Here is a 68,807-nt window from a genome sequence, read left to right on the forward strand (position 1 = left end):
ATATACCATGCATATGTACTGTGCTCATCAGCAATGGCTGATCGCACCTGAGATTGATTATTTTTGGGGAGAGGGAGAGTCCCTTCTCGTTAGAGCGGAAATTGCAAGAGATCGCCCTAAAAGGAAGTCGTCGAAGATTCACTCCGCCCCTTCCAATCAACAGCACGTGTTGGAATGAAAAACGACTCCCTACTGTGTTGAGTTATGACTAGGGCACGCGTTCCACCAGACTCCCTGCTGCGTAATTCGCACAAGGCTGTTTCATTTGTCGTTCTTGCTGCGTTCAATTTTCATTCTTGCTGCGTTCATTTTTCGTTCTTTCCGCGTTCAATTCTTTTGACATCCAACTCAACCAAATATAATCAAAGATAGAAACTTGAAAATAGAACAACGAAAAATGAAAAATGAAAATCAAAAATGAAAAATAAAAATTTGCTTGCCGAATTAATTTTTTCAGCAAAATAATTGAAAACCTTTGACAAAAAATTGAAAAATGAAAACTAAAAAATAAAAATTGAAATTTGAAAATTGAAAATTGAAATTTGAAATGGCCGGAAGGGTCACGGACCAGTGTTGCTATCTGAATTGCATTTTTCCATTCTGATGAGTCAGGAACAGTAGCAATTTGGAACCAGACACGACGATAGCTATCTTTGTCAACTCTCAAATATCTTCTCGCATACTTTATCATTCCATCGACTTCTTCAGTTATGCTTGTTAAATCAACACCTTTTGCATCAAGTGGAGCACGAAACTGTTCAGTAATGTGCTGGAGAGCAGTGTGCATTTCTGTAAATATGGCATCAGCAGCATCTTTTCCTTGCCAGCATTGGGTGTCAAGGTAAATTAAAAATGATCGAAGCATGCTAATGTCCGACCACTCAAGCCTATCACGCACCTCACTGTCTAGGCTAACTAGGTCAGATACTGCTTGACCTCTGCAGGCTTTTACCACTACGTCATAGTAGTGTAACTCAACACCTTGATAACTCATTTTACCATTATAAAAAGTCAGCTTCTGGACTATACCTTTGGTTGCAGGTCATTCATGTGGATCATTTGAAGACAGCCTAATAAGGGACTGATGAGCTTTAAGGATTTGCTTGATGGTCATTACAATATCTACAGTGTCCTCTTGCAAGGACAAGCTCAAGCAGGCTGGTGCTTGAAGAATATCAACGTAGTAAGCACAACAAAGAATAATCTTAGCTTCTGTCCATTAAAGCCAATAGCCTTTTAGTCGCTGTCTACCTGTGCTCGTTAGGCTTTTGTCTTCAACAAGAGTGGTCAAATGTGTAATGTATGCTTCATACCGGTCAAGAATTCGCTGTAGTGCCTTTCTCTTTGTGAGCTATCCACCGACTGCCAGAACATCTTACAGGTCGATTACCACGGTCTGCCAAACTGAACACTTACTTGAGCTCATTCACGATGTGTTCCAGATCTCGACATTTCTTTGGTGATTTTTCATATAGATAGTATAATCGCACCAACATGCTATCAATTCGTTTGAATAGATCACTAGACAAAGCATCATGGCATGCCAGTTCAAGCCCATGGGCAAAGCACCATGTCCAGAACATCCAGGGTAATGATCTCTGCAGTCTTGCTCTCATGCTATTCTGCTCTCCTATATTCACTGCTGCTCCATCTGTAGCTGCTCCAACTAGAACTGGGTGATTCTCTACTCCTAGAACGTCTTGTTTATTAAGTAGGTCATTAATTCCCATGTCCCTCAAAGCAATTCCAAGGCAAGTAATCAGACCATCTCTGCGTCTGCTCTGAAAGGTTCCAAGACTTGAAAATAGCGAGTGTATGTCTTAAGCTCTTCTGAGGCATGGTTCATGAAAGAATATGAGAGCAAAGAGTTCATTTTCAACTTTTCCTTTGTCTGTCGAACCATCCATTACACTGTAGAAAGGAGACAACTACTGTTGAGTTGGAGGTGTCGTTGACTTTCAGCTATGTAATGGACAAATTGCTTCGCTGCCTCACCTGTTTGATAGGCATGACCAAGATCAGCACCATGTCTGACCTCTAATGCGTGAATGTTTGGGTACTTTTGTAAAAGGCAAATTCTCTTTTGCCAATAAATATGAAACATCAAAATTTTTTCGCATGCGCTCTTTCGTCAAGTCATCCATTGTTGTAATAGCTTTGGCTATCAAGCTGTATGCCGTCATTGACTTATCTTTTTTTCTAGGTTGATCTTCTTGTTATCGTGTGACAGCATGCTTATGCTGGTCACACTTTGCGTGATCCATAATACTGCTAGTTTCTGATTACAGTCTGTATCGTCTATAGCGTGGGTCTTTGAATTTCGAGTTTCTATTATTATATGCGGTAATTACTATAGACAATCACGAGTCATACGACTCCTTGGTCGAAAGTCGTACAACTCTTACATTGCAAGTCGACTCTTATCATACGACGTATTCCACAATCTAGCGCAACGGGCAAGGCACTTGCTTGTCACACTTGTTTGCTACAGTTCGCAAGTGCTCTCTGGAATCTCATCGTTGCAGTAGAGGTTTCTTCTCGCTCGCTAGTTCTGCTGGTTGAATCCTGTTGGTATGCTGCTCTCGTCGTCAAAATGGCCCAGAAGAGAGTCAGTGTGACTGTTGAGAAAAAGCTTGAAGTGCTTGAATACGCTGAGAAAAACCCGAAAGCCAGCCAAGGAGACATTGCTCGTCATTTCTCCATCTCCCAGCCCACAGTGTCGACCATTCTGCGCAAGAAAGATTCCTTGCTGGCACTAGCTTCCAAGGGATCGAGGAGTGTAAAGAGAAACTGGTCCACACGCTGCGATGTTCTGGAGAAGGGCATGGAAGCATATTACGCCGCCTGCAAGGATAAATCCCTGAACTCCATCAGTTACGATTTGCTTATCACAAAGGGTAAAGCCATCGCTGAAGAACTGCAACGAGCTGGTCTTGCTGATGCCAAAGATGTTCCATCGAGTGACGCTGACTGGAAGAGTTACGTTCAGCTGTTCCTGAAGAAACGGAGCATAACTTCCAAACGTCATCATGGAGAGTCTGCTCATGCAGACACCGCTGCTGCGTGGAATTTGTTTGATGGTGTCTGGCCAGAGTTGTTTAGTAGCGTGAGTAACGATCCCTCTTGCGTGTTCAACATAGACGAGACGGGTCTGTTTTGGAGAGCTCTTCCTCGTAGAACGCTTGCGCGGGTGAGTGAGAACGTCAAGGGCAGCAAGGTCCAGAAGGATAGGATCACGTTTGCAGTAGCAACATGCATGGATGCGACCAGGCTGCCTCTACATGGCATTGGAACCGCTACGATGCCTCGTGCTGTGGCAGCTGCTCACACCACTCCAGCTAACGCTCTTAGTGGTCTCTGGACAAGTAACAACAAAGGGTGGATGACAGAGACGGTCTTCTGCGATTGGCTGCTTGAGTTCAATCGGCTGTTTCGCCGCAAAGGCAAGAAAGTTCTTTTGTTGGTAGACAACTGTCCAGCACACAAGTGTGAAGCAATTCAATACAGCCTTGATCATGTTAATGTTGTGTTTCTCCCTCCCAACACGACCAGCATTATTCAGCCATGTGATGCTGGCATTATTAACGCATTCAAGCTGAACTACCGCCGCCTCATGCTGACGAAAGTTGGCGGGCTAGTTGATAGTCCCACCATTGAAAAGCTGGACACCAAGGCCCTGAAGAAGAACATCAACATGCTCTACTGCCTCCAGTATGCAAAAGATGCTTGGCAGTCTGTGACAGAGACCACTGTTCAGAATTGCTGGAGGAAGGCTGGGTTCGCTGTTGAGATGCAAGCCACTGAGGACAACACTGTCCCTGAAGTCTAGTCTGAGCTTGCCCAGGACATCCAAGAGCATTCAGAACTTGACAAGGATGCACCCGTCTACATGAGCCATCTGAAAACCCAGAGCAAATTGCGCAGGTGATTGCCGAGAAGTTGACCAGCAACGAAGCTGAAGCTGAAGCTGAATCTGAGGATGATGATGACGAGGTCGGTGCCAGTCCCACTGCAGCTGTCCAACCATCCACATTGGAATTTTTCCAGGCTTTGGATGCATTGCGTTGTGATCTGTATGCTGGAAAAGCTGACGATCGCCTTCACCACCATGTTGCGGAGATTGAGAACTTCCTCCTGTCTAAGAAGGCTTCGAGAGCACAGCAAACACCGCTCACTCAATTCTTCTCAAATCAGTACTGTTTGATTGCAGAAAACGTACATACACGTACAGTACATGTATTGTACTGCTCTTTTTCATTGAAAGAAGCAAGTGTGCAGAATGTGACTCCACTATTACTGTATCGGATACTATAGGTACTGGAAAAGGTCCTTTTGCATAAAAAAATCCACTATTATAAGCAGTATATTACAATAACCGATAATTATTGTATATAATAATATGTATTGAGTGAGTAATGTTTTGATTATGAATATTGAACATCCTATTCCAATATCCAATGTATTACCTTATCCTGTCACCTTATAGACGACACAGACTGTGTGCTTGATCCATCAAGCCATACCTTGGAAAAGTGTTTTAATCCATAAATTTTCATTTCATAGCGCCGGCACAATTCACACCAAAGCGATGCAACAAGAGACCTGTTGGTAGCATATACGTCACAGCGAAGCCATGACATCGTTTGGTACTCTCGCTCATAGGTTCGTTGCCATTTTTAAAATGTTTCAATAAAGACCTGGCGTCTTTTCTGGGTGGAGCTTGACATTAGAGGCTGTTGTTTTTAGGTGATGTAGAACAAATCAAATCCGGTTGTTCGGTGTCTGAATGACATATAGTGATATTCTCTGAGGAAGAACTATTTAGTTTCTGTTTGTCGTCTTTCCTCTCCTTTGGCGTTGTTGCTAGCCAGGAGGTAGGCTCGAGTGTCCAGCCGGTCAGCTCCACCCGCGGCGGAGAAAGACCGGCTGGAGACATTCGCCACTCAAAGGAAACCGCTGCCTCTCTATCCTCCAATCAGGATTTTACACGTTTGGTTAGTGTTTGTGCATGCACGTGTATTTACGATAACTGCTGATAGCAATGCCCGTCGCTATTGGCTCTCTACTAAAGGCTTTGTAACTGAGTAGTCAATTGCTTTTACCGTCTGATATCACATTTCGTTAGCGTGTGAGCTACACCTGCACGTCGTCTTCGCTTTATCTTCCTTTTCGTACTTGGAGGACTAGACAGCGCATGCAAAACAACTTCTAGTCCCTCACGGTGTCGTACGTTGCATGCATTGAACGAGTAGACCATCTACAAAGAGTGGTATTTGCACTCAACGCAGGGCGACGTGCAGAGCTATGATTTGTGTACATTGTGGTCGACCTTTAGTTGGCCTCTGTGGTAAACTATGAGTCTAGCGATCTTAGAACGAGAGACAGACAACGAGAAGAGCTGGAAAGAGTCGACATGTGTTTCGTAGACTTGGATGGCACATGTCGAGAGTACACGTGCTTGCGTCAGAGCGAAATTACATTAGCAAAGAGCCAATAGCGACGTGCATCCCTATCTAGAATGCACAAACATTGAACGGCACTCTGATTGGAGGAAAGAGAGTCGGCGGTTTGTTTGAGTGGCGAATGTCTCCAGCCGGTCTTTTTCCGCCGCGGGGGAAATGGCCGGCTGGACACTCGAGCCTAGCCAGGAGGTTAATGTATTGCAAATTTTGGTCTGGTTCATTTTCTTGAGGTAGCTTTTCTGCTGGTGTCGTCATATTGCGGAATATTCTTGGACAGTGAAGCAGTACTTGAAATATTCCTAGGCAAGGTTTCTGACAACTTCCACTTTCTTCCTCTAACTACAGTGAATTCTTCTGACTGATCTACACTAGACATAGGCAACAGTGGCACAAAGTGATTCAGCTCAACATTTTCTTGCAGACTGATTGGTAGAGATAAACTAGACCACATTATATGGATGGAGTCTTCTCCAAAATGTTGTATTGGTTGCACAACGGTGTTAAGAATGGCCGAATGCGTTTTTTCACTTCTGGATAGTGAATATAAATGGGTTTCTTCAGGGCATTTGCTAGTTCCCAGATATGGTGGATACCGCACCATCTACCACCTAGCACTGTCTTCTTTTCTTCCTCCACCAATGCTCTCGACAGGCTCTCTTCTAATGTATAACTGCCACAATCCATTGTAGAAGTAAACGTGTCCAAAGTGCATCATCATGTAGCAAGGAGCCAACTAGCAGGTTAGATGTTTTCATACACAGGCACAGAATTTTGCCTTTGCGACAATAGAAGAAGCAATAGACATGGCATTGTGTTGTAGTTTCTGAGCTACTTGCTTTCGAAGCTTACATGCTCACCTTCAGTGCACCCAGTCAATGCCAGTGATGAAGCACGGAAGAAGCAGTTACCATCCCCTGCAACCTGGAATAGTTGGTGAGTTAATGGAGCATCAGCTAGATACAACTGAGCAGCGACTAGATCTACTTGCAGACTCATACTCAATCCAAAGTCAGACAAATGCAAACGCCAGAAGTGCGTGTATAGCTGCTGTACTTTACTTTCAATGTCAATCATGAAACCTGTTCTAAATGGCGTAACCACAACAAGGTGTGAAATAGATATCTGTTACTGGGAACCTTGAAAAATCTAAAGTAAAAATCTAAAGTAAAAATCTAAAGTAAAAATCTGCTACATTGAGAATATTTTGGCAATGAAAGGTCCTATGACATGTAGCTAAGAAGAAATATCAAAACAGCTGCTCTTGGTGTTCAAACAGAATGTAGTAAGGATCAATCTTTGCCGTACTTCCATATGTAATTATAACATTAGAAGGTGCTAGCTTTCACATGTAGTACTTAGACACCCAACCACGCAGTTTGCAAGACATATATGGTTTTCATTCAATCCATGCACTCATGCACTCACTGCTGCAGTCTCTGAAATTTACTACTGAGTCTGGTGACAAGCACTGACTGAAGGCCTATTAATTAGAAACAGTTTCCCTGTTTTAGGATTGGACCCGCTATCTAAAACTACTTGCCTACAGTATACACTTCATACTAATTGTGTGCGCGCTGTTCAGATTAGATCCTAATCTACCTGTGGTTTCTATGTTTTGACTGCATACAACATGATAACAGTCATCTGGTGCCACTTCAACAAAAACAGATGTTCCTAGTATAAATAAATTGCAACAACATGTCAATCATTGCATGTACATGCACATGTGTGTTGTCTCCTGTTTGGTTGGCGAAATGTCAGGTTGCGGTCTACTGATACTGGCCAATTGGCATTTTTGTCGGTCGCCAAGTCGTCATGTGGCGACAACATCTAGATGGCTGGCGACTAAACGTACGATGCCGTCGCCAATTTGGCGACTAGAAATATTTGGTAGTTTCTAATCTTTCGTGGCAGCAACTCTTGGATGCGGACCACCTGCTCAGCAGACGTTTTGTGTTACACCATTTAGTGGCACCCTGCGACTTATGCCGTCTACTTAGCACCTTCATACATATCATGTAACAACGTATCACCTAGCAATCTACTGTAAATCCAGAAAGTATAACGATCATTTAATGTTAACGAATATAACGAACAAGTTCTCATCGTTATAATAAATTACGTTAAGCAATTTTACTTTGCGCATGCGTGCTTTTACACACGCCATTTTGAACAGCAGCGTACTGCGTACGACCAGTAATGTCGCTTACACATTGGTTCAAGCCTGTAGACAGCACAGAAGTTGCTGCAGCAGCTTCTGTAGCAGCTGTGGACAGGGAGAACATCGATCTACAAAAACGTGGACGGAAACGAAAGTCTCACGAGCGGCACCATTTTGACGAAGCAACGAAAGCTGAGATTGGAAAGTTTGCTGCCATTCATGGAAACAAGAGCGCAGTTGACACTTTCTCTAAGCGCTTAAAGTTTGCTCTTTCTGAAGCCACTGTAAGGAACTTCAAGCGAGAGGTCCTCAAGCAGCTCAAGGATGGAAAGACGTTGCATGAAGTAGAGCTACCTGCCAAGAAAAAAGGACGTCCTCTTCTTTTACCAGAGGATATTGACAAACTAACGAAGCAGTTTATTCAAGGTCTTCGTCTCAGTGGATCTCCTGTAAGTTCTTCCATAGTCCTAGCTGCTGCAATGGGTATTGTGAAAAAGTTATTAAAGACTATAACATACCCTTGTCTATGGTGCTCAATTTTGATCAAACCGGTACCAAAATGGTGCCTGTGAGTGACTGGACTCTCGAGGTGCAAGGATCCAAGCAAATGGACACGATTGGCTTAGAGGATAAAAGAGAAATTACCGTTCTTCTTGCCATATCACTGACTGGAGAACTTATCTCACCTCAAGTTATCTATGCTGGCAAAACACCAAGGTGCCACCCACTTGTGAACATTCCCCCTGGGTGGAACATTACTCATTCTGCGAGTCACTGGTCAAATCGAGACACAATGCTAGAGTATATAGAGAAGATTTTGGATCCTTACATGGCAAGACAACGGGAACAACTAGGTCTTTCACCTGATGCACCTTGTCTATGTACATTTGATGTTTTTGCTGCTCACAGATGTGATGAGTTTTTGCAGAGTCTTCGTGAACACAACATCAGGTATGTAATGGTTCCAGCTGGTTGCACTGGGTCACTTCAACCACTTGATGTGGCTACCAATGAACCATTTAAACATCACTTAAAGGAGCTCTTCTCTTCATGGTACGCTGACAAAGTGAAGACACTACTAGACAGTGGCCTTGCAGTAGAGAACATCAACGTAGACTTGCGTACATCTGTGATCAAACCCATTCATTTGGCTGGCTCGTCAAGAACATGGAATGGCTTTCAAGTCAAGATCAGATGTTAAGAAGAGGGTGGAAAGACATTGGAATATTAGATAAATTACAGATCAACTGACTTCTCTGTAGTGACCATTTGGTTGTACTAGTACTATAACAGTAGTACACAGAGTTCTAGTCTTGTGATTACTGTTAGAATAATAGGATATTACTAAATTGTTGGTCAAAGAACGTTGGTCATCAAGATTCGTTAATAAAAAACGTTAACTTCCAAAGCATGTCAATTTTGGGCAAAATCGTTAAAATTTAAGACCGTTATGATTTCTGGATTTACAGTATTGCCGAGTAGTTGCTATTCTCTGGTACACTATCCTTTTTGGACTCTACTGCCTGTACCGATCTCATTGGTCTCTGCCATCAGCTCCAGACAAACCCAACTAAAGACCTGCAGGCGCGTATAATTTTTCGAACAATCGCGGTCACTCCTATCCTTCATATATGCTACACCAACAAATCCAAGTCAACAGCTCTAGTGACGAGACGCCATTACGCAGCAGCTTAATTCTCCTGAATGAAACATGAAATCCGCAGCTAATCGTAGTTGAAGGTGACGGCAACTGCCTATTTAGATCCTTTTCTATGCTGTTCAAAGGAAACGAAGAATCTGACCATCTTGAATTGAGACAAATAAAAACAATTATGTAGATCTGTGCAAACGGTGGGCGTACGAAAGTGGCAAAACAAACAGCTTTTTCCGCAGCAAGCTGCACGAGTGTCTTTCTATCAAAAGAACTACCAGGTACGTCGTGCAGCTACTAAGAGAGTTTGTTCAGACAAGAGTTTCTGCATGATTAGTTAGGTGTTGAATGATGCCACGTTCTATGGAAGCGCTACAATAACAAACGTTTATCACGTGCGTTCCAGAGATTAGCACACATAGGAAACCATGTGGGGTGTGGGGATTTCCTTGAAAGTTACGGATGTACTGTTCTCAGCAAAGCAATAGTGGCACTGAGTCATACAGAGAATTAAGAAAACGCTCAAAGAATGCTCATGTCTTATTGGACGGATTGCCAGGATGTGAATGTGATGACAAACCCCATAATCACATTAATTAACATTACAAAACCACACAACCACATTTTTGTTTGGTTGTAGCTATTCAATTAGTTGAAAGTTTCTATAAAATATGAATACTCATACTATTACATAAAAAGAATCCCAAGTACAATACTATAAATTGATGTGTTTACTAGCCCGTGTTCATCCAAAGTTACTGCTAATTCCTAGTTAGGTCTTAATTAATTTAATGTGTCCAACATGATAATCTGGGAAAGGATCTCAAACAGTGATATTAATGATTTGTTTACTTCTGGAATCTCTGACCTAGAAACTAGTGAAAGTTCGGCGACTAACCGTTCCACTAGGTGGCCAAACTGGCGACCAGATCCAAACACATTTTTTTAACCCTTTATAATATATATATATATATATATATATATATATATATATATATATATATATATTATATATTCGTTCACTCCCTCTCACCTTATTAATGCTGCCATAAAAGCTGGTGCTGCTGCTGAGGCTGGGGAAGTGGACAAAGATGAACGCCATCTTGCTAACGTTTCAAGTTATGGCTGTTTGTTTTACCCTCTTGTGGTGGAATCATACGGAGTGTGGGCTGCACATAGTCTGGAGGTGTTGAGATCAATTGTCAAGAAGTCTCTTCTATCATCTGGCTTGTCTCTGGGCCAAGCTTCCAGGTAATTTCATGAACAGTTATCTGTTCGTTTATGGCAGTATAATTCAAGACTGATTAGTGACTATCTGCCTAATTATTATGACTTAGACTCTTTGTGCTTCCGTCCTTAGGGCTGATATGTGTTATCTGTGTTATCTGTATTATATACAAATATATGTATGTATGTAAATATATATATATATATATATATATATATATATATATATATATATATATATATATATGTATACGTATATAGACATCTATGTATAGTTGTACTTGAAGAAATAATATATGATTATATATATATATATGAGCTCCAATGCCCGGCTTCACCCGGGTAATAGTTTAATCACAGAAATTATTGATTTGCAGACACTGTTTGCTATTAATAACAGACAGACAGGACAGACAGACAGACAGACAGACAGACAGACAGACAGGTCACCTTTATAAGTAGAGATTATAGCAGAAAGTATCTAAAAATGCGTTTGATGGTTGGAGAGGCAGAGGGGGTGTAGCCAGGTCACGTACAGTTTGTATAGAGAGATCTTTGTAGATTTCCAAACTCTCTGCTGTATAGTGTTGGCTAACATCCCTGTGCAAAAAAAGTTCCAATCACAGCACAAACCAATTACACTAACTTATGCCCTTGTCAGCGCTCATTCATAGTTATATCCCGTTCAATTGCCGTTTCCAAAAATCCCGTTGATTGGATTAGCGATTGGTTGAAGCCATTTCGACTTAAACGTTGCTGACGTTGCGAGGAACAGGTGTATCAAACTTGGCATCTATACACTTACAAAATGGCGAATTTGGACACTTACGAAAGTTTTCCGCTTACGAAATTTTGTTGATTTACAGTAGTAGAGTCGACTCCCTGAGAGGGAACCCCTAATTTAATTTGTGTAGCGCATGTGTTACCAACTCAAACTTAAATTCATCTGGCATCGTCGTTACGTCAATCCGTCCCCCCGTTCAGTCGTATATCCGAAAAGTAATTGCTGATGTAATCATATGACTAAGTTACTATATATAGCAAACACATAGAAAGACATTTCGAGCGGATAGAACTATCAGACAACAGCCTAGTTAAAGTAGGCAAACAAACACACGCCCGTAGTAAAGCAAAGTACACGCGGAAAACAGAAAGCAGCAGACTTGGCCATGGTCTGACGTCGGTTTGATGTCGCGAACGTGCTGTCTAACAAATCTTGTCTTGCATGTGATTTCTTACTTTCAGTTAGATGTCTTACTTTCAGTTAGATGTCTTCCTCCAACGTGATAGCGACTGGACGTGACCACAATCCCTCTTGAACAAAAACAAAGGCTTTAACGTGCGTTAGTCCTCGCGTCCCTGTCAAAGAGAGCATGGTAGAAGCATGGAATTCATGGTAATACTATGGTTTCCATGCTTTTGAGCATGGTAAAAGTATGGTTTTTATGGTATTACCATGAATACCTTGCTTTTCATGGCATGGTGAGAGCATGGATAGCATAATATACCATGAATACCATACTTTTCATGGCATGGTACAAGTATGGTTTTATGGTACATCATGAGTTAACCTGAGTCAAAATTAAGCTTTCTTGGCATGGTGATTGCATGGATAGCATGGTATACCAAGAAAACCTTAAATTTTGTGGCATGGCACTGAGACATGCTTGCATTTTATAGTATGTATGTATGTATGTATGTATGTATGTATGTATGTATATATACATACATATATATATATATATATGTGTGTGTGTGTGTGTGTGTGTGTGTGTGTGTGTGTGTGTGTGTGTGTGTGTGTGTGTGTGTGTGTGTGTGTGTAATTCTAGCTATGAAGTAGACAGTACGTTTGCTCTTTATACACACACAAGTGTTTTGCCTATAGATAGCTACGTACATGGCATGATACGAAATTAATTAAGAAGTGTAACATAATTAAAAATTGTTTGTCGTGTACGTGTATCAAAGATGGCAATGATCGTAATCTATGGATTGCATTCTTAAATTACCGCATCATCAATTAGTGCAGTTCTCGTATAGTATGTCAGTTAGTCAAACGTCATTTCAACAGTTTTTGTGCTCATGATCTCGTGTAGCATTAGTGTGTGCGTGTGTGTGTGTGTGTGTGTGTGTGTGTGTGTGTGTGTGTGTGTGTGTGTGTGTATGTTGCTTTCAGGGTCTAAATCTGCAGACAATACTTTGTAGCTTTGCTGGTTGGTATATATAGTTTTAGTAGCTGCTGCTTAGAGATTTGGAGCTTTGCCATTAACATGTATTCAAATACAGTTATGCTTCATCAGCAGACTTATTTTCATACATATACACACGCACGTTTAGACAGTTTTTGTCGAGAATTGCAACAATGACAAGTCAAAACTGTTCAGACTATACTGCAAAATATCAATGAAATTGTGCATTTGCTGATCAAGAGTCACGATCTATACTTGTCTCTTCTCTCTGAAAATTTCCGCAATCTTATAGACCAAAAAGGAAGCCTCAGCGACTGTCTTTGCTAATTTGTCCGCCTGCACGTACACAACAGGCAGTCATAATTTCTCAAAATGGTTTGGCTGTTGAGTAACGTAGGCATGTTTCGGTAGGGATGGTGTTCATGTAAATGACTTTCTCTATCACATCTTCTGCACTGACAATGTAAGATCTAGAAGAAAGATACAAATTATGTAAATCAACTAGCGTGCATGCAGTAAGTTGAAAAGCATCTGGTAACAGTGATATTGTATACCTCTCGTTTGCCGGGCTGTTTTTCTTGATCTTCGTTAGCATCGGCAGTCGGTCACGAAATAGCGACACCATCTTTTGAAGGTCATCCACGACTACGTACACTCTGTTGGTCTGTCTAGAATAAAGGAATTTCTTTATGATAGCAACAGACGAACTGCGAAGTAGGACGACAAAGGGTTCTCTCTTGATGTGCCTCTCGTAGGTGACAGCGTAAAAGACTTCACCGTTATCTAAGTAAGATGCGAGACACTTCCTCTAGCTCTCCACAATTGGAATCTAACTCTTTTCTGCATCGTACAGGTTGCTGCTCAAAATTGCGGGCTTACATGGTGGGAAAATGTTGCAATATTTGGTTCTGACAAATAACAGATGTGCAATATTGCGTGTACCGCATGAGTTAGCGAAAGATATACCTAGACTGCAAAAGTCGCGTATGCAATTTCGAATAGGGGAGGGACGTCGTCATGTCTTGAATGAATGTGTTTGACGCAGGATCGTCACGCGAATCTGCTACACAATCTCTTACGTTCGCCTGCCACGTCGACATTGCTTTCACAATCTGCAATATAGGTGTGCTGTCTTGATATTGACAATGAGTATGCTCATGCAGCAGATTTCTCACCTGATAACACACGTCTCCTGTTCGTGGCAGAACGTCTTTATCCATCCATTCAAATCCTCAAAATTAAAGCATGAATGGGTCCACAACGGTCCCCAGTTTCTCACTTGGTCGGAGAGGTGACAAAGATTGTGGACGTTGAGACCGCAGAAGTTCTCTCCTGCATGGATAGATCAGTGTAAAACTTATATAAATAGCAATAGCATACCTACAACAAATTATGTTGTATATTACATGCAACATGCAGTATGATTGTATCATAGCGTTCATGCAGATATCTTTATTGCCAACTGCTATAGAGTTGTAAACATATCAATTAAACTATAGTAGTAATCCAAACTGAGCTTCCTATAGTTAGAGATATTGTCGGTTACAAACTTAGAAAATAAACTTGTAAGCTAACTTACTATAAATGTCTTGAGCTTCATAGTAGAAGTCGTTCAAGACAACTTCCGCTCTCCTAACCATTTCTTCGCTGATCTTAGCAGCAAGAAGCAGATGCATGCCTTTAGCCAAAAGGGCAAAATTTCGCAAATATTTGTCTGGCAATATGCCTTGCAAACATGGAATGCAGTAGTACAGCAGCCAAGATCGGTATTCTGATGCTATAGATAGAAGAAAACACGCATATTTGATCATTACGACATACTCGCATTTAGAAAAAGATGCTAAATTGATTAAGAGTATATTTTATTTGGTTTGATTATCACTTACATACTAGGATGTTAATATGTAGTTTGCAGAAATCAACATTTTTGGCAGCATCGGAATGGCAAATTAATTGTCATCTTACCCTTCCAATTAGGTAAACATTTACCAATTTCTCGTGGCAAACGCCGCACGAAATCTGGAGAGTGGATATTCTTAACCTTTCATCTACAGACTCAATCTACAGAGATAAAACAAGATTTATAGAAATGCATAAATAAACAAACGGATGGATTGAAGTATATCTAACCTCATCTCTCATAAAATATGGACAGCCTCTGCTTGAAACATCTATCCAACGGTGGAGTAAACTTTTTGTCACTCCCAGCAGCACGCAATGCATATAGTCAATGACTGCGGCAGTGACTGGGTAAAATCGTTTACTAGAAGAGAAGTGGAGAGGCCGACTTTATTCCTTTAATCTGAAAAAATTAAATACAAGATCTTGCATGAACATCTATGTTGTCGCCATGCGAGACCTATGGTACTGTTTGACTAGAAGTAACTGCTTGGTGGGCGTTGCGTACAAAACTTTCATTAGTTCTCTTCTGAAGAGCTGTATTAAAAGGGATGGCGTGTACGTGGCCTCGTCCTCTAGCAACCTGACGACTCGGCTCTTCACATACAAGGCAGCTGAACTTGCCATTGTGATGATGCATGCAAAGCATGTCAGCTTTGGCTGGCAAATCTGCCGTACACACTAGTGCCTTGGCGCTGCAAGTCACTCCTTCTTCAAGACCATATGGCACAAATTTCAAACCTGTATTGTACAATTTGCTGAAAATCCGCCGTAAATTATATCAAATCAATTAAATCATCTAGTAATACCTGTTTGCAAAAGATCATTCATATTGCGTATGAATAGCGTCAACATAGACGTTAGAGGGACCTTGCCTTGGCCTTGCCACAGTCCACACAAGATCGTATTTCTTCTCAAGAACCTAAACATGTTTTACTAATTAATATCTAAATGTAATTTATCAAATAAATAATTTTAATTAATAATATTCGAACTGTTAGTTATTTTTCATGTTCTAGATAAGACTAGCAGAGACTCGCTAATCTCATTCAGAAGGAATAAATTAGTACAGTGCATGAATGTAGAAAGATACACAACAAGCATTAACGTATACACAGTAACACACTAGTACGCAAGACTAATTTGTAATCGAATCAAATAATGATAGAGTTTAAGCTAACGCTTGAATTTGTATACCTCAGGTTTGGCGAAAGCTCATTCACAACAGCATACAAGGGCCAGATTTTTGTAGCGGATGACTTGTACAGCTGTACTCCGTCGCAGTTGAACAGTAGCGAATAACGTTGTTTTTTTGTTAAGAACAAGTTCATAATCTCCTTGTAGCAGTTGCCATTTCGAATGTCACACCTATTGCTGCTCAAATTTTTCACAATGTCTTTCCAAATGTCCTTTTCTAGAAAACAAAAATTTTGAATGGCGTTAATTAATATTTTTTGATATGTAAATAACTGTTCGTACTCTCAAGCAGACTCCGTAATTGTTCTTCTATGGACGTTACTAAAACAAAAGATTTCCTTCTACGAAAACACTGCTCGTCCTCTCCACCTTTGTAGCGTAAGCTAAGAGTGTATACAATATAGCAAATGTTAATTTAATTGTATCAGTCCAGAAAACGCTACACATGAACACACTCTCTCGCACGTACGCACACACACACACACACACACACACACACACACACACACACACACACACACACACACACACACACACACACACACACACACACACACACACACACACACACATCACACACACACACACACACACACACACACACACACACACACACACGCACACGCACGCACACGCACACACACACACACACACACACACACACACACACACACACACACACACACACATACACACACACGTGCATGGATGCACGGCCACACACAAAACTAACATAATTATACTTACCCTGTGCAGTCTTGTGTCTTATATTGGACTACCTCTTCGTCTTCAGGAACAAGGCGTTGCACAAAGAACAGAAGTCGTGTATTTCTCGTCTATCTGCTACTTCCAGCTCTTTCTTTCCTTGCTCCATCAAACTATCGTAATTTTGTGCACACCTAGTGTCTGGTGGATAATGCAGTCTTATTAGTTTTAGCAGATCTGTTGTCATTCTTTGACTACATTTGTGTCTGGTGACGAATGCCAGAACAGATCTGATGTGATTAGTTTGACTAATCGTCGAGCCAGGAAACAGAACATCTTCTCTTGATTGATTTTCAGAATCATTTGTGAATGATTTCTCTTCGCTTTCACAATCCATACGCCGGTGCTTGCTAGACAGCTCATCTGTTGAAGTTTCATCTTCACTAGAGATGCAAACTCTTCATTAGACTGTGCAGAAGCAGCTTTCGTTGCAGATGAGATCACACTGTCAGGTTGACACAGGTTCTTGGGCTCTATAGAGAAGCAAGACAGCAGTGGTGCATAAATCGCATTAAGTAAATATATTTTATTTAATTACTATTAGCTAAAAATAACAATTATACCAATTAATTAATACATTGCGTCATTCTACAGTTTTAGTTGGAGTATTTTATCTAACTGAAGTAGTTTATGTCTAAACAATACATGCCGGCACCTTCGAGATCAGAAGAAATTTCATCAAGTTTCTCTCTAGTCTCGTGCAGATTTCTGTGATTCAGAGCGACATGACGCCAAGCGTTGTACTTGGTCGAATAGCGACGAAGACAAAGCAAACAAGTCCATTTAGAATCGCCTATAATTTTAGCGTAGTTTTTGTTGTTCATTCGGCAAGCTGAGACAGCTCTATGTATCATGGGTAAGTACACATTCGGCACCGTGACTGAACAGATACAGAAATTTAGTTACTGCATTTCCCGCGATGTCTCGTGAGAAAAAGTATCATAAAGCAATGTATATAGGTATGTTGCACAATGGAACTGACATACAGTCTTCATTGTAGCGATGGACATACCATCATCATTTACTTCAATTTCGTACACTGGCAACATAATATAACAGCATGTCAGCGGAACCAATTGATTTCAAATATAACCTACTGGATGGTCTTAGATGGCTTATTTACGCAAAATGTACCTAAAATAGCAGCAGTCTGCAAGTTCTTATCAAATGTCATTCAAATCTAGGCATGTGTTCACAATATCATAGAAAGTCTGTCACTATGTCTGTTGTTCGATCTAATGACAATCAGTAAAATCTGGACTGCAGTAGGTAGATCTTCGAGTCTTCTGTACTCCCATGCATGTCCTTTGATTGAATTTGAGTCATGAGGGACAGAGATCTCAATAATTAAACCGTGCTTTCTTGTCTTGTTTGCTTAATACAACGATATCTGGTCGGGTGGACTCAACGTTTCACTCTATTTGTATTTGAAAATCTTACGATATCTTTACTTTGTCGTTCTCTCTGAACTGACTCTCGCTGAAGCAAAATCATACCATGATGATCAAACTATAGATTACTTTTGTAACACCATCATGTCGATTCTTGTACAGTGTAGAAGGCAGTGATTCACTCGTCGTCGTCATCATTATGACATCATCATCATCATCATCATCATCATCATCATCATCATCATAATCATGTATGGTGCTTCACAGAATGATCCATACAGATCGATTCATGTTGCAATCTAACTCTGTGACAAACTTACCATTTCTGTGTTCACGGAACAGACACTGTCACCTGTTCTGAATGCTTGCCCATTACAGCTACAGCAAGGCAGGTACACATAGAAACACAATCATATCAACAGATGGTCTTGATGAATGCCTGCTATTAGAAAGTTTTACGCTTGACTGTGACCTTATAGTCTCCAGTTGTACTTTGACATTGCAAACCTCAGGGAAGCGGTCTGTAGGAATGCCATAAAATATATGTTGCTCATATATTCTGTAGATAAAGTATGTGTAATTGTTTGAGTAAATTATCTAACTATTTACAGTAAACTATAAAAGTGTGTTATTCTACAATATTAGATACTTGGGTATAATAACTGAATGATGCTACACAGCCGTTTTAAATGTGCCTTTGCTTTAATTTAAGGTTGGCATCATCACTTTGTAGTGCAGCAGCTCCTCTTTGACCAATACAGGGTTTTTATGTATTACTGTCATCTACCTTATGCATACGTGTGTATATCATGACATACAGTATGTGTGTATGAATAAATGATTTTTGTTCGATTGCAGTACATTTTTGGTTATTTGATCCTTGCATATTTGATCTTTGTGCTGATGAAAATAGGATACCATCATGTGGCAATGATGCTGCAAAAGGTAGTGCAGCTCTAAAAGGGTACACATGCCGTAGACATTACTGACTATTATTGACTATTAGTAAAAAAGAGTAGCTGGTTTTTGTGTACTAGAACTGTTTGTTTCTTGCTCGTGCTTAAAATCCTGTACCTTGATGGAAGAATTATGTCTATTGTATGTGCCAGCATTGCATGCCATTACTAGGTTTGTTTTGTAATATACATGTTTCAGAGCTTCTCAAGTCATATTTCCGGAAAATAGCTTTAATGGGGACTTAAATTTCAAGGTGTAATTGAAGCTCAGACACCTTGTTTGTTTTTGTTCTTTCATCTTTTGTCTTCTGAGATTGGCCAAAGGAGGTCGGATAATTGAGGGTCAACTGTATGCAATTGCACTTGGAAGGGTTTTGATTGTTGTTGTCACCTTGATTGCTAGACTTTACTCGGACATACGTAATTTTGGAGAATGTTTCTTTTAGTTGGTTGTCTTGTATTATTGGTATATTTTGATTTTACAGGAAGTTTCGAAGTTGAATTCAAAGTTACGAAGTTATGAATACGAAGGCAACAGTGATCATGTAAGTATAGCTCATGTATTGTTGATTAAATAGTCACTTAGTAACAATGTTTGCTCGTTATTGAATTTTAGGACAACTCTGAAGACACAAATGGCCACAGCATGAGTATGACAGTTCCTAGTGCTAATATTAATTCCAACACTTTACTGAACGTTTGATGCGTTATTAAGCAACTTAAAAAGCCACAACTATAGAAGCCCAGAAGCCTTCAATTGCTGTCAGAGACCTGGCAGTCAAACTATTTAGTAATGAAGAATTGAAAAATGCAGCGTTCGAGGAAGAAAAACCCACAGGAATCTTGACGCCAGGCCCCTCTTCCTGCCAAGAAGCTACTAACTCTACACTGTGTAAGCATATTCAGTGTTTCTGATGTTTCAATTTTGTGCTAAGTTAAACTGTTCTCTTTTTTAGCGCTGGTCCAAAAGCATTTCCCTGGTTGTAAAACCAGCGAAATTAATCAGTGCCTGGCCGACAAAATTTGATGTCGCCAGAAGAGTGAACAGTGAAAACACTTGGCATATAGTGATTGTCAATTATTCTAGACTATCTGTGCATGTTTGTTTATATATAGAACAATTGTTTTAATTCAACATAAACATACAACAAAGATTCATGAGTGTGTCTTCATTCATAACTAATTGCATGACCTGGGAATTTAATGCTCACATGATCATGGAAACCATGAACCCATGATACCATGGAAAACCATGGAAACCATGAACCCATAATACCATGGAAAACCATGGAAACCATGGTATTTTAACATGCTTTCCTTGGAATGTTTCTCACATGCTTTCCATGGAAAGCCTGTGTTTCCATGGTAAAAGTACCATAAAAATTCCATGGAAATACCATGGTTTTCCATGCTCTATTTGACAGGGGCAAGTTGGTCAATTTGCCGAGTACGTACAGACGAGACGGACGGCTGCCCACGCAACGTCATGGATAATCCCACCTATCAAGTAAATCAACATTAGACTGAACATTGCAGTAGATCGCGTCTGCTTTTTAGCTAGAGTTATAGACAGACATTTCAAGTAGTAGAAATAGGCTATTGATTGAGGAATACTAGGTTTGCGTATGAGGTATGGTTTAAAAATATTTATAACTACTAAACAACAGCCATGCACTGCCAGTGCAGTGAGTTTGAAACATACCAAACATTGCCTCCAGAGCTACAACTGTTACTCTTACTTATTCTAGATTACATCAGTGTTAAAGTTAGTAGTTAAAATAGCAGAGACAATGTTGCAGACATTCACAGTTGACTTGTTTTATATTGGAGGTTGGAGGTGATGTGCTGGGTTGAGATTTACTGTAATTATATTAAGAACGTTGTAAGTAGCTGTTGTAAAATATATAAAAATTATATGTATATATTTAAATTTATGAGTCTTTTCAATTTACAAAACAACACCACGCGCGGACGTGAGTAATAGTTACTATTCCTAGCACAAAGCAAGCTATAGCGCCCTTCTCAATGTTCTATCATAGTTTGAGTAGTGTTGGTGTAGGTTCTTACTGATATGTATATGTAAAAGCAATAAATATCTGATTGAAATCTTAATTAACAGATTGTCCACCTTCCCTAATTGGTAAATTGCCTTTAGAAACACCGCCAGTATTACAAAAATTGGCAAACTTGAAAATTAATTTAATTATTAATTCTCTCAGTTTCAACTGATGTTTCTTGACTACAGCTAGACTACAGCTAGCTAACTAGCTTTCTCCATAAAAGAATGAAAGGTGTAGCCAACAAATTTTTTATTCATGTCTGATGTGTTGAAAGCACTTCTGTTTGCTTTATAGCTAGTTCTTCCTATTATAATGTAACTTGTAACAAACTGTCACTGAGTAGACTTTTCACAACTAGTATGTATTTACAATTAATGGTTATTGTCATTGAGCAAGCAAGTTGCTGATAGACAATATCAATTAGCAAGTCGTATATACTCGTTTCTGTATACTTTCCTTACATTATCTCCTGTTCAAAATACTGTCACTTCCGTTTGCAAGACAAAAAGAAACCTCAAAATTACAACTTGGTCATTGGAACCACAGATAATGGAAATGGTAGCTCAGCTCTTAGCCATGCAAAACAGGCTTAGGAGTACACCACAAATGTGGCTGACCACAAGCAAACACACAGTGTCACACGTACAACATACAAAAACAACAAACATATACAAATGCACACATGTCCTGTCCTGTGTTTTAAAGCTACCCTTACAAGGTCACGCTTGCCCGAAGGGGCAACAAGTCCAATGATGAGAAACGGTGTGAGGTTTCTGGTAAGCATCTGTGAACTGTAGCCCTCCTCTACTCCGGAACCATAAGAGACACTGCTGACTCTACTAGTAGACTGCACCTTGCTGGTCACTACAGGCTACTGTCTCTCATCCACACACTTGTGCCTCGCCTTATCATGAAATTCTTGGAGTGCACCTCACACGCCACATTCTTGGCTGCCACTGGAGAATGTCCTTGAGATCTCTTCTTATCACATCTCTCCATCTCTTCCTTGGATCACATCTGGGGGTTGAGGCAGCCAGCAAAATAGAATCAATTTCAGTATTATATTTTATTTTCATAAATACTCTACCTGTGCATACTAAGAAATTTTATAAAGATAAACTAGTCCTTCTCATAGATATTGACAGATAGACAGACAGACAGACAAACAGACAGGTGATCAAACAGACAGACAAACATACATACATACATACATACATACATACATACATACACACCAACTCTTTGAATCTTTGAGTCAGGCAGCGACTATTTACTAAACAGTAAACGCAGAAAAGAGGATACTCGGTATCTGTAAAAGCATCATGGTTCATACTAGCTGTGGACTGTAGAAACAGCATGTTGTTAGTTAGACTTCTAGCTTATTCTGTTCAATTTAATAAAATTAATAAAATAAAAATTATATATACATATATTATTTAATACATTTTATATTTGTTCTGTATGAAAGTATAGAAGATCAAGATAGCAAGAGAAATGATTTCCCATAATTAGGTTAAACAGAATATAATCCTAAAATGTTTAAGTGGTTTAGGATATACATATACATATGTACATGTGTGTGTGTATATATAGAGATTAGTTAATAAATACTAATTGGGATATTATCTTATCTGTCAGATTGATCAAAAGACAATTAACAGCAGCTTGGGTAGTAGTAAACATCAAATTGCACGATTTCTGTGTACACACCGTGTCAGTTCCTTCAAAACAAGACAAATTCTGCATAGACATCAAAGAGTGAAACATCAGGCCAACTACAACTAGGTAATCTTTCACAACTGTTTGGTTGGGGACTGTCAGAAGAAGTTTATTCAACTGAGTAGTCTCACCAATCATGTTGTTTCAGAGCATAAAATAGACATGGGTAAGACTAAGAGATGCCCACAAACATTGCTGTACAGATTGACTAGACGAGGTCATGGTGTATAGAAATACATGAATTAAAGTTTGACTCCATGGATGAGTTCCTGACCTGGAAAGAATGTGAAGAAACCCACATTCTTCAGAACTGCCAGAAAAGGTGAAGTAGCTGCAACCAAGTGTGAAGAAAGTAGAGTACACAAGATCATGCAATTCTAGATCATAATACACTTGACAGGCTTTCATAACGAACCAACAAAGAATAAATTGCAAATATTCTTTTGAGGTGATGGTAAATGGTATGGAAAAAGGATGATTTACTATGTCTGCTGTTGAAGCCAGAAAAAAAGCATGTAGAAGCTGAAAGGAAAGCGGAAGGAACAAGACAGCAAAAGGATGAACACACCCTGCTTGGCCAGAATGAATGTGTGCATTGAGAAAAGTGGGCAAGTTGATGTCTTTTATGTCAGTGGCTACACAGGACACAGCCCAGACCTTCAGGAGTGCAGGTTTTTGCCACTTTCAAATTCAGCAAAGGTCAGAATTGTACAGAAACTGTCAGCTGGTGTTTCAATGACAAGGATTGTTGAAGGTGAGAATGAAGACAGCATTTCACAGTAAATGCACAGATTTGAGAAATTCAATGAAGCCATCCAATCTAAGCATGAAATTCTCATTCCTCTGCAATAATTCATAGATTCTATATAACCATATTATATTAGAATTCAGGCAAGAAATTGGCAACAGAGATGTAAAGGATGACATCCAAAATGCAGCTAGGAGAGACCATTTTGTTACAAGACAAGACGTTTGGAATATTCAGAAGAGTTGCATTGATTTATCTATGTTTGGTCATTCTAACGACGCTGAGTTTGTGTGCTCCATTGTTCAACAGTTGCAACAAGAGAGTCATAATCCAGTCCTTTTGTACAAGGAATTTGGTCAAAAATGTGAATCTCTCCCTGACCTCCCAGCAGATTCATTTCTCTTGGCAATTCAAACAAGGCACCAGCAGCAGCTATTTCAAGCCTTTGCTTCAAAAGTGATTTGCATGGATTCCATGCATGGAACAAACCACTATGATTTTAAACTTATCACTGTCATGGTTGCAGATCAGTTTGGACAGGGTTTGTACTGTACAACTTTGGCATTAATTTCAGAGCCTACCTATAGCTGTATTCACAGGCAGAACAGTTGGATGGTGCATCTGTAGTCAAGAAGAAAGAAGCTATGTTCAATGTTTCTTGCAAGCTTTGAAAGATGCCTCACCAACCATTATTGTCAAAACAATCATGACTGATGATGGTAAGAAAAAGTTACACTTCCCATGCATATCCAGCATAGTACAGAAGACAGAACAACAGTTCAGTTTAGCATGCTGCACTGCATATGCTACAGTATAATATCTACAGCACTATACAATGAATGGTTAACAGTACACAAGCACAATTTTAGAACTAGAACGCCTAGCAGTCAACTTTGACATTGAAATTTTACTTACTTTATGTGACAATGTAATGCGATGTTGCTGTAGACAACACTGGCTGGCTTGGGGCTAGAGTTGCTTTTGGATACAAAACAAATCATCTTCTCTGTCGTTGGCACGTAGACAGGTGAGTCATTGAATTACCTTATGTTAATAAATATGGATATAGCTTGTAACCTTATTTTGTTACAATCAGAAATGAGAAAACACCTGAAGAAATGCATTCAGCAAGGAACTATAACAAGTTTTCCACGAAACTTCCCCTCAAAACAAGTCATCAGAAGATGTTCTAGTTCTGTTGTTGCATTTCCTGTATATTGTTCATGCAGAATGACAGAAATATTTGGACGTCGTATGGTCCAGTGTGATCAGTGTAAAGACTGGTTCTACTTTAAATGTGCTAGCTTGAAACGGCCAGGTAGCCGGTTTGTTTGTTCTAGTTGCAAGTCTATTAAGTGAGTTACGTGACAGTAAATCTGAAGTGTACTGTACATACTTGCAGTGTACTGTAATTGCGCATGTTCAATTAGATTAATTACATAGATAGGAGAGTGATCTATGTTACTTTACTAACCTTTCTTTACATGAATGGTGGATTATTCATGGTGTCGAGTGAGCAGGCATCCGTCTTGTCTCGGAATTGGTTTGTCTCTCGACTCGCAGCAACTTGAGCGTAACGCGTTAGCTTGTCTCTAACGCACGCTACAAAGTCCATATTAACGCGCTAGCTTGTCGCTAACGCACGCTATAGAGTCCATAGTGCCAAATACCGATACTCCAATTTGCTAACTCCTGCAGTCACGTGCACACTTCTTTGCAGCTCTGCGAACTTCTAGATGGCTGGGTCTTCCAATAAATGCGGCATTCGCTACATCGGCAACTCGGGACTCAAAGTCTCCAACATTTGTTTGGGGGCAATGACGTTTGGCTCGGTGCTGCTCGTTCTTATTTCCTCTGCACGCTATCTTCGCGTTTCTTATAAGATTTCTGTTCTCTAATTACGATTCAGACTGAAGGTGCAATGTTCCATTTGCCCGGTCAACGCGACGAGGCTGCCTCTCATGCCATTCTGGACAAATTTGTTGAAATGGGAGGGAATTTCATCGACACTGCTGATGTGTATTCAGCTGGACGTTCAGAGTCGATCGTCGGCACGTGGCTGCAGAAACAAGCGAGAGAACAGTAAGAACGAATGTTTTTATGGACAACGAACGTCGTGTGATCGGTTTTTAAATGCGCAGAGTCATCATTGCTACAAAGGTGCGATTTCCTGTGGGATCTGGTCCCAATGACGTCGGACTTTCCAAGAAACATATCTTGAACGGAGTGGAAGAAAGTCTGAAACGACTCAACACAAGCTACATAGATCTGTATCAAGTGAGACTTTGATCTCTGCTGCGTCCTAGACTGTCTAGATACGTCTGTGCATGGCTAGCGTAGTAGGTTCCTAGCGTGCTCTAGAGCTCGACGGGCGGGGTTATTACACCCCTGGGCAGAGCTATAACCCCGCTCTGACGTGAGTGCTGGTTAGAGCCATACAGCACGCTATAGCTAATCATACTGTACATAAGTAATTTATACCATGGTCAAGTGACATGTGAGAGTGTGATACTAACAGGAAGCAACTAAATGCCACACCATCCAGCCCTTTCCCCTTTGACTTCCAACCTGCCAACGGAAGTCAAAAGGGGGAGGGGCTGGCTGCACAAGACTACTGTGACTGGTCGTACTTCACATGACCATGGTATAAGAATCAAACAATTATTTGCATAATAGGACATAAATAATTATCTTTTAGTTTAGGGTGAATTAGTAATTGTTTGTTATGTTTGCAGACTCATGCATGGGATGATGGTACTCCAATAGAGGAGACCCTCAGCACACTCACAGATCTTGTTCGTCAGGGCAAAGTTCGATATTTGGGTCTGAGCAATGTGACCGGCTGGCAGCTACAGAAAATCATCGACCTCACTAAGTACAAGCACTATGAACCATTTGTGTCTCTTCAAGTTTGCTAATAAATTTTATTAGAATATTTTAATCATTGTGAGTGTATACATATTTGAACAGGTGCAATACAACCTGATGTGTCGCGAAACAGAGTGGGAACTACAAGAAGTGTGCAAACGTGAAGGGCTCGGTATATTGCCTTGGAGTCCTCTCAAAGGGTAACCAAGACACCAAGCTGTTGTATTGTTGCTTTCTTAATTAATTGAAATTATTTTGTTTTGATAAGAGGATGGCTAAGTGGTAAGGTGACTCGTGCTGGGGCTCCTGAAGGTTCTCGAATAGAATACTATGGCAAGCAGGAGTCTGGAAGACCTCCCTTCTTTCGGGATTATAGCAAAGAAGAGCAAACTTGGAAGATTCTGGATGCCCTTAAAACCACTGCAGAAGAATTAGGTAATAGTTTAGAGTTAAAAGTGTATTGTGGTGTACGTGTGTATATACTGTACGTGTGAGACTGTGTGGATCTATAAATAATAATTGTTGATTAAAATTTCTAAATTTATTAATAGGAAATGCTGTTCAAGTTTTCAGGTTTTCATGGGCTTTTTTCTTTATTGTGCATCTTTTGTTGTGAGCATTTTATACATATGCTGTAGGCTTATTGATATGCATACGTGTGAGGTCATTCTCTACAAGTTATGAAATTCAGTCTGCATGCTTGTAGGTAGAAAGATTTACCTCATGTCAGGTGACACGACAGTTAGCACACACAGACATTGCGTTTCTACGTGACATCATTATACACCATCAAAGGAGGCCTGTCGCAAGCAAATAGAAAGTGGTCCAGCCACGTGTGCTAACAAGCCTGTGTAACGAAGTCTTGTATTTCAACTGCCCCAGAGAGCTACAAAATTGGTCTGGAGTCGACACTGGCAAAATGTAGAGATTGCATGTATGTGATCAATATATATATATATATATATATATATATATATATATATATATATATATATGTATATATAACTCTTAAGGTGTTTTTACTAAATATTACTTATCTGAAATGGAAGTAGATGAACTATACCTCTGGTGATAGTTTGCTCTAGAGAAAAATGGTCCAGCTATGTCGGACCAGCTCCTATGGCCCTGCAAAGAGATAATTTTATCACTAGGTCTAGTAGTTGCTCATCTGTTATTTCTTATTTTTTGGCAGGGCTGTAGCGTCTAGCCAAACGTTTAAAAGTGCTGACGGACCTATACTTAGCTGTACTGTCTGCCATTATAGCATGACACACCTCCAATGTTTGGGCACTTAACCCTCCTGCTCCTAGAGCTCAATCTCTACTGCTGTGGGTATGGTTTAGTTTTTGGTGTTTGTGTTTGTTTGACATGACATGCAAGGTAACTGTAAGATGATTTCGATATTGCATATTAAGGTGAGGCCAGCAGTAGCATGATCTTTGTGTATGTATGTACGTATGTACAGTATTGTGCTAGATAAACCTGCGGTAAGGTTTGTCTAGAGATCGTGCACTCAAATGCTGCTAATTACTGTGTGACTATAGGAAAGAGTGTTCCACAGGTAGCACTAAAATGGTTGCTGCATCAGGAGACGGTCAGCTCGGTTATCATCGGAGCTAAGAAAATCGAACAGCTTGTTGACAACATGGGAGCAGGAGATGACGGTTGGAAACTGACTGCAGACCAGGTGAGTTGAAATTTAGTATTTTGTGTCACAATCAGATTGTGACATCATTTGCTTTGCAGCTGAAACGTCTTGGAGATGTCAGCAACATCATGCCTCTGTATCCCTATTCGTTCCTGAATGCTGTGCAGGTGGGACGCCGCAGGGATGGACCTCTTGTTCTCTAACTGATGTTTTGTAGCAAGTTGGTACGTTACACTTTGTAATAGCTTTGGAGTATGTTTGCTACAATTGAATTGCTTTTGATAACCTTGTGTGCAAGATATGGAATTTGTTTGCAGCATGTATCGGGTGTGGTGTAGAGTGTGGGTAGCGTATCCATGCAGTACAGCTGGTGTAAGGCTAATAATAGTTATATGCATCTGGGCATTGCTGCGTACACCTTTGAATACTACATCCATTGTACGTCTTATACCTTGTACAGTTGTGTACATGTACATAATGTACATGTACATAAAAGGGCATACATGTGTAGACACACAGCAACACACACACACACACACACACACACACACACACACACACACACACACACACACACACACACACTGGGTGGAGTGACGGAGGTCTAACTCCACAGAAGGCAGAGCGACCAACTTCTAGCAAAGGCTTCTGCAGTAGTATGTTAATATTAATTAACGGCATTAATATTAACGGCAACAACTTGTCGAAATGCCATTAAAACACTACTTGATTTTTAATTTTTATAAAGCAAAGTGTATCAATTGTTACCTTTTCTTCTACTGTGAAATGATTCATCAGGTTAGTGCAAATCACTTAATTTCATAGGATTTCATTTCCAAGTCTAGAATAGACAAGTGAATGTATTGGAGATGCCCGCACCTGGACAGATACTTGCATATGTAACCAGTTACCACTTGCAAAGTGCCCTACAGCTGAGATGCAGCAGCAAAATCTTTCTTTATTTCATCACAGAACTTCAAAAACAAAGACAGTTTGCGATGATCAGTAGCAGCAAGCTTAAGCAAGCAATCAGCTCAACTAAGACAATTCAATAGCAGCAGACATCGAGAGTTAACAGTGCAACTTAATTGTTGCAAATCATTTATTAGAGCACAAGAAGTCCATTCCTGCGGCGTTGCACTTGCACAGCATCAATCATAGAATAGGGATACAAAGGCATGATATCGCTGACATCTCCAAGACGTTTCAGCTGTAAAGCACTATATGTCACCATTGTCTGTGACACAAATAATAGATTTCAACTTGCCTGGTCTGCAGTCAGTTTCCAACTGTCATCTCCTGCTCCCATGTTGTCAACAAGCTGTTCCATTTTCTTAGCTCCGATGACAACCGAGCTGACAGTCTCCTGATGTAGCAACCATTTTAGTGCTACTTGTGGAATACTCTTTCCTACAGTGCATAGAGTAATTTACTAATTATCAGCATAATAGTAGACACTCACAAGGTGGTGTTTACCAGATAAAGCAGGTTTACCAGATTAGCTAATATTAATTAAATTATGTTTGTGAAAAGACGCGCAGTCAATGTGATCTGTTCAGTTAAGACTATGTCTATATGTAAACACACAAAGACATATGATTGTGGATTAAAAATAATATAATAATTAACCAGAGATAACAAAGTGAGCATGTGCTGCATTCCAATTGTCCATCCCATTGGCCGTTGGTCGTCCACAGAATTACTGTAACCCTGGCGCATGCGCGCCTATAGGGTTAATACAATATTAATACGCATACTATAGTTTTTGATTCTCTATGAATATCCAGAAGGTGAAGAAAGCAAACAAAGCAGCACATAACAAAACAAGAATAAACACAACCATAAACAAGAGGTGAATTAGAATTGCCAAATATATTAGAAATTAATTAACTAAAACCTTTAATACTTACCAAATATATTTACATATAAATATAGTTTTTATAACCAGTTACACGTGGAAGACTTAACCGACTACACATAGCAAACATTGAAGTACATTCGCACATGAAAAACTCGATCACTTTTTCTATAGTCATCTAGTGTAAACTGCATGGACATGATAGGGCTCATATTGGCAGAACAAATGACACGGCAAAGTAGACGGCTGTGCACAAGTTGAAAAAACCCAAAAATAAAACATTTAATAAATTGTAAAATAATTATTATTTAATTATAGTTTGTATAGTCAGCTGCATACACATAAGTCACAACGAATCAACTCAAGAGTATCACCTAATTCTTCAGCAACAGCTTTTAGGACATCCAAAATTTGCCAAGTCTGTTCTTCTTTGGCATAGTCACGAAAGTAAGGAGGCTTGGTTGTATCATCTTTGCCATGGTGCTCGACTCGTGAGCCTTCTGGAGCTCCAGATCGAGTCACCTTGCCAGTTAGCCATCCCCTTATCCAGAACAACTATAATTCATAAAAGGCAATGCATATAACAAATTGCCTGGGTATACGTTTTGAGAGGACTCCAGGGCAATATGCCAAGCCCTTCACGTTTGCACACTTCACCAAGTTCCCACTCTGTTTCACGGCACATCAGATTGTATTGCACCTGTTCAAATGTATTACACTCGTGATATTATAAACATATTTTATTGAAATTTATTAGCAAACTTGAAGAGAAACAAATGGTTCATAATGCTTGTACTTGGTGAGGTCGATGATTTTCTGTAGTTGCCAGCCGGTCACATTGCTCAGACCCAAATATCGAACTTTGCCCTGACGAACAAGATCTGTGAGTGTGCTGAGGGTCTCCTCTATTGGAGTACCATCATCCCACGCATGAGTCTGCAAAGCCAAACCCCGGTAAATACAATATATAATACAAACATAAATTAGAATATAATCATTCATTGTTTGTTGGTGTACAACTACCAGCACATAAAATATAATTATGTAGTTAGTATTGGTTTTCATTGTTATGGTGAGCCAGTGTCCAGCCTGACATGAAATCACTACTAAATTACTTAACTAGTATTAATTAAGAAAATATAAATACTTAGTATGCACATAATTTACAAATACTATTTTTATTAATTATTTCCTACAAACAGGGTCCCACCTGATGATCTATGTAGCTTGTGTTGAGTCGCTTCAAACTCTCTTCCACAGCGCTCAAGATATGTTTTCTCGAAAGTCCGACATCATTAGGACCGGCACCCATAGGAAATCGCACTTTCGTAGCAATGACGATTCTGAATGCGAAATTTTTTTAGCTATACACAACAATGTATGCAACACACAGCCCGCCTACTGTTCTCTCGCTTGCTTTTGCAGCCAAGAGCCGACGATAGATTCCGAACGTCCAGCCGAATAGATATCAGCAGTGTCAATAAAGTTACCACCCATCTCGACAAATTTGTCCAGAATTGCATGAGAGGCAGCCTCGTCGCTCTGACCAGGCAAGTGGATCATTGCACCTTCCGTCTATGACCGAAAAAGGCATGGGTAGAACAGTAATTAGAATATAAGAAAGCCAATAAATAAATTAATTAGACGACCGCACCGAGCCAAATGTCAATGCTCCCAAGCATAGGTTGGAAACTTTGAGTCCACAGTTGCCGATGTAGCGAACGCCGCATTTCGAAGAAGAGGAAAATGTGGCCATGCTGAGACTTGAGACTCGAGAACAATGGCAAAGTAGCGCGTGTACACGTCTATATAGGAACAGAGTGCACGTAGACTGACGTAGGTAAGAATCCGGATATATGTCCTGAATCACGCTTACGCTAAAAAAAGTCCGTTCAAAGAATGGAGAGCCCGTGGGAAAATTCCCGTATCTGGGCAAGTACGCCCCCTACGCCGTTGATAAACATATCATTCGAAAGCACGTGACTAGGTGGAGTCAGATCTCTGGACAAATTAACTCTATAGATCCTGGGTTAGTAGATACAGCATGCTTCCTGAAAGAGACTCCTCCCATGCATTACCGACAAAGAATACCGCCAGTAAATGACACCTACGAGACTAATTGTATTAATCATTGTTGTCATTCTCATCGTCTCCTAGGAGGATCTCTTCACTGTCTGAAGAGTTCTCCTCACCTACTAATCTTTCTACCGCTTGTTCGAGCACGCCATCTGACGTTCTGTAATATTTTCTACTTTCTGGATGACATGGTCGACATACTTCTTCCATTTCGCCACCGTCACATTTTCAACGCCTTCTCTGGCCAGTTCGAATGGCAGAAAACTGTTGAACAGGACGGACCCTGACGTACTAAAGTAGATAGATAAGTAGGCAGTGAGGGCTGGGTAGCAACCACTGTTCTAAATGCTCATTTATCGATTGTTAGTATTACAATCCAAGATGAGAGCAATATTGTTGTTTCCGCCCTCTAGGCCTTATCTGGTAACCACATTTCCCACGGGCTCTCCATTCTTTGAACGGACTTTAGCAAAATTATGCTATTAGCATCTACCAGATTTCTAGCTAATTGGTCCTAATCAATGTCTTCGTCCAGGCCTCAATCATGCGTAGTCACGCTACCTTACGGGATCGGCACGGGGGGCCTAGCCCCTTGTAAATTTTGCAACACGTCACTTGCTGGGTGTCACAGAGATTGCTAGTGAGACTGCATTCTGTAATATAGCAAGATGGCATACTTGAGTTTCTTCTTTCCACAGCTTCGTCCATTGTGGTCCATGCACTAGACAAAGTTACATTTGAAAATTTTTAGTAACAGCAAAATAGCGCGAAAAATTCCAGGACTCTATATCGACCATAGCCTACTAATAAACCGGAAAGATTATTCAGAAGTATAGTTAGTAAGAAATGGTTGTCGACACCCCTAGACTCCTACGCGGCTGCTAGCTAGGCAGACTTGCATGGTATCTGTTTATGTCATCTCTTAGCCTCGCAAGCCAGGCTCTTCCGCGCAGTCGCTGAGCTAACCGCACGTGAATCACACGAGGAGGAGGAGCTTTTACCGGAATTGCTCCAGCGCGAGAAGAGCCTGGCTTGCGAGGCTAAGCGTATACGTGTTTGCAATCTAGCCGCGGTTTCATGCCTACGTGTGTCTAGCTAATTGCTAACGTCACTGTGTCTATAGGACTGCCTTCGCAATTGTCGTAGCTCGCGAGATGGCCCTGTAGATGCGGCATTCGTTTGCAACTGTGAGGAGACAGGCGAACGTTGTGTGATCTGTTCATCATTGCTACAAGAGTGCGATTTCCTGTCGGTGCCGGTTCAATGATGTTGGGCTTTCCAGAAAAGATATCTTGAAAGCCGTGGAAAAGAATTTGAAGCGACATAACACAAGCCATAGACATAGATGTCTGTTATAGTTTTGTAAGAAATACTTAATAAGTATTAAATATTGTTTCTAAATTCCGTTCATACTAATTAATTATTAATGTTTTGTTAATAATAATACATCAAACTACATAATCATTATTTTCTTATGCGCTGTTACAAACAATAAATAATTATATCCTAATTTATGGTTATAATATTGTTACTGATGAGGTTTGTGTTTTGCAGACTCATGCATAAGATGATTGTACTCCAAAAGAGGGACCCTCGGCACACTCACAGATCTTGTCAGGGCAAAGTTCAATATTTATGTCTGAGCAATGTGACCAACTGGCAGATACACAAATCATCAATCTCACCAAGCACAAGCATTATGAGCCATTGGTGTCTCTTCAAGTTTGCTAATAAATTTTATTAAAATACTTTAATCATCGTGAGTGTAAAACACATTTGAACAGGTGCAATACAATCTGATGTGTCGTGAAACAGAGTGGGAACTTGGCAAAGTGTGCAACTTGGCATGTGTAGTATAAATGTTTGCATCAGCACAATAGAAATATTTGTGTATGAAGATAACCTTAAATTCAAATAACCCGGACAGTCTTCGTGCTCTCTTTTATATCAACTGTTTATACCCTGGTGGGGACCCAACAATGGTGACATATTGAAACTCTGTTGTTGTCACTTCCAATCACCAATTACAAAACAATCTTATTTCAAAAACTGTGTACAAATTACACACATGTCTCAAACGATACCACAGCACTCTCACTACCTGATTCAAGTTTCTCCTTCTTGTTCAACTTTTGCTCCTGTCTTCTCTTGAGATAAATGTCAGAGAACATTGATAAACTAGAAATAACCGACAGACAACCACAAACCACAAAAGCAGTATTGTACGAGCCAGTAAAGTCATATATCCATCATAAAACACAAAAATTGATGAAAAAATTACCGACCCAAACCAGTGTGCACATACCGCCAAACGGTGGCCCAGCAGAAGCCACCACACCAGCAATCAATGAGTATATTCCCCAAGCATTGACAATCTCTTCCAGTCCGACTATATCCCGAGGAATGACAGCGACTAGCATCCGAAATGATCCAAACACACCAACCAGAATCGAATATCCGACAAGTTCACTGTAAGTCTTGAAGAATGGAAAACAAATGTTTACGATTCCAGACAAAAAGATAATCAACTGCAAGAGCATTATCCTGTTGCTCACGTAATCGCCAATGTAGCCCACAAGAACACCTGACACTGCCCCAAACACCGATGCGTAGGTCAGTAATAGTGCTGCGTCCCTGCCTGACGCTCCAACTGAGCATTCAGCATGACGAATCTGCAACCAAATAATTATCGATTAATAAATTTGTTAAATAAAATAAGACAATCGTAACTTTCAGATATTATACTAATCTGCACACTAACTCCATCATACAACAAATTCTATTACCTCTTTAATTCTTTAATTAATAAATTAATACAAATTAAAATTTTCAATTAATAGAAGTTAAAACCCTTTATATTATGCAAACTTGAAGGTAGGAAAAGTATTCCTAATTCTCAGAATCAGAAAGATGAAGGTATGATGAAGCATTCACAAACAGATGAAATAGTGCTTTACCATGCAAATACTCGACCTATGCATAAGCAAATAATATACACAAACAATATAATAAATCTTTCAATGCTTATACCAGCATTACTACAGACATGGGCATAATTTGGGAGCCCCCCCCCCCATATCAGCTGAGGCATGGAAATCACCAATTGCAGATTTATGAATATACCAGCTGACCCGCTGATTCTACATCAAATCATGCTATTTGGCTATTTATATTGTTCTGATTGGACGCTTTGACAACCCGTAGCAACAAAAGATTAGAGAATGACCAGGCTAACCACCACCACCATAAATTACCATGTCCAAAACGTTCATGTTGTGACGTCACAAGACCAGACTCACACTATGCAAGTAAATTGACATAAACAAAGTCATTTTATTGTTTAGAATCTTTTTGAAACGATTTTCATTATTAACTTTCAAATTGATTGAACTGACAGGAAGAAGCAGTAATGTAGGTCACACATGATCACCTCCAATCTCAGACATGTGGGTGGCACAATCAGAGCCATTACCTCACCATTATGACTTGTTTTAATTTACTAAAAAGTGCAGCTGCCGCTGTAGATGCATGTACTTGCAGTGTCTGAGAAAGTCCAATAATTTTTTAATCAAAATCACATGCTCATGGTGGCTCCATAATTATGCTCATGTCTGTATCACACTCTTTTCTAAGCAGGCACAAAGTATAGACCATAATTCGAGAAACAACATTCTGCCATAAGCCATAAAGTGTCTGTAATCAGAATAACAGAAAGTAGACGAGAATGTCATAACTCACACAATTATGTATGATTACTGACGTTGTTTCTTGCTACAATAAGGAATAAAGCAGCTGACCTAAGCAGCATTACAAATTTTTAGTATAATGGTATCACTATGATTCGACAGTGATATGACATACGTATTGTATACCAATTGAGTCAAAAAACTTTATTGTCATGGAAGTTGTTTGCAATGTAGGTCAGCTCTGACTTCTTTCACAAGTCATTATACTCACAATTAAATATATAAAGTAACTGTCAAGAATCCTACTAATATGATACATTTTATTACTTTAATTAATTTAGCGTATGTAATTTGTGAACTCAAACAACAGCAATTTTTTACAAAATTAGAACCATAAATTGATGACTTGAAAGTTGTATTACTCAATTGGCAAATATCTGACTGTATCAAAATTTGTTTTAATTACTTCTATAGTAATGATTTGTATCTATAACACTCTTGTCATTCATGCATTGAATGTGTACTAACTCAGTAGCTGTTCTAATGCAATGACCTGTTATAATGTCAATAAAATACACACTACAATACAATACACAGTACACTACAATACACAATTTGTGCACCTTACCAAATGATGAAGGACAAGGTAAAGTGAGAAGTAGTGAAGTGACGTCAACCACAGCCACACTGAAAATCGAACATGTCGTTGTGTATTGCAGGCTCGAATGACGATTTGTTTCATTGTCAACTTTTGCTTAATCTGTTGCACACGAGGCCGTATCAACAGTCCAGACACAAACGACAACAAGCTGTAGCTTCCAATAAATATGCAGACTGCTCTCCAACCATAACGATCCAAAATAGTCTGGTTAATTAGAGACATACACAGTCCAGCAACCCAAGCAGCAGACCGAGCCATGCACACAGCAAGTGATGTTCTCTTGTTGAAGTAAGCCGGCAGTATTCCAGTCACAGGAGTAACAGATAATGAAGCTCCTACACCTAGAATTACGCCATAAGTCAGAATTGCCTGCCACATCACATTTGTTGCTGCAGTAAGAAATGCTCCAGCAGAAACAAGTGCAGATCCAGTCATCGTCACGGGCCTCACTCCCCATCGAGCAACAAGACTGGTTGAAAATGGGGCAAGCAAATACGTAAGAAACACAGCTTGATTTCCAATCCAAGCTAAATATCACAATTAGCCTATTTCTCAATACTATAGTTGACTGATTAATTAATTATCCAGCATCAGTGATATTGTGTGATGAAATGTCACATACCAGTAACTGCACTTATTCCACTCTCATTCTTGTTTGTGTCACAGTAGCCGCTGGTTGTGTTAGACTCAGTGTAGAATTCTAATAATCCTGTGTAGAGCACACCAAAGGATGCCAATGTGCCCAACACAACGAAATTGGTTACGAAAGAGCAAGCGCATATGACCCACGACCATCCACTATCGACGGAATCCGTTGGCTCTCGAAGTGTCGTAACTATCAAACTACAAAGGGTCGGCGCCTTTGCTGATTGAAATGAATGCGTATGGTCACTGGCAACGCTGTGAGTCGTTTTGGTCTTCTGCTGACTAGGTTCGACTGTCAATTCTTCTGTGGCACAATCAACATCGTCCATGTCTTGCTGCTGTAGAAGTCTAGATAATGATTGGCTAATTACCAAACTGCCATTATACGGGAGAGCTTGAGTGCGCGTTTTGGTCAGGAGCTCAAGACACCTTTACAATAGCGTTTTCTCCTGCATGATTACTTGGTACTCCAGACGTTGAAACGATTTAGAAAGCCGTCTGAAACGTCGCCACAAAAATCCGGTCAGCAGCTGATCCCATAATGTCTAGAATACCGCAAATATGACGCGCGAATAGGGTCTGGCTACGCGAGACTAATAGTGTCTGGATTTGAGTGACAGTGTAAATAAATAAATTTACTAACTAAATAATTAATCAATTTTCTCTTCGTGTGTTTTCTTTTCTACGATATTGTACATGTTTATTTCCAGTAAAAATATTTTGTATATCACTGAGTGCAAAATATTTTTCACTCAATTTCATCGACTCAATCTCTATTTCTGTGCATGTGGTAATATGTAATATAATTAATTAAATCACTTGATGAGCCATAAAATTCAATTAATTGTTAACTGTCAGTATCCTAACCAAAAGCGCGTTTTAATTAATCAGGCTGACAGCAACTGGCAAATGCTAGTACAGGTACGTGTTTCAGAAAGTGAATTTTACTTAGCCAATCATCATTCTTTCCATCACGATCAAGGTGGAGAGCAGGTGGAGAACAGCCGAGGGCTTAGCACTTCAGTTGCACTTCATTAAAAATTTGTACTTTCGTCAGATTGTCTGGTTAGAACATACTAAAATAATTAAAATATTTTCCCTATTATTAACTACCTGGTATGTGTAGTATACTGTTTGGGCAATACAGTCAACTTGTCACGGCTATTTGAATCTGAGGTTATCTTCATATGAATTATTTGCTATGAAGATAACCCCAGATTCAAATAACCTTGACAAGTTGACTACTCATGCACTCTTGGTGACACATTGAAACTCTGTCATTTGCCACTTCAATCACCAACTCCAAAACAATTTTTAAAAAATTAAAAAACTGTACAATTACACACATGTCTCAAACGATACCACAGCACTCGCACTACCTGATTCAATTTTCTCCTTCTTGTTTAACTTTTCTTCCTGTCTTCTCTTGAGATAAATGTCAGAAAACATTGATAAACTTGAAATCACCGATAGACAACCACAAACCACAAAAGCAGTATTGTACGAGCCAGTAGAGTCATATATCCATCCTAAAACACAATGAATTGAGAGAAAAAATTACCGACCCAAACAAGTGTGCACATACCACCAAATGGTGGCCCAGCAGAAGACAGCACGCCAGCAATCAACGCGTATATTCCCCAAGCATTGACAACCTCTTCCAGTCCGACTATATCCCGAGGAATGACAGCAACTAGCATCCGAAATGATCCAAACACACCAAACAGAATCGAATATCCGACAAGCTCACTGTAGGTATTGAAGAATGGAAAGCAAATGTTTACGATTCCAGACAAACACACACACACACACACACACACACACACACACACACACACACACACACACACACACACACACACTGGGTGGAGTGACGGAGGTCTAACTCCACAGAAGGCAGAGCGACCAACTTTTAGCAAAGGCTTCTGCAGTAGTATGTTAATATTAATTAACGGCATTAATATTAACGGCAACAACTTGTCGAAATGCCATTAAAACACTACTTGATTTTTAATTTTTATAAAGCAAAGTGTATCAATTTTTAACTTTTATTCTACTGTGAAATGATTCATCAGGTTAGTGCAAATCACTTAATTTCATAGGATTTCATTTCCAAGTCTAGAATAGACAAGTGAATGTATTGGAGATGCCTGCACCTGGACAGATACTTGCATATGTAACCAGTTACCACTTGCAAAGTGCCCTACAGCTGAGATGCAGCAGCAAAATCTTTCTTTATTTCATCACAGAACTTCAAAAACAAAGACAGTTTGCGATGATCAGTAGCAGCAAGCTTAAGCAAGCAATCAGCTCAACTAAGACAATTCAATAGCAGCAGACATCGAGAGTTAACAGTGCAACTTAATTGTTGCAAATCATTTATTAGAGCACAAGAAGTCCATTCCTGCGGCGTTGCACTTGCACAGCATCCATGATAGAATACGGATACAAAGGCATGATATCGCTGACATCTCCAAGACGTTTCAGCTGTAAAGCACTATATGTCACCATTGTCTGTGACACAAATAATAGATTTCAACTTGCCTGGTCTGCAGTCAGTTTCCAACTGTCATCTCCTGCTCCCATGTTGTCAACAAGCTGTTCCATTTTCTTAGCTCCGATGACAACCGAGCTGACAGTCTCCTGATGTAGCAACCATTTTAGTGCTACTTGTGGAATACTCTTTCCTACAGTGCATAGAGTAATTTACTAATTATCAGCATAATAGTAGACACTCACAAGGTGGTGTTTACCAGATAAAGCAGGTTTACCAGATTAGCTAATATTAATTAAATTATGTTTGTGAAAGGACGCGCAGTCAATGTGATCTGTTCAGTTAAGACTATGTTATATGTAAACACACAAAGACATATGATTGTGGATTAAAAATAATATAATAATTAACCAGAGATAACAATGTGAGCATGTGCTGCATTCCAATTGTCCATCCTATTGGCCATTGGTCGTCCACAGAATTACTGTAACCCTGGCGCATGCGCGCCTATAGGGTTAATACAATATTAATACGCACACTATAGTTTTTGATTCTCTATAAATATCCAGAAGGTGAAGAAAGCAAAACAAAGCAGCACATAACAAAACAAGAATAAACACAACCATAAACAAGAGGTGAATTAGAATTGCCAAATATATTAGAAATTAATTAACTAAAACCTTTAATACTTACCAAATATATTTACATATAAATATATTGTTTTTATAACCAGTTACACGTGGAAGACTTAACCTACTACACATAGCAAACATTGAAGTACGTTCGCACATGAAAAACTCGATCACTTTTTCTATAGTCATCTAGTGTAAACTGCATGCACATGATAGGGCTCATATTGGCAGAACAAATGACACAGCAAAGTAGACGGCTGTGCACAGGTTGAAAAAACCCAAAAATATAACATTTAATAAATTATAAAATACTTATTATTTAATTATAGTTTGTATAGTCAGCTGCATACACATAAGTCACAACGAATCAACTCAAGAGTATCACCTGATTCTTCAGCAACAGCTTTTAGGACATCCAAAATTTGCCAAGTCTGTTCTTCTTTGGCATAGTCACGCAAGAAAGGAAGCTTGGCTGTATCATCTTTGCCTTGGTGCTCAACTCGTGAGCCTTCTGGAGCTCCAGATCGAGTCACCTTGCCAGTTAGCCATCCCCTTATCCAGAACAACTATAATTCATAAAAGGCAATGCATATAACAAATTGCCTGGGTATACGTTTTGAGAGGACTCCAGGGCAATATGCCAAGCCCTTCACGTTTGCACACTTCACCAAGTTCCCACTCTGTTTCACGGCACATCAGATTGTATTGCACCTGTTCAAATGTATTACACTCGTGATATTATAAACATATTTTATTGAAATTTATTAGCAAACTTGAAGAGAAACAAATGGTTCATAATGCTTGTACTTGGTGAGGTCGATGATTTTCTGTAGTTGCCAGCCGGTCACATTGCTCAGACCCAAATATCGAACTTTGCCCTGACGAACAAGATCTGTGAGTGTGCTGAGGGTCTCCTCTATTGGAGTACCATCATCCCACGCATGAGTCTGCGAAGCCAAACCCCGGTAAATACAATATATAATACAAACATAAATTAGAATATAATCATTCATTGTTTGTAGGTGTACAACTACCAGCACATAAAATATAATTATGTAGTTAGTATTGGTTTTCATTGTTATGGTGAGCCAGTGTCCAGCCTGACATGAAATCACTACTAAATTACTTAACTAGTATTAATTAAGAAAATATAAATACTTAGTATGCACATAATTTACAAATACTATTTTTATTAATTATTTCCTACAAACAGGGTCCCACCTGATACAGATCTATGTAGCTTGTGTTGAGTCGCTTCAAACTCTCTTCCACAGCGCTCAAGATATGTTTTCTCGAAAGTCCGACATCATTAGGACCGGCACCCATAGGAAATCGCACTTTCGTAGCAATGACGATTCTGAATGCGAAATTTTTTTAGCTATACACAACAATGTATGCAACACACAGCCCGCCTACTGTTCTCTCGCTTGCTTTTGCAGCCAAGAGCCGACGATAGATTCCGAACGTCCAGCCGAATAGATATCAGCAGTGTCAATAAAGTTACCACCCATCTCGACAAATTTGTCCAGAATTGCATGAGAGGCAGCCTCGTCGCTCTGACCAGGCAAGTGGAACATTGCACCTTCCGTCTATGACCGAAAAAGGCATGGGTAGAACAGTAATTAGAATATAAGAAAGCCAATAAATAAATTAATTAGACGACCGCACCGAGCCAAATGTCATTGCTCCCAAGCATAGGTTGGAAACTTTGAGTCCACAGTTGCCGATGTAGCGAACGCCGCATTTCGAAGAAGAGGAAGATGTGGCCATCCTGAGACTTGAGACTCGAGAACAATGGCAAAGTAGCGCGTGTACACGTCTATATAGGAACAGAGTGCACGTAGACTGACGTAGGTAAGAATCCGGATATATGTCCTGAATCACGCTTACGCTAGCAAAATTATGCTATTAGCATCTACCAGATTTCTAGCTAATTGGTCCTAATCAATGTCTTCGTCCAGGCCTCAATCACGCGTAGTCACGCTACCTTACAGGATCGGCACGGAGGGCCTAGCCACTTGTAAAATTTTGCAACACGTCACTTGCTGGGTGTCACAGAGATTGCTAGTGAGACTGCATTCTGTAATATAGCAAGATGGCATACTTGAGTTTCTTCTTTCCACAGCTTCGTCCATTGTGGTCCATGCACTAGACAAAGTTACATTTGAAAATTTTTAGTAACAGCAAAATAGCGCGAAAAAATTCCAGGACTCTATATCGACCATAGCCTACTAATAAACCGGAAAGATTATTCAGAAGTATAGATAAGAAATGGTTGTCGACACCCCTAGACTCCTACGCGGCTGCTAGCTAGGCAGACCTGCATGGTATCTGTTTATGTTACATGTCATCTCTCATGCGTCCCAATGACAATGCAATTCTACAGTATAGCCATTAGCGTATACGTGTTTGCAATCTAGCCGCGGTTTCATGCCTACGTGTGCCTAGCTAATTGCTAACGTCACTGTGTCTATAGGACTGCCTTCGCAATTGTCGTAGCTCGCGAGATGGCCATGTAGATGCGGCATTCGTTTGCAACTGTGAGGAGACAGGCGAACGTTGTGTGATCTGTTCATCATTGCTACAAGAGTGCGATTTCCTGTCGGTGCCGGTTCAATGATGTTGGGCTTTCCAGAAAAGATATCTTGAAAGCCGTGGAAAAGAATTTGAAGCGACATAACACAAGCCATAGACATAGATGTCTGTTATAGTTTTGTAAGAAATACTTAATAAGTATTAAATATTGTTTCTAAATTCCGTTCATACTAATTAATTATTAATGTTTTATTAATAATAATACATCAAACTACATAATCATTATTTTCTTATGCGCTGTTACAAACAATAAATAATTATATCCTAATTTATGGTTATAATATTGTTACTGATGAGGTTTGTGTTTTGCAGACTCATGCATAAGATGATTGTACTCCAAAAGAGGGACCCTCGGCACACTCACAGATCTTGTCAGGGCAAAGTTCAATATTTATGTCTGAGCAATGTGACCAACTGGCAGATACACAAATCATCAATCTCACCAAGCACAAGCATTATGAGCCATTGGTGTCTCTTCAAGTTTGCTAATAAATTTTATTAAAATACTTTAATCATCGTGAGTGTAAAACACATTTGAACAGGTGCAATACAATCTGATGTGTCGTGAAACAGAGTGGGAACTTGGCAAAGTGTGCAACTTGGCATGTGTAGTATAAATGTTTGCATCAGCACAATAGAAATATTTGCGTATGAAGATAACCTTAAATTCAAATAACCCGGACAGTCTTCGTGCTCTCTTTTATATCAACTGTTTATACCCTGGTGGGGACCCAACAATGGTGACATATTGAAACTCTGTTGTTGTCACTTCCAATCACCAATTACAAAACAATCTTATTTCAAAAACTGTGTACAAATTACACACATGTCTCAAACGATACCACAGCACTCTCACTACCTGATTCAAGTTTCTCCTTCTTGTTCAACTTTTGCTCCTGTCTTCTCTTGAGGTAAATGTCAGAGAACATTGATAAACTAGAAATAACCGACAGACAACCACAAACCACAAAAGCAGTATTGTACGAGCCAGTAAAGTCATATATCCATCCTAAAACACAAAAATTGATGAAAAAATTACCGACCCAAACCAGTGTGCACATACCGCCAAACGGTGGCCCAGCAGAAGCCACCACACCAGCAATCAATGAGTATATTCCCCAAGCATTGACAATCTCTTCCAGTCCGACTATATCCCGAGGAATGACAGCGACTAGCATCCGAAATGATCCAAACACACCAACCAGAATCGAATATCCGACAAGTTCACTGTAAGTCTTGAAGAATGGAAAACAAATGTTTACGATTCCAGACAAAAAGATAATCAACTGCAAGAGCATTATCCTGTTGCTCACGTAATCGCCAATGTAGCCCACAAGAACACCTGACACTGCCCCAAACACTGATGCGTAGGTCAGTAACAGTGCTGCATCCCTGCCTGACGCTCCAACTGAGCATTCAGCATGACGAATCTGCAACCACATAATTATTGATTAATAAATTTGTTAAATAAAATAAGACAATCGTAACTTTCAGATATTATACTAATCTGCACACTAACTCCCTCATACAACAAATTCTATTAACTCTTTAATTCTTTAATTAATAAATTAATACAAATTAAAATTTTCAATTAATAGAAGTTAAAACCCTTTATATTATGCAAACTTGAAGGTAGGAAAAGTATTCCTAATTCTCAGAATCAGAAAGATGAAGGTATAATGAAGCATTCACAAACAGATGAAATAGTGCTTTACCATGCAAATACTCGACCTATGCATAAGCAAATAATATACACAAACAATATAATAAATCTTTCAATGCTTATACCAGCATTACTACAGACATGGGCATAATTAGGGAGCCACCCCCCATATCAGCTGAGGCATGGAAATCACCAATTGCAGATTTATGAATATACCAGCTGACCCGCTGATTCTACATCAAATCATGCTATTTGGCTATTTATATTGTTCTCATTGGACGCTTTGACAACCCGTAGCAACAAAAGATTAAAGAATGACCAGGCTAACCACCACCACCATAAATTACCATGTCCAAACCGTTCATGTTGTGACGTCACAAGACCAGACTCACAATATGCAAGTAAACTGACATAAACAAAGTCATTTTATTGTTTAGAATCTTTTTGAAAACGATTTTCATTATTAACTTTCAAATTGATTGAACTGACAGGAAGAAGCAGTCATGTAGGTCACACATGATCACCTCCAATCTCAGACATGTGGGTGGCACAATCAGAGCCATTACCTCACCATTATGACCTGTTTTAATTTACTAAAAAGTGCAGCTGTCACTGTAGATGCATGTACTTGCAGTGTCTGAGAAAGTCCAAGAATTTTTTAATCAAAATCACATGCTCATGGTGGCTCCATGATTATGCTCATGTCTGTATCACACTCTTTTCTAAGCAGGCACAAAGTATAGACCACAATTCGAGAAACAACATTCTGCCATAAGCCATAAAGTGTCTGTAATCCGAATAACAGAAAGTAGACGAGAATGTCATAACTCACACAATTGTGTATGATTACTGACGTTGTTTCTTGCTACAATAAGGAATCAAGCAGCTGACCTAAGCAGCGTTACAAATTCTTAGTATAATGGTATCCCTATGATTCGACAGTGATATGACATGCGTATTGTATACCAATTGAGCCAAAAAAACTTTATTGTCATGGAAGTTGTTTGCAATGTAGGTAAGCTCTGACTTCTTTCACAAGTCATTATACTCACAATTAAATATATAAAGTAACTGTCAAGAATCCTACTGATATGATACATTTTATTACTCTAATTAATTTAGCGTATGTAATTTGTGAACTCAAACAACAGCCATTTTTTTACAAAATTAGAACCACAAATTGATGACTTGAAGTTGTATTACTCAATTGGCAAATATCTGACTGTATCAAAATTTGGTTTAATTACTTCTATAGTAATGATGAGTATCTATAACACTCTTGTCATTCATGCATTGAATGTGTACTAACTCAGTAGCTGTTCTAATGCAATGACCTGTTATAATGTCAATACAATACACACTACAAAACAATACACAATACACTACAATACACAATTTGTGCACCTTACCAAATGATGAAGGACAAGGTAAAGTGAGAAGTAGTGAAGTGACGTCAACCACAGCCACACTGAAAATCGAACATGTCGTTGTGTATTGCAGGCTCGAATGACGATTTGTTTTATTGTCAACTTTTGCTTAATCTGTTGCACACGAGGCCGTATCAACACTCCAGACACAAACGACAACAAGCTGTAGCTTCCAATAAATATGCAGACTGCTCTCCAACCATAACGATCCAAAATAGTCTGGTTAATTAGAGACATACACAGTCCAGCAACCCAAGCAGCAGACCGAGCCATGCACACAGCAAGTGATGTTCTCTTGTTGAAGTAAGCTGGCAGTATTCCAGTCACAGGAGTAACAGATAATGAAGCTCCTACGCCTAGAATTACGCCATAAGTCAGAATTGCCTGCCACATCTCATTTGTTGCTGCAGTAAGAAATGCTCCAGCGGAAACAAGTGCAGATCCAGTCATCGTCACGGGCCTCACTCCCCATCGAGCAACAAGACTGGTTGAAAATGGGGCAAGCAAATACGTAAGAAACACAGCTTGATTTCCAATCCAAGCTAAATATCACAATTAGCCTATTTCTCAATACTATAGTTGACTGATTAATTAATTATCCAGCATCAGTGATATTGTGTGATGAAATGTCACATACCAGTAACTGCACTTATTCCACTCTCATTCTTGTTTGTGTCACAGTAGCCGCTGGTTGTGTTAGACTCAGTGTAGAATTCTAATAATCCTGTGTAGAGCACACCAAAGGATGCCAATGTGCCCAATACAACGAAATTGGTTACGAAAGAGCAAGCGCATATGACCCACGACCATCCACTATCGACGGAATCCGTTGGCTCTCGAAGCGTCGTAACTATCAAACTACAAAGGGTCGGCGCCTTTGCTGATTGAAATGAATGCGTATGGTTACTGGCAACGCTGTGCGTCGTTTTGGTCTTCTGCTGAGTAGGTTCGACTGTCAATTCTTCTGTGGCACAATCAACATCGTCCATGTCTTGCTGCTGTAGAAGTCTAGATAATGATTGGCAAATTACCAAACTGCCATTATACGGGAGAGCTTGAGTGCGCGTTTTGGTCAGGAGCTCAAGACACCTTTACAATAGCGTTTTCTCCTGCATGATTACTCGGTACTCCAGACGTTGAAACGATTTAGAAAGCCGTCTGAAACGTCGCCACAAAAATCCGGTCAGCAGCTGATCCCATAATGTCTAGAATACCGCAAATATGACGCGCGAATGGGGTCTGGCTACGCGAGACTAATAATGTCCGGATTTGAGTGACAGTGTAAATAAATAAATTTACTAACTAAATAATTAATCAATTTTCTCTTCGTGTGTTTTCTTTTTTACGGTATTGTACATGTTTATTTCCAGTAAAAATATTTTGTATATCACTGAGTGCAAAATATTTTTCACTCAATTTCATCGACTCAATCTCTATTTCTGTGCATGTGGTAATATGTAATATAATTAATTAAATCACTTGATGAGCCATAAAATTCAATTAATTGTTAATTGTCAGTATCCTAACCAAAAGCGCGTTTTAATTAATCAGGCTGACAGCAACTGGCAAATGCTAGTACAGGTACATGTTTCAGAAAGTGGATTTTAGTTAGCCAATCATCATTCTTTCCATCACGATCAAGGTGGAGAGCAGCCGAGGGCTTAGCACTTCAGTTGCACTTCATTAAAAATTTGTACTTTCGTCAGATTGTCTGGTTAGAACATACTAAAATCTACCTGGTATGTGTAGTATACTGTTTGGGCAATACAGTCAACTTGTCACGGCTATTTGAATCTGAGGTTATCTTCATATGAATTATTTGCTATAAAGATAACCCCAGATTCAAATAACCTTGACAAGTTGACTACTCATGCACTCTTGGTGACACATTGAAACTCTGTCATTTGCCACTTCAATCACCAACTCCAAAACAATTTTTAAAAAATTAAAAAACTGTACAATTACACACATGTCTCAAACGATACCACAGCACTCGCACTACCTGATTCAATTTTCTCCTTCTTGTTTAACTTTTCTTCCTGTCTTCTCTTGAGATAAATGTCAGAAAACATTGATAAACTTGAAATCACCGACAGACAACCACAAACCACGAAAGCAGTATTGTACGAGCCAGTAGAGTCATATATCCATCCTAAAACACAATGAATTGAGAGAAAAAATTACCGACCCAAACAAGTGTGCACATACCACCAAATGGTGGCCCAGCAGAAGACAGCACGCCAGCAATCAACGCGTATATTCCCCAAGCATTGACAACCTCTTCCAGTCCGACTATATCCCGAGGAATGACAGCAACTAGCATCCGAAATGATCCAAACACACCAAACAGAATCGAATATCCGACAAGCCCACTGTAGGTATTGAAGAATGGAAAGCAAATGTTTACGATTCCAGACGAAAAGATGATCAGCTGCAAGAGCATTATCTTGTTGCTCACGTAATCGCCAATGTAGCCCACTAGAACACCTGACACTGCCCCGCACACCGATGCGTAGGTCACTAATAGAGCCGCATCCCTGCCCGACTCTCCAGCTGAGCATTCAGCATGACGAATCTGCAACCAAACAATTATCGATTAATTCATTAAATAAATAAAATAAGACAATCATAACTTTCAGATATCATACTAAACTGCACACTAACTCCCTCATACAACAAATTCTATTAACTCTTTAATTCTTAAATTAATAAATTAATGCAAATCAAATTTTCAATGAATAAAAATTAAAACCCTTTATGTTATGCAAACTTGAAGGTAGAAAAACTATTCCTAATTCTCAGAATCAGACAGATGAAGGTATCATGAAGTATCCACAAACCGATGAAATAGTGCTTTACTACTCGACATATGCATAAGCAACTAATATAAGCAAATAATATACACAGACCATATAATAAATCCTTTAATGCTTGTAACAACATTACTATCACCCTTTTTCCTAAGCAGGCACAAAGTATAGACCAGAATTCGAGAAACAACATTGTGCCTTAGGCTATAATGAGTCTGTAATCAGAATAACAGAAAGTAGACAACAATGTCATAACTCATACAATTGTGCAGATGATTACTGACGATGTTTGTTGCTACAATAAGGAATCAAGCAGCTGGCCTAGGCAACGCTGTACCATGATGGTAGCCTTATGATTCGACAGCGATATGGCAGATGTACTGTACACCAATTGAGTCAAAATGTTTTATCGTCATGGAGGTTGTTTGCAATGTAGGTAACTTCTGACTTCTCTCACAAGTCATTATACTCACAATTAAATATATAAAGTAACTGTCAAGAATCCTACTGATATGATACATTTATTACTTTAATTAAGTAGTGTATGTAATTTGTGAACTGAACAACAGCCATTTTTTTACAAAATTAGAACCACAAATTGATGCCTTGAAGTTGTATTACTCAATTGGCAGATATCCTACTGTATCAAAATTTGGTTTAATTACTTCAATAGTAATGATGTGTATGTATAACACTCTTGTCATTCAAACATTGCATGTGTAACTCAGTAGCTGTTCTAATGCAATGACCTGTTATAATGTCAATACAATACACACTACAAAACAATACACAATACACTACAATACACAATTTGTGCACCTTACCAAATGATGAAGGACAAGGTAAAGTGAGAAGTAGTGAAGTGACGTCAACCACAGCCACACTGAAAATCGAACATGTCGTTGTGTATTGCAGGCTCGAATGATGATTTGTTTTATTGTCAACTTTTTTTGATTAATCTGTTGCACACGAGGCCGTATCAACACTCCAGACACAAATGGCAACAAACTGTAGCTTCCAATAAATATGCAGACTGCTCTCCAACCATAACGATCCAAAATAGTCTGGTTAATTAGAGACATACACAGTCCAGCAACCCAAGCAGCAGACCGAGCCATGCACACAGCAAGTGATGTTCTCTTGTTGAAATAAGCTGGCAGTATTCCAGTCATAGGAATAACAGATAATGAAGCTCCTACGCCTAGAATTACGCCATAAGTCAGAATTGCATGCCATATCTCATTTGTTGCTGCAGTAAGAAATGCTCCAGCGGAAACGAGTGCAGATCCAGTCATCGTCACGGGCCTCACTCCCCATCGAGCAACAAGACTGGTTGAAAATGGGGCAAGCAAATACGTAAGAAACACAGCTTGATTTCCAATCCAAGCTAAATATCACAATTAGCCTATTTCTCAATACTATAGTTGACTGATTAATTAATTATCCAGCATCAGTGATATTGTGTGATGAAATGTCACATACCAGTAACTGCACTTATTCCACTCTCATTCTTGTTTGTGTCACAGTAGCCGCTGGTTGTGTTAGACTCAGTGTAGAATTCTAATAATCCTGTGTAGAGCACACCAAAGGATGCCAATGTGCCCAACACAACGAAATTGGTTACGAAAGAGCAAGCGCATATGACCCACGACCATCCACTATCGACGGAATCCGTTGGCTCTCGAAGCGTCGTAACTATCAAACTACAAAGGGTCGGTGCCTTTGCTGATTGAAATGAATGCGTAAGGTCACTGGCAACGCTGTGCGTCGTTTTGGTCTTCTGCTGACTAGGTTCGACTGTCAATTCTTCTGTGGCACAATCAACATCGTCCATGTCTTGCTGGTGTAGAAGTCTAGATAATGATTGGCTAATTACCAAACTGCCATTATACGGGAGAGCTTGAGTGCGCGTTTTGGTCAGGAGCTCAAGACACCTTACAATAGCGTTTTCTCCTGCATGATTACTTGGTACTCCAGACGTTGAAACGATTTAGAAAGCCGTCTGAAACGTCGCCACAAAAATCCGGTCAGCAGCTGATCCCATAATGTCTAGAATACCGCAAATATGACGCGCGAATAGACTAATAGTGTTCGGATTTGAGTGAGTGTAAATAAATAAATTTACTAACTAAATAATTAATCAATTTTCTCTTCGTGTGTTTTCTTTTTACGGTATTGTACATGTTTATTTTCAGTAAAAATATTTTGTATATCACTGAGTGCAATATTTTTCACTGAATTTCATCGACCCAATCTCTATTTCTGTACATGTGGCAATATATAATATAATTAATTAAATCACTTGATGAGCCATAAAATTCAATTAATTGTTAATTGTCAGTATCCTAACCAAAAGCGCGTTTTAATTAATCAGGCTGACAGCAACTGGCAAATGCTAGTACAGGTACATGTTTCAGAAAGTGAATTTTAGTTAGCCAATCATCATTCTTTCCATCACGATCAAGGTGGATAGCAGCCGAGGACTTAGCACTTCAGTTGCACTTCATTAAAAATTTGTACTTTCGTCAGATTGTCTGGTTAGAACATACTAAAAGTGATTAAAATGTTTCCCCTATTATTAACTATCTGGCATGTGTAGTACACTGTTTGCACAATACAGTCAACTTGTCAGGGCTATTTGAATCTGAGGTTATCTTTCATACAAAATATTTGCATACAAAGATAACCTCAAATTCAAATAACTCTGAAGGGTTGACTACTCATGCACACTCTTGGTGACACAATGAAACTCTGTCATTTGTCACTTCAATCGCCAATTCCAAAACAATCTTATTTCAAACACTGTGTACAATTACACAGATGTCTCAAACGATACCACAGCACTCTCACTACCTGATTCAAGTTTCTCCTTCTTGTTCAACTTTTCTTCCTGTCTTCTCTTGAGATAAATGTCAGAGAACATTGATAAACTAGAAATCACTGACAGACAACCACAAACCACAAAAGCAGTATTGTACGAGCCAGTAAAGTCATATATCCATCCTAAAACACAAATAATTGATGAGAAAATGACCTACCAAAACAAGTGTGCACATACCGCCGAATGGTGGCCCAGCAGCAGCCACCACACCAGCAATCAATGAGTATATTCCCCAAGCATTGACAATCTCTTCCAGTCCGACTATATCCCGAGGAATGACAGCGACTAGCATCCGAAATGATCCAAACACACCAACCAGAATCGAATATCCGACAAGTTCACTGTAAGTCTTGAAGAATGGAAAACAAATGTTTACGATTCCAGACGAAAACATAATCAACTGCAAGAGCATTATCCTGTTGCTCACGTAATCGCCAATGTAGCCCACAAGAACACCTGACACTGCCCCGCACACTGATGTGTAGATCAGTAATAGTGCTGCATCCCTGCCAGACGCTCCAACTGAGCATTCAGCATGACGAATCTGCAACCAAATAATTGACTAAAAACATTCGTAAGTTTCAAATATCATACTCACACAATAGCATAACTCCCATGCACAACAAATCCTATCAATTCTTTAATTAATAAATAAAATTAATTATTGTTAATAAATTAATATAGTAGCAATGCTAAAAATAAGAATAAATACCCTCGACTGCAAAATTGGGCTACAAAGTGTTCATACACCTTGGATCCAATTAAGCAGAGCCGATGAAGAGCGTGAGAAGGCCGGAGGAGAGGGCTGGACACATTGACTGGCACGTATGTGGGATTCGACATCTGACACGCTAGCTAACGACAGCAATAATGAGCGCATCTGCTACATTCCAATTGGCCGGTCTTTGGTCTGGCTGTCCACAGCGGTATTACTGTAACCCTAGCGCATGTGCACCTCCGATTAATACAGTCAAATGAATCTTTGTTATTGCAATGTAGGTAAGCTCTGCCAGCAGTAAAGCCTTCCTTTACAGTCTATACCCACAGTTACATACATAAACTGTATAGAATCCTACTAATAAATATGTTTTAGTATTTTAACATGAAAGTAATTTGCAAACTCAACAATAGTAATATAATGTCAATAAATTACACAAAAGTTACAAAATATTATTTGTGAATCTTACCAAATGATGAAGGACAAGATACACTGAGAAGTAGTGAAGTGACGTCAACCACAGCCAGACTGAAAATCGAAGATGTCGTTGTGTATTACAAGCTTGAACCACGATTCGCTTCACTGTCAACTTTTGCTTATTCTGTTGCACACGAGGCCGTATCAACAGTCCAGACACAAACGACAACAAACTGTAGCTTCCAATAAATATGCAGACTGCCCTCCAACCATAATGATCCAAAATAGTTTGGTTAATTGGAACCATAGCCAGTCCGGCCACCCAAAGAGCAGACCGAGCTATGCACATAGCAAGCGACGTCCTCTTGTTGAAGTAAGCCGGAAGTATTCCAGTCACAGGGATTACAGATAATGAAGCTCCTACACCTAGAATTACGCCATAAGTCAGAATTGCCTGCCATATCTCATTCGTTGCTGCAGTAAGAAATGCTCCAGCAGAAACGAATGCAGATCCGGTCATCGTCACAGGCCTCACTCCCCATCGAGCAACAAGACTGGTCGAGAATGGGGCAAGCAAAAACGTAAGAAACACAGCTTGATTTCCAATCCAAGCTAAATATCACAATTAGCCTATTATCAATACCAGTTGACTAATTAATTATCCAGCATCAGTGATATTGTGTGAAGAAATGTCACATACCAGTAACTGCACTTATTCCACTCTCATTCTTGTTTGTGTCACAGTAGCCGCCATTGGTTGTGTTAGACTTGGTGTAGAATTCTAATAATCCTGTGTAGAGAACACCAAAGGATGCCAATGTGCCCAACACAACGAAATTGGATACGAAAGAGCAAGCACATATGACCCACGACCATCCACTATCGACGGAATCCGTTGGCTCTCGAAGCGTTGTAAGTATCAGACTACAAAGGGTCGGTGTCTTTGCTGCTTGAAATGAATGCGTATGGTCACTAGTACTGGCAACGCTGTGAGTCTCCTGCTGACTATGTTCGACTGTCGATTCTTCTGTGGTACAATCAGTATCGTCCATGTCTTGCCGTGTTCAGAAGTCGAGATAACGATAACAAAGTGATAACGAGCTGCTACAGGTATATGCATAATTATACGGGAGGTTGAATTTGACCTTTGAGTGCGCGTTTTGGTCAGGAGCTCAAGGCTCCTTCGCGTGAGTGTACAGTACAGGTTTGGAGCACGCAGTGACGTCCAATTTTTCATGAACTCTGTCCATTTCTGTGGTAATGTGTTGTAAATCACTGAATGGGCCCAATTAATTGTCCCTATTATAACTAAAGTAGGAAAAGTAATAGCTGGCAGCGTGGGAAAATCTTGAACCTCGCTAACTATACATCGTAAACGGACAGTTCTAACATCAATAGGAAGTTAGTGATGACGAGAAGACAAATATATAGAGCTTGTTTCCAGGGCTGGATCCAGAGCGGGGGGTTCAGGGGGTTGCAACCCCATCTTTCCAATAAACGTGGTTCAATAATTTCGTATAATTTTATTAGATAAGAGAAAATTAGTAATGCTATAAATAACAGCTAACGGTGAACCCCCTCTTTCAAAAATTCCTGGATCCGGCGCTGGTTTCTGATCAGTATTGTACAACTACAGAATTGGCTACTTCCTGTATAGCACGTACGCGATGTGATTACTCCCTCATGACCAATTAGAACGACCACCTGTGACTTCACACGTGCAGCCAGGTCAATTGTGGCATTCTAATCACTACAGGGGTTATCAGTTCCAGAAACAAAGGCTTCTTCGCTTTCCGAGGTCTCTTCTTCTTCACGCCTTACTTCAATGAGAACACGGTCGACAGCTTCGTCAAATATCCCGTCGGTCTCTCGATATTGCCCTTCTACTTTTTGACTGAAGGAGCACTAGAAGTGCAAACCCTCGGCTAATAGGCACCTTGAAGGTAATTAGTCGCGCTATGACAAAATCGTATGACAGAAACGGATGATGTGGGTAACAAAATTAGATGTGGAAACGTTACAAATGCAGCTAGATTAGGCGTTGTTTCTAAATGCATGTTACAAATGTAGTTGTTTCCAAGTGATGGAACAAGCCAAATGTTACAAGTCAGAGAGCCTCGACGCTAGGCCGGTTGGCAATCTCCGCCTTACGTGTTGAAGTAACGGGCATGATCATTGTTCTGTTTGTTGTATTGGTGGGAAACCTAGGTTACAAATGTATACCAAACAATCAGCTCACCACCGATTTTCCAGCTCACAAGGATGTAAAAGTCTCGTTCTTTGTGCAGTTTCTCTAGGCGTCTTGTTGTTTGTGCCGCTTCTCTAGACGTCGCCTACTGCGCACTGTACTGTATTTACACAGCTATCCGTCTAACCGCAATTCTAGTTGTTGCAATGAGGTGACCCCAGAGCCAAAACAAAACATCCAATGTGGGAAAACATGCACGTGCACATGTAGATTAGCTAGGCGTCTGTTCGCTCTGACTTTGGATACCGTAAAACAAAAATGAATAGAGACGCACTAGCGTACTTACAGGTCAGCCGAGCCGCTTCGTCCGACAAACAGACGCTGTCATGGACAATGCACGTTCCCCTCCGCAAATTCCCGTCAAGCGCCAAATTTCTGTTGAAGACAACACTAGTGATCTTTGCAACAACACCACGGCCGCTCAGCCACGCACACCCAAAATTCAAGCTGGCAGACTGCAAAACCACTATCCAGAAACACTTTGGAACAAGCATAATGTTACAAGTCAGGTACAGCTACACACCCTCGCTCCTGGTTGTTGTTGGGGAAACGTACCCGTACAAGTGTATGTGCTAAACCCTTAAAGTAAAGGACTAAACACCATGTACAGGACGGACGCCCAATGGCCGAATTCTCGTTAGCACCTACCAAAGAAAGAGAGATGGAGCCTCAGGAGGACATCACGTTCGTCTATTGGTCAGTAATGACACCACTTCTCGTCTATTGGTCGGAATAGCTTCATTTGCATCTGTGCTAACCAACTATATATACGGTCGGTCGCCGGGTCGTCGGGTCGTCGAACGACTACTATACTTGGGCCTCGGGTAATGACGTGATGACACAGTTGGCCCATTTCTCAGCTGTAACCTGCGTAATGCTTTCTCGCGCAAGCTGCTCAATTCCCGCCAGGGTGAAATCCTTGTTATGAGATGCCGCATAGCCCTTGACTTGTGCCCAGACCAGCTCGATCGGGTTCAACTCGCAGTGACCGACAGGCAATCTCAGAATTTCAAGACTGTGCTGATTAGCGAAGACGTCAGTCAGGTACTGTGAAGCCGAGTTTCTTGCTTTTATTAGCGTGAACATCTCTGCTTTTAACAGTTTCTTGTCGTATGGGATTTCATGCGAGTCCAGATACTGGATCATGTCCTTTTGTGCTGCTTTTTGTCGGGATTTTCTCAACCACGCTATTATGATACTTGGCATTGTCAAGAACAATAACAGAAGTTGCTGGAAGGTTTGGAATCAACCTCTCTCTGAACCACTCCATAAATAAAGTGGGCCGTGTTCATTTCCTGATGGTAGTCACCGGTGCCTTTCTTTCCTTCGAAAACTAGGTCAGCATCAGAAATCCAACCCTCTTTTCACCCTGCATGGAGAATAATGAGTCTTCCACCCTTTCCTGATGGGACTCTCAAACCTCCTTTGCCGTCGTAGTCAGTCCAGCATCGTTCCAAGGTATGGTGCGCGTTGAGCCATGTCTTGTCTAGATACACTATTGGTCTTCCCTCATCTCTGTACTTCCTTATTTGTCTGAGATAGTGATGGCGAATAGCAATAATTCTGTGTTGTTCGTACAGCGCTGTTTTCTTGTTGCGTGTTGTATATTTAGAGCCCATTGTCTTGAATGTTTTGAGAAGTGTTTGTTTGCTGTATGAGTAATATATGTCTTGTTGTAGAGCTAAAATCAGTTTATCCATCGTTGGGAGTTCGCTGTCTGTGTAGAACCGGTGAATTCTACGACGAATGATTCCTTCTTGAAAGTTGTCAGTCTCCTGTTGGGCAGGACCTGAACCAGACTTCTTGCCTTTCTTTGCGGGACTATGCACACCTCCTTCAACGTTTACTTGGCGATGAACTCTGAATACAGTGCGTTCAGATACCTGCATCGCCATTACCGTTCTTTTCGTTACACTTTCCAGCATGATTGGCCCATCACGCTTCTCTTGCTCAAAGAAGGCATGGACGTTACAGATGGCCCGTTTGTGAGAACTTCTATAGGCATCGATCCTTTTTCTAGAGCTCTTTCCTTGAATTGTATCTGAGCTATCTGCAAGAATAGCTACAGTTTTTGCAATAACAGTTGAAGACATTATAGCAAATGGGCAAGAAAACACCAAAATTGAGATACTGAATAGATTGAGTGTGCTATATAGCTAAGCGTACTCGTACATGGAATTTATGGATGTTACATATGACATAGAGAATGAATGATTCATTACTGCACTTTGTACCATTATGACATGAGGAATATGTTTACAGATAAACTCCCTTCCGTTTTGATGTGTAATGTAATCTGTATACCTTCCGTGCTGCCCCTCCTGGGCTCCTATATCTACATAAACGTTTGCCGCAATTCCCACACTGCCAGCTATTGCTTTTCCTACTTTATCCAGAAGCGTGTTTCAATCAGCGAGCAAACTTAGACACATGCTGCAAGTTTCAGAAAGTGGATTAGCCGGAGTCCCATGCAGTCCCCCGCTTCGTTGCTTATAACACATAAATTGCTAGTAAAGAAAGTTGACAGTCAATTGCATTGCGAAGCCGCCGGACAACTAAATCATTGATAAATATCACTGCGAACCCATGCAAGTGATACATATCGTCATCGCAGAAAGATTCATGCAGATTTCAGACGCGGATACAAAATTTTTCGAAAGAGGGGGTCCAGTTGTAACATTAGCCACGCCCATAGCAGCTAAATCTAGGTACAACCTACAGAACCCGCAAATTCACTTCAATCTCTATTGGGGTTAATCTCCTAGCATATTCATTAGATAATTATAGGCATATAAGTTTAGAATTGAACGAATTAGCCATCCATCAAAACATTAAGGTACGTTCACTCTAGGTACACAACCAACTGAATGTTTTGGCTGCGGTGAGCGTGTCTTTGAAGCGAAGCGGTCCTGACACCCAGGACCGCTCCCCTCTATCCGCCTATGGATTTTCTATTACGCAGAAGGAAGGCGAAAACGTTGTCTCCTATCGAGAGCTAGCAAGACTTCCACGCTTGTCAAAGAAATGCGACTTCCGTGACTATCTCGATCACAGCCTCTAATTAGAGATCAGTCTGCGGGCTATCTCACAGCCTATAGTTAGAGATCAGTTTGCGGGCTAGATCTATACTTCGAAGCGGCCGGCGCAACTGTCATGGACGAGTCTGCATGCATCATGCATGCATGACCTGAGACTGCATGAACATGCAAGACGTTTTTCTATGGCTCAGGCGTACGAATACTACGCGGATACGAAGCGCATATCACGTTAAAGTAGGGTGCAATTCATAAAAGTTCCACAGACCAAGACCCGTGCCGTGAATTTGTACAGAAAAACTCAGGAAGAGACTTTGGTTTTTGAAGCCTGAGTCATGCAGAAAAAGTCTCCGAGAGAAACACCAAGACAAATATTTACTATGGTACAGCAACAACAGCTAACGCATATAAATTCGTCAAATGACCCCGGGAGACATCGTCAGCTATATAGTGTTCTAGATCCTAGAGACATGACGGACGTGCACGGGAAATGGCATGTGGTCATATTTGGAACGATTTTACAAAGGCTGAGACCAGTCAATTTCTGGTTGATGTCCACAGACAGCCGCGATCGATAAGTTCATGTAGAACATTTACTCACCGGCCGAGACTGTTGGAGCTAGCGCACCAGGGAGTACATCAGTAAAGTTCATCGAGAGTGTTCCAGAACGTGCACGACGTGGTGCATGGTACCATGCAACGATGACACCGTCGGATACCACAACGCAAAGCCATGCATTATTGAATTCTATCTTAGAGATGCATGATTTTAACCTACACTTTATATAAAATAAACATGCTGTAGATGGATTCTGTAACCTTCTAATATTCAACAACATTTCAGCTTTAGTAGACAGATTGAATTTGTTTTTTTACCATTAAATTTTGGTTACATTCATAAATTGAACGTGTGGTACGTACAACAGTGAATGACACAGCAGTTAGACCTTATGGAGCGCCATCCGTGCCAAAAATTGTTCTCTCGTATTAGCGTGTCGAATTCACTTGTGCTTTTCTCTAGACTAATACGAGAGAACGATTTTTGGCACGGATGGCGCTCCATAAGATCTTACCATTTCTCATGCATTTCCGTAGTCACTCATTTACCGTACTGGTTGAGATACAGTTTGTAAATATGCAGAAACGGATACATTGCTTTTACCGTACCGCTGCATTTCCCAGTTAGTGGATGTACAATAGCATTGGCGTGACATTGAGTACACTTGGATCCCAAGCATCTACACACACAGTAACCGATCTGATCATAACACTGATATGACGCAGGACAGCAGAAAGCACAACCTAAAACAATACATTTAGTTGTTTGAATGCATCTAATCTAAGAAACGACAAACTTTCTGTTTACTTTTAGACGGTTTGGGGTAACTGGTGTTGTTGGTGCTTGTGATGGTGTTGGCTCAACTGATAGTAGTTGTATGAACATCGATAGTGGAATATGAATATTTGCATTCATGTATCTTGTGTCTCTACAGAGTGACGCTTTACCATCCTATAAATATATATAGGCCAAAGCAAGTCATGATAAAGTCATATGAAGTTTATGCAATGTTGTATAGAGTACCACACAAATGTATTGAAAGGGACCATCCGTCATTTTCTCTCCGTGTTTGTACATTGTTCCATCGAATAAACAGTCATCTATGAAAAGTTGACGAGAATTACCACGTCAACATTCAATTAGACGTCACCTTTACAAGTAGGGCATTCGTCGATTGGGTCTTGGTACAATGTCGTGCCATTGTTGCAGGTTGAAATACTGCAATGGCACATAATGCTTCCGTTTACACATTGACGTGTTTTACGTTAGACGTCCCATTGAGATCCGTTACTGACTTTGTCGTTTCCTCACATGCAATACTTTGCACATTTACATCCTTCCCACTCCATTAGAGATGAGTTTAAGCTACTAATTTGATTAACAAGAATATTTGAATAATCGTCTTTTGTTTATTCAAAATCTAAGAACAAAAGCAACAGAAACGTGTAGGTGTATAGGTGGGTAAACACTTTGGTGATACTGAGAGTAGCAGGATGGTTATGCATAAATTAGGAACAACTATACATGCGTAAATTGGAAGGTAGAAAAACCGTGACGTAATGTTTGATGTCACAAACTCTGTCACGTCTCTACATATATATATATATATATATATATATATATATATATATATATATATATATATATATATGGAGTTTGGGAGGGACTAGGGATTCAGGGGAGGAGCTAAAGATATCTATAGAAGCAGTCAATTGGAGTTGCAGTTGCCGTTCAGCGAGAGTGTGAGCGAGAGTGAGAGAGGAGAGAAGAGAAGAGAGAAAGAGGAGAGGAGAGAGGAGAGAAAGAAGAGAGGAGAGAGGGGAAGAATCAGGCGGAGAAAGTTCGTGCGAAGGACATAAGCACACCAGACAGAAGAGACAGAGAGAATTGGTGCTTACCGTTATAATTATTAACTGTTATCTACGTTGTGTTGAAGAGCTCGTGCGCGTATGTGGATGAATGTATTCATATATAGTCCGTAATACTAATTTATCATTCACCGCGAGTCGAACTACGTCGTCTTCCGTGCACGCCGAAAGCTCTTGGATACTCGCGCGCGACAATTGGGGCTCAGACGGGAAAGCAGCGATTCGGGATAACAGAAGACGCAACACAGTCGAGAGGTAAAAGCGTAGATTAATTTGTTATGGAGCGACTAGTCGCGATTGGGGAGAAGAGTGGGTTGCCTGGAGCGGACTTACGTCAATTCGTAACGGATCAGCAGACGATTGAGAGAGAGGAAAGACAAAAGGGCCAGAAGAAAAATGGCCGAAGAAGCGGAAAGGGGCTGAAAAGAAAAGGCCGAAGAAGCGGAGAGAGAAATGATTGCAGCGGAGAGAGAACGACAACATACCTTAGAGATAAAGAGGTTAGAACTGGAGGCGGCGAGAGAATTAAAGACACGCCCATCAGAGACCATACTAGCGCAGCGAATCTACCCAAGATCGTACCCTTTCAAGATGGTAAGGACAAACTAGATAGTTATCTACTGAGATTCGAGAGATTTGCTAGAGCGAATAGATGGGAGGACGAACTATGGGCTGGCGCTTGAGTGCCTTGTCTGGGAAGGCTCTAGACGTATATTCCCCATTATCGGAAGAGGCAGCCGTTGATTACTGGCAATTAAAGGAGTCTCTTTTGAAGAGATACGACCTAACGGAAGACGGATAGCGGCTTAAGCTTAGGAAGAGCAGACCAAAGCCAGCAGAGAAGCCCGATCAATTTATTCACCGCCTGAAGAACTACCTGAAGAAATGGATGATGTTTTCGAAGTGCGATCCCAAGTCAGCCGAGGAGGTCACAAACATGTCGTTAAGAGAACAGTTTTTGGAAGTATGCCCGAAGGATCTGGCGGTACATCTAAAGGATAGGGAGAGAGCGAGCCTAGAAGACCTCGCGAACGCAGCTGATTGCTAATTGACGGCGCAAAAACAAAAGTTTTGCACGGTGTCGAACGCTCCGACCAGTCAACCGACTACGATTAGTGATGGTATCGGTACGGCTTCAATTGGAGAGAGAACGTTACGAGAAGGAAAACCTTCATCCCGCTGCTATATTTGTGACAAGCCCGGCCACAGAGCAGTAGACTGCCGACTTCGAGGGAAGAGACGGTGCTTCAAATGGCAGAAACTTGGACACGAAGCCAAAGACTGTTGGAACTCCGTCGGTACTTCAAGGAATGGAAAGCATCCAGAAGGCTCCTTATCGAGCGGGGGCGACAAAAGATCATAAAGATGGATGCGAATCGGAGAAAAAACTCAACCAGTTGTTTATCGAGTGACGCCGGCATTGAAACAAGCGGATGTCTATTGGAGATGCCAGCGCGTGCCAAAAATGGATTTCTAGCCCTCGCTGACAACACCAAAGTACCGTACGTGTCGTATATAGAGAACGCCTGCAGCAACCGAGCATTTCCGATGAATGGAAAGATGCCAGTGAGAGAAGGGAAAGTAGATGACAGAGTTGTACAAACTTTGAGAGACACGGGATGCAGTGGCATATTGGTGAAGCAAGAGCTGGTCAAACCAGATCAATACACGGGAAAGTTTGGTTCATCAAGTTAGCGGACTGCACGGTCAGAGAATTTCCATTAGCGAAGATAAAAATCGACACTCCATACCTTACAGGAGACGTGGAGGCTCTGTGCCCGCTCGACGCAATTTATGATCTCATTATCGGGAACGTCCCCGAAGCCAAAGATCCTAACGATCCGAGATTGAATCAGTGGAAGGCCGGTGCGTTAACCTGGGCGGCTTAGAAAAGGACCGACCGGAGCAATTCGTTAGTGACTAGCATTCGGAGAAAATGGATGGATATTGACAGAGCACAACTGTCGCGTTTACAATCGGAAGATACATCGCTCCACAGGTACCGGGACGAAACCAGAACACAGAGGAAAGGATACCAAGAAGTGACGTTTGAACTCAAAAACGGCGTGTGGTATCGACTGTATAAGCACCTCAAAGTAAATATGGGAGAGCAGATACGTCAATTGATCGTTCCGAAAACACTCCGCAAGCAGATTATGGAGGTCGCGCACGAGTCCCTGATGAGTGGACACCACAGTATACGAAAGACGAGAGACAGGATCCTCAACGACTTCTGGTGGTCTGGGATTCAAAGCGACATGACCAGGTTTTGCAGGTCATGCGATGTATGCCAAAAGACCGTACCTTAGGGCACAGTACCCCGGGTACCTCTTCAAAGAATGCCTGTGATAGACACTCCGTTCAAGAGAGTAGTCGTTGACTTGGTTGGACCTATCTGTCCTTCTAGTGACAGCGGATGCCGATACATCCTTACATTGGTTGACTACGATACGAGGTACCTCGAAGCCGTCGCGCTAAAGAAAGTTACTGCAGAGGATGTGGCGGAGGCCCTCGTAAATATGTATAGCCGCGTCGGAGTTCCAGAAGAGTTACTCACTGATATGGGACCTCAGTTCACTTCAGAGTGTATGAAAGAAGTATCACGTCTACTCAGCATCCGACATCTAACTACTAGTCCTTATCACCCTATGTGTAACGGGTTAGTGGAACGATTCAATGCCACGTTGAAAGCTATGCTAAAGAGACTATGTAGTGAGAAGCCACGTAAATGGGACTGCTATATCAATGCCCTCTTGTTTGCCTAACGTGAAGTTCCCCAACAGTCTACGGGATTCGCCCCCTTCGAACTACTCTACGGGAAGACCGTGAGAGGACCGAAGAGGATTCTAAGATCGATATGAACAGGGGAAGAGGGCGAGACAGAGGCAAGAACTAGCTACCAATATGTGTTCGAACTTAGAGAGAGATTGGAGGAGATTATGAAAGTGGCACGTGAGGAATTAATAAGGTCCCACGGACGCTACAAACGATACTTTGCCAGAAGATCAGAAGAGAGACGGTTTGCTGTAGCGGACGAAGTGCTAGTGCGATTGTCAACAGACAATAACAAGCTGTTAATGCATTGGCGGGGACCATTCCGAGTAACCAAGATTATTGAAATCAATGACTATGAAGTCGAAGTACGGGAAAAGGGAAAGGTTTACCACGCCAATTTACTGAAAAGGTACCACTCGAGAAATGACAACGACGGCACACTCTGCGAAAGAGCTACGGGAGGGTTGCTTTTATAGGTAGCAAGTGCAGCGATATTGGAAGCAGATGAATGGGATCAAGAGGACACAGTAAATGGAAACAGCCTGCTCGAACTAGGAACTTGTCAACCCAAAGAGACCGAGGGGACGTAAAGATAAGTGAAGAATTGACGTACGGATAAAGAAGCTCAAGAGGTAATCGGAGAGTTTAGGAACGTTTTCACCGATCTTCCAGGCTCGACCGACTTGGCCTTGCATCGGATTCAATTAACGTCTGATCATCCGGCGAAGTCTAGGCTATACGCGATACCATTTCATATAAAGTCTGAACTAGAAAACGATATCAGAGACATGCCAAAAATGAATATCATTTGAGCATCGGAGTTGCCATACGCATCCCCAGTAGTTCTAGTTTGGAAACCGGACTGAACAAACAGGCTTTGCGTGGATTATAGAAACCTCAATCGTCTGACCATATGCGATCCGGAGCCCATGAGACCTTTGGTGGACATAGTTCAAGACCTTGCCCGAGACCGATACTTTATTAAGATAGACTTGTCCAAAGGCTATTGGCAGTTCCCCGTGAAGACGGAAGATGTACACAAAACTGAGTTTGTGGTACATAATGGCACCTATGAGTTCCTCAGAATCCCGTTTGGATTAGTCAACCCTGCAGCTACTTTGGTGAGAGGGTTGAGAAAGTTACTGGAAGGACTGGAGTATGCAAACCACTACATGGACGACATCGTCATTTACACACCTACGTGAAGAAAACACGTTGCCGCTCTCAGTGGAGTACTGAAGAGGATTACCCAAGCCCGCCTGACAATTAGACCTTCTAAATGTGTTGCTGGAGCGCGTACACTGTCATTTATCGGCCATAAGATCGGGCACGGCCTCATTCACTCAAGCAAAGAAGACGTTCTGAATATTAGGAAGGCCAAGAGGCCCGGCACAAAGAAAGAACTGCGCGCATTTCTAGGACTAACAGGATTTTAATAGAGAATATCCACCCAACTACGCGGCCATAGCAGTTCATCTGACCGACTTGACAAGAAAGGACTCCCAAACAAACTGGAATGGAAAGAAGCGCAGGAGAGGGCGTATTCGGCGTTGACGACAGCACTATCCGCTCGACCCATACTCAAGTTGCCCGAACATGATAGGCGTTTCTTACTTTGAGTGGACACGTCAGATGTAGGAGTGGGAGCGATGTTGATGCAGGAGTACGGAGAAAAACCATTCCCTGTAGCATATGCCAGTAAGAAACTCAGCGACCGAGAGAGAAGATTCTCTACCATCGAGAAAGAGTGTTTAGTGGTTGTCTGAGGAATCATAAGTTCATGAGACTTTTTTACGGAGTAGAATTCACTCTCCAGACGGACCACCAACCGCTGGCGTACTTGCATAGAGCGAAATTCGAGAACGGCAGGATTATGAGATGGACCATGTATCTACAAGGTTACCGGTTTACGGTGCAGGCCATCAAAGGTTCAGAGAATGTCGGGGCCGACTTCCTCAGTAGGGTGTGCTAACGGCGACCGACTGAGACGTGTTTGAGTTGCAAGAAACTACTGAGGAGCTTCTTTTCAAATGGGGGAGATATGTCACGTGTCTACACATATATATGGAGTTTAGGAGGGACTACGGATTTAGGGGAGGAGCTAAAAATATTTTTAGAAGCAGCAGTCCATTGGAGTTGCAGTTGCCGGTCATCGAGACTGTGAGCGAGAGTGAGAGAGGAGAGAAGAGAAGAGAGAAAGAGGAGAGGAGAGAGGAGAGAAAGAGGAGAGGAAAGAGGAAGAATCAGGCGGAGAAAGTCCGTGCGAAGGACATAAGCACAACAGACAGAAGGGACAGAGAGAATTGGTGCTTACCGTTATAATTATTAACTGTTATCTACGTTGTGTTGAAGAGCTTGTGCGCGTATGTGCATGAGTGTGTTCATGTATAGTCCTTAATACCAATTTACTCATTCACCGCGAGTCGAACTACGTCGTCTTCCGTGCACGCTGAAGGCTCTTGCATTCTCGCGCGCGACAAACTCAACCGCCTGTTTACCTCATTTCGTCCGAGTTTACATCTTTTCCAGTAAAAGTGCGTGCAACGTGTCATTACGCAACGTTGAGAAAACTTCACATCATTAGCTGCACAGTCACTGTGCGTAGGTACACTGTTGTCAATTAGATGCTAAGGAATGGTTGGTGCGATTATTGATTGCCGAGCGTAGTAAGGCTTCTAATCTGGGTCGCACAAGAGAAATGGGCGTGGTCCTATATGGCTCTTGGTGTGTGTGTGTGTGTGTGTGTGTGTGTGTGTGTGTGTGTGTGTGTGTGTGTGTGTGTGTGTGTGTGTGTGTGTGTGTGTGTGTGTGTGTGTACACTAATCTCAAATTTCTCCTTCCCACGACCACGTTTCATGATAGGACCTACCTTAATTCAAAAATCGTTTCCATGTCCGACTACAGATGAGTTTAAGAACTATTTGTTTAAGTGAGCAAACGGCGACGAAAAAGCTTTATAAAATTCCGTCGCCCCATCCTTTTGTATCGTAGCTAGGGATTGTGTGTACTTGACAACCAAGAAACACCTTTATTAGCTGAATGCCACATACAGTCAAATATTTACATGTCCCATACTACAATCAATCCTTTACTACACTGTGCCGCATCTAACACTGTTGATAGTCAACGTTTGCCAATATCAATTTCTATGTCAGTAAATACCATACCATTGTCTTTACAACAGAACTGAGTGCATACCTAGACTGTACATTTCAATTGTCTTGATCACAATCGCAAAATGACGACTACCTATACCAGGCCTCCAGAGGTAATCTAAACTACTAGGAAGTTTTCATGTTTACTTAAATGACAGCTAGGGTTTCAACAAATACGTATATTGTCTAGCTAGGACCCGGCGTTTCAGTAGACGGTCTGAAAACTCCGTTGGACGTGCTACTCACCAACGCGAGGCGCCTGCGGACACCGTAGAACAAGTTTACTCAAAACTGTAAACAAACCATTCAAACGTTGACGTGAAATGTCATCATACTCAGAGTCGAAGAAGACTTGTGCAGCCTAGGAACACATGGCAATATACAGTTTGATGTAAACAATAGCGCAGGTCTTCAAAAATGTGCGGAATTACCCAAAGGTCGGTGGTGCCGCTCCCTCGCGAGCAGAAGTATGCAACAAACAAGGTATCATCACATTCGGTAGTATTAAAGACTCTACTTTTGGCGACATAGCGCGAGGATATCTTAAAGCAGTTGATGTAGAATACAAGTTGATCATCTGTGAACACAAACGATAGTTCTTTTGTCTCATTTAGATTGAGGTCGTAGTAGAACGTCTCCTCTCTCGAATTATTGCCGTTGCAAAAGATGAAGACAATCCGATGCTACCATCCTTTAGTGTCTTTTCCGCAATACTAGCTGTTTTCATGATCCACGTATCCTTTGCTTTGTCCACAGCTTGTTTGACCTGTCGCTGGTGCTGACGAAAAATGTCGTCGATTAGCAGGTGTTTCTCTCGGCAAGAGCTGTTCATAGGCAATATTCTTCATATTGATGAGGGGTGTAAGAATGTCCGAGTTCTATATAAACCAATCTGGTTTGCTTTCTTTCGCCTCGACCAATTGAAGATTCTGCAGATGCAATAATACATGACTTGAGGGTGTTCCAGTTCTGGTCTGCTGACTCACTGAAGAAAAAGGTCTTTCATTTAAAATATTTGTCAGTTTCTCACTATATTTTTTCCTAATTGATACGTCTCTCAATCTATGACCAGCAAGTGGGATGGGCCTACCACATGTCCTGTGATTGAAAACCTTCTTGTCTAGTCTAATAGTTGCTCTGACCAACGAATGATCAGTCCAGCAATTAGCACCTTTCGCAACTCCAGCATCAATGCAAAAATTTTTCTGATCCAAACGTGTCATGACATAGTCAATAGTATACCAATTCTTAGTTGCAGGATGCATCCAGGTTTTCATATTCCTCGTTTTCTTTTGAAAACATGTATTCAGAACTGCATGTAAGCTGATTTAGCTCACAAAACTGTAACAGATCTTCCCCAGCTTGATTTCGTTCGGCCAATCTATGGTAACCAATTATTTCTTTCCAAAGGTTGGAATCAAGATCTCGTTTCGTAAAAAGCCTTTATAGTTGACACTGAAGGTCGGTAAGTAGGGGCATAGACAGATATGATGGACATGAAGTGTCCATACCTAGATCTTATATCCTGTATCCCCACACAAAAAGGATCAAATTTCAAACGAGCTGTTATATTGTGTGAGTTTACGGCATTACACATTTCTTCTCCTGATTTCCAAGCTGCCGTTGCTTTCTCATCCACGAACACACCAACCCCTCATTACGTAAACACTGATCATCAGTTGAAGGCACGTCTCTTCTAGAGTGCAGGAGAGTACATCCAGCCGAACACCAGACATCCTTGCCAACCGTTTAGTCTTTTGAATTCCAGCGATTGAAATTCCAAACGTTTCTACTTCTTGATTATCAGATCAAGCTTTTTCTGTCTACTGAGTTACTGCTCTTCGATGTAACGCCATTTGTATCTTTCTGCAAAGCTTTTCTGCATACACGAATGTTTCCTGAATTCTCAACGAGTGAACCACGTTTCAAGTAACGACAGAGAAACCGTTGCTCTTATCACTATGACTAAGATGAACATATCGATGTGGAAGTATTTTCGATGTTTTGATGACATACTCTCGGTTTGTAACTGAACTTTTTCTGTTTTCTCTGGTGCATAAATACCACCGCCTTAGCTTGCAAGACCAGGGGGGAGATAGCAGTCACACTCTGGTTACTTGAACCACATGGAATGTAACGACCAAGTCAGCTCCTAGCCATGTTAATGAACACATTACCGGGGTACACCACGAGGAGGTGGCTGACAAATGTACCCCCACACACACCAGTGGGAGAAATGTGGTCAGAACAATGAGATCCGACTGTAGTACACGAACACGTTAGTTTTGATTTATAGCAGACTGTATCACAACTTGCTTTCGTATACTTACTTTATCACAGAGCCAAAGCAAGTTGCTCTGTAAATATTTTAGTAACGATTGACTGTTGCTGTAGGATCTTTACAGTTGGCCTGATGAGCCGTTTGATGAAATGGAGAGCACGCTGTCGTACAGCAAGTAAGAATTCAAAGTTAAAATACCAACAGGCAACAAATAATTTATATAGAAATCATATAATTTACTGTTTACTATTACCCAGAGTTTCCGCTGTCCGATCGTCAAATGCTACAAACAGATGTCACTGTCGATAAAATGGTAATTCTCCTCCTTGCCAATTTGGCTAACTGTTACAGAGTATCGTGTACGCCTTTCTCTGTAGCACAG

The 68,807-nt window shown here is 40.6% G+C and overlaps 7 protein-coding genes and 3 long non-coding RNA genes across 13 annotated transcripts; 2 read left to right on the forward strand and 8 right to left on the reverse strand.

The window, feature by feature from the left end:
• Positions 1 to 2,593: 2,593 nt before the first annotated feature.
• LOC134186486 (tigger transposable element-derived protein 6-like) lies at positions 2,594 to 3,829 on the forward strand. The gene has a single exon (XM_062654466.1). The coding sequence runs from the start codon at positions 2,594 to 2,596 to the stop codon at positions 3,827 to 3,829; it is 1,236 nt and encodes a 411-aa protein (XP_062510450.1).
• An 8,931-nt stretch (positions 3,830 to 12,760) lies between these two features.
• LOC134187341 (uncharacterized) lies at positions 12,761 to 14,731 on the reverse strand. The gene is made up of 5 exons (XR_009971079.1): positions 14,270 to 14,731; positions 13,866 to 14,022; positions 13,657 to 13,802; positions 13,245 to 13,598; positions 12,761 to 13,160 (listed from the first exon to the last, which is right to left on the reverse strand). It is a non-coding gene; the product is annotated as an uncharacterized LOC134187341 (long non-coding RNA).
• A 1,192-nt stretch (positions 14,732 to 15,923) lies between these two features.
• Positions 15,924 to 16,610, reverse strand: LOC134186538 (uncharacterized). The gene is made up of 3 exons (XR_009970968.1): positions 16,534 to 16,610; positions 16,069 to 16,169; positions 15,924 to 16,003 (listed from the first exon to the last, which is right to left on the reverse strand). It is a non-coding gene; the product is annotated as an uncharacterized LOC134186538 (long non-coding RNA).
• A 1,011-nt stretch (positions 16,611 to 17,621) lies between these two features.
• On the reverse strand, positions 17,622 to 24,952 carry LOC134186857 (uncharacterized). The gene is made up of 3 exons (XR_009971018.1): positions 24,900 to 24,952; positions 18,263 to 18,320; positions 17,622 to 18,201 (listed from the first exon to the last, which is right to left on the reverse strand). It is a non-coding gene; the product is annotated as an uncharacterized LOC134186857 (long non-coding RNA).
• Positions 24,953 to 25,101: 149 nt separating this feature from the next.
• LOC134187078 (1-deoxyxylulose-5-phosphate synthase YajO-like) lies at positions 25,102 to 28,262 on the forward strand. Its single transcript, XM_062655197.1, has 8 exons — positions 25,102 to 25,257; positions 25,335 to 25,507; positions 25,567 to 25,702; positions 26,161 to 26,334; positions 26,396 to 26,493; positions 26,562 to 26,728; positions 27,838 to 27,980; positions 28,040 to 28,262. Exons 1-8 carry the CDS (start codon positions 25,162 to 25,164, stop codon positions 28,142 to 28,144), a joined length of 1,092 nt encoding a protein of 363 aa, XP_062511181.1. The 5' UTR covers positions 25,102 to 25,161; the 3' UTR covers positions 28,145 to 28,262.
• A 612-nt stretch (positions 28,263 to 28,874) lies between these two features.
• LOC134186884 (1-deoxyxylulose-5-phosphate synthase YajO-like) lies at positions 28,875 to 37,408 on the reverse strand. Of its 2 annotated transcripts, XM_062654965.1 has the most exons (8): positions 31,454 to 31,709; positions 31,202 to 31,374; positions 31,010 to 31,142; positions 30,562 to 30,735; positions 30,402 to 30,499; positions 30,174 to 30,340; positions 29,209 to 29,351; positions 28,875 to 29,151 (listed from the first exon to the last, which is right to left on the reverse strand). In XM_062654965.1, the coding sequence occupies exons 1-8, from the start codon at positions 31,553 to 31,555 to the stop codon at positions 29,047 to 29,049; spliced, it is 1,095 nt and encodes a 364-aa protein (XP_062510949.1). In that variant the 5' UTR covers positions 31,556 to 31,709; the 3' UTR covers positions 28,875 to 29,046. The 2 variants fall into 2 exon arrangements, 1 of the variants encoding a protein (XP_062510949.1); XR_009971019.1 differs by lacking the exons at positions 28,875 to 29,151; positions 29,209 to 29,351; positions 30,174 to 30,340; ... (2 more) ...; positions 31,202 to 31,374; positions 31,454 to 31,709 and adding exons at positions 33,977 to 34,547; positions 36,190 to 36,749; positions 36,845 to 37,408 and having other exon boundaries at positions 30,506 to 30,735.
• Positions 37,409 to 38,144: 736 nt separating this feature from the next.
• On the reverse strand, positions 38,145 to 38,662 carry LOC134187452 (monocarboxylate transporter 14-like). Its single transcript, XM_062655570.1, has 2 exons — positions 38,453 to 38,662; positions 38,145 to 38,396 (listed from the first exon to the last, which is right to left on the reverse strand). The coding sequence occupies exons 1-2, from the start codon at positions 38,565 to 38,567 to the stop codon at positions 38,206 to 38,208; spliced, it is 306 nt and encodes a 101-aa protein (XP_062511554.1). The 5' UTR covers positions 38,568 to 38,662; the 3' UTR covers positions 38,145 to 38,205.
• A 415-nt stretch (positions 38,663 to 39,077) lies between these two features.
• On the reverse strand, positions 39,078 to 46,872 carry LOC134186586 (1-deoxyxylulose-5-phosphate synthase YajO-like). 3 transcript variants are annotated; one of them, XM_062654576.1, is made up of 8 exons: positions 41,662 to 41,934; positions 41,410 to 41,582; positions 41,215 to 41,350; positions 40,767 to 40,940; positions 40,607 to 40,704; positions 40,379 to 40,545; positions 39,412 to 39,554; positions 39,078 to 39,354 (listed from the first exon to the last, which is right to left on the reverse strand). In XM_062654576.1, the coding sequence occupies exons 1-8, from the start codon at positions 41,761 to 41,763 to the stop codon at positions 39,250 to 39,252; spliced, it is 1,098 nt and encodes a 365-aa protein (XP_062510560.1). In that variant the 5' UTR covers positions 41,764 to 41,934; the 3' UTR covers positions 39,078 to 39,249. The 3 variants fall into 3 exon arrangements, 1 of the variants encoding a protein (XP_062510560.1); XR_009970970.1 differs by lacking the exons at positions 39,078 to 39,354; positions 40,607 to 40,704; positions 40,767 to 40,940; ... (1 more) ...; positions 41,410 to 41,582; positions 41,662 to 41,934 and adding exons at positions 43,448 to 43,597; positions 43,652 to 43,823; positions 43,902 to 44,018; positions 45,661 to 46,220; positions 46,316 to 46,872 and having other exon boundaries at positions 39,414 to 39,554; positions 40,379 to 40,559; XR_009970969.1 differs by lacking the exons at positions 39,078 to 39,354; positions 40,607 to 40,704; positions 40,767 to 40,940; ... (1 more) ...; positions 41,410 to 41,582; positions 41,662 to 41,934 and adding exons at positions 43,448 to 43,597; positions 43,652 to 44,018; positions 45,661 to 46,220; positions 46,316 to 46,686; positions 46,768 to 46,855 and having other exon boundaries at positions 39,414 to 39,554; positions 40,379 to 40,559.
• A 707-nt stretch (positions 46,873 to 47,579) lies between these two features.
• Positions 47,580 to 50,322, reverse strand: LOC134186487 (monocarboxylate transporter 13-like). The gene is made up of 4 exons (XM_062654467.1): positions 49,971 to 50,322; positions 49,313 to 49,875; positions 47,887 to 48,253; positions 47,580 to 47,830 (listed from the first exon to the last, which is right to left on the reverse strand). Exons 1-4 carry the CDS (start codon positions 50,320 to 50,322, stop codon positions 47,640 to 47,642), a joined length of 1,473 nt encoding a protein of 490 aa, XP_062510451.1. The 3' UTR covers positions 47,580 to 47,639.
• A 932-nt stretch (positions 50,323 to 51,254) lies between these two features.
• LOC134186587 (monocarboxylate transporter 13-like) lies at positions 51,255 to 53,599 on the reverse strand. The gene is made up of 4 exons (XM_062654577.1): positions 53,205 to 53,599; positions 52,557 to 53,116; positions 51,547 to 51,913; positions 51,255 to 51,491 (listed from the first exon to the last, which is right to left on the reverse strand). The coding sequence occupies exons 1-4, from the start codon at positions 53,554 to 53,556 to the stop codon at positions 51,301 to 51,303; spliced, it is 1,470 nt and encodes a 489-aa protein (XP_062510561.1). The 5' UTR covers positions 53,557 to 53,599; the 3' UTR covers positions 51,255 to 51,300.
• Between the last annotated feature and the right edge of the window lie 15,208 nt (positions 53,600 to 68,807).

This window comes from Corticium candelabrum, chromosome 11, assembly GCF_963422355.1.
Source record: "Corticium candelabrum chromosome 11, ooCorCand1.1, whole genome shotgun sequence".
Taxonomy (NCBI): Eukaryota; Metazoa; Porifera; class Homoscleromorpha; order Homosclerophorida; family Plakinidae; genus Corticium; species Corticium candelabrum.

Excerpts from the sequence above, each read along its gene's own strand:
- LOC134186487 (XM_062654467.1), bottom strand. The coding sequence starts at position 50,322 with ATGGACGATGTTGATTGTGCCACAGAAGAATTGACAGTCGAACCTAGT. Across the intron at positions 49,876-49,970 it reads TGGAATAAGTGCAGTTACTG|CTTGGATTGGAAATCAAGCT; the intron begins GTATGTGACATT and ends TGTGATATTTAG. Across the intron at positions 47,831-47,886 it reads TGCTGGGCCACCATTTGGTG|GATGGATATATGACTCTACT; the intron begins GTATGTGCACAC and ends ATTGTGTTTTAG.
- LOC134186586 (XM_062654576.1), bottom strand. The coding sequence starts at position 41,763 with ATGGCCACATCTTCCTCTTCTTCGAAATGCGGCGTTCGCTACATCGGC. Across the intron at positions 41,351-41,409 it reads CAAAAGCAAGCGAGAGAACA|AATCGTCATTGCTACGAAAG; the intron begins GTAGGCGGGCTG and ends TTTCGCATTCAG. Across the intron at positions 40,941-41,214 it reads GCTACATAGATCTGTATCAG|ACTCATGCGTGGGATGATGG; the intron begins GTGGGACCCTGT and ends TTGGCTTCGCAG.
- LOC134187078 (XM_062655197.1), top strand. The coding sequence starts at position 25,162 with ATGGCTGGGTCTTCCAATAAATGCGGCATTCGCTACATCGGCAACTCG. Across the intron at positions 26,335-26,395 it reads AACCATTTGTGTCTCTTCAA|GTGCAATACAACCTGATGTG; the intron begins GTTTGCTAATAA and ends ATATTTGAACAG. Across the intron at positions 26,494-26,561 it reads CCTTGGAGTCCTCTCAAAGG|AGGATGGCTAAGTGGTAAGG; the intron begins GTAACCAAGACA and ends TGTTTTGATAAG.
- LOC134186486 (XM_062654466.1), top strand. The coding sequence starts at position 2,594 with ATGGCCCAGAAGAGAGTCAGTGTGACTGTTGAGAAAAAGCTTGAAGTG.
- LOC134187452 (XM_062655570.1), bottom strand. The coding sequence starts at position 38,567 with ATGCTAGTTGCTGTCATTCCTCGGGATATAGTCGGACTGGAAGAGGTT. Across the intron at positions 38,397-38,452 it reads TGCTGGGCCACCATTTGGTG|GATGGATATATGACTCTACT; the intron begins GTATGTGCACAC and ends ATTGTGTTTTAG.
- LOC134186884 (XM_062654965.1), bottom strand. The coding sequence starts at position 31,555 with ATGGCCACATTTTCCTCTTCTTCGAAATGCGGCGTTCGCTACATCGGC. Across the intron at positions 30,341-30,401 it reads CCCTGGAGTCCTCTCAAAAC|GGGATGGCTAACTGGCAAGG; the intron begins GTATACCCAGGC and ends GTTCTGGATAAG. Across the intron at positions 29,352-30,173 it reads AGCTGTTGCTGAAGAATTAG|GAAAGAGTATTCCACAAGTA; the intron begins GTGATACTCTTG and ends TATGCACTGTAG.
- LOC134186587 (XM_062654577.1), bottom strand. The coding sequence starts at position 53,556 with ATGGACGATACTGATTGTACCACAGAAGAATCGACAGTCGAACATAGT. Across the intron at positions 53,117-53,204 it reads TGGAATAAGTGCAGTTACTG|CTTGGATTGGAAATCAAGCT; the intron begins GTATGTGACATT and ends TGTGATATTTAG. Across the intron at positions 51,492-51,546 it reads TGCTGGGCCACCATTCGGCG|GATGGATATATGACTTTACT; the intron begins GTATGTGCACAC and ends TTTGTGTTTTAG.